Source organism: Bombina bombina, chromosome 4 (genome assembly GCF_027579735.1).
Source record: "Bombina bombina isolate aBomBom1 chromosome 4, aBomBom1.pri, whole genome shotgun sequence".
NCBI lineage: Eukaryota > Metazoa > Chordata > Amphibia > Anura > Bombinatoridae > Bombina > Bombina bombina.
Window position 1 is genome coordinate 898,694,175 of NC_069502.1, and position 72,089 is coordinate 898,766,263.

Consider the following 72,089-nt stretch of genomic DNA (forward strand, 5'->3'; position numbering starts at 1 on the left):
GAATCTGAAGCTCCCTTATCCTAGTCGAAAGTTAGGTCCATTATTCATTGGACCCTACCCTATCCTTCGTTTGGTTAATCCTGTTACTGTTACTCTCGACCTCCCTTCTACCATCCGGATTCACCCTACATTCCATGTCTCCTTGGTCAAGCCTTGCACCTCACCTGCGTCTGGCTCTGCATCTCTTCCTGCTCCTGGTGTTGGTGTTCCTGATGTTGATTATGAAGTTCAGACCATCCTAGATTCCCGTTACCGTCATGGACGGTTGTTTTATTTAATACATTGGAACGGTTACGGACATGACGAGGATTCCTGGGAACAGGCCTCTAATGTGTCTGCACCTCGGCTGGTTTCCATATTCCATAGGAGGTTTCCGGATAGACCACGGCCTTGAACCTCGCTGTGGTTCCTTTTTTGGGGGGCCTATGTCAGGATTGTCCGGGTTGTATGCTATCCCTTTAAGGATTTTACTTCCTTTTACTATTTAAGGACCCACCTCCTATTTTCCTTTGCTGGCGAATTGAGTGTTGTAGCCATTCAGCTACGGAATCCTATCCTTGCTAGCTCTGAGGAATTATTTCCCTACGTTTCCTGTTACCTGTTTCCAGACTTTCTGAAGGAACCAGTTTACAACTCTGAACTTACAGCTGACTCTCTCCTTGCTTCCCGAGAGATCGTGTTCTCTACTCTGACGTCATCAGCTACGGACGTGCAGAGTAACCTGAACAGCCCTTCTCACTCCCGGCATCTCTGGTTGCAGTGAGTGCTGTGTGAGAGACCGACCAGCCTGTCTTGCTCCCGATGTCTCCGGTACCATCCTGAGCACACCCCTCCTGATAACGGTAACACCTTTATTGCCATGTTGATTTTAGTAAAGTTATTTTAAGTTAATCTTACTGCTTCACTTTGGCATAAATTAACTCAATGTGTTAACTGAGGAAATCTCGCTAATTGTTGACACAGTGACACACTTCCACTATTTTGAATATAAGGTGTTCCTGAGTAACTTATACTTAAGTATTAAGATATCAACTAAGATATCTCCTAGTAAATTCTTATACATAAGTAGTACTTTACAGTCCCATGTGCAGCTTTTGTACAGAAGAATGCAAATCAATTTTCACAAGATTCCCCATGCCTTTAGAGCTCACACACACCCATAACATCACTGAGCCACGGCCATGCTTCACAGTGGGGATGGTATTCTTTTCTCTATAGGCCATGTTGACCCCTCTCCAAACATAGCACTTATGGTTGTGACCATAAAACTCTATTTTGGTCTCATCACTACAAATTAGCATGTGTCAGAAGCTGTAAGGCAGGTCAAGGTGTTGTAGGACATTTTGTAACCAGGCTTTTTTTGTGGCATTGGCGCACTAAAGGCTTCTTTCTGGCAACTCGACCATGCAGCTCATTTTTGTACGTCGTATTATGCTCTTTGAAACAACCACACCGTCTTTTTTCCAGTACAGCCTGTATTACTCCTGAGGTTACCTGTTGATATTTCTTTGTACCTCGTACAATTCTTCTGGCAGTTATGGCTGAAATCTTTCTTGGTCTACCTGACCTTGGCTTGGTATCAAGAGATCCCCAAATGTTCCACTTCTTAATAAGTGATTGAACAGTACTGAGTAGCATTTTCAAGGCTTTGGATATCTTTTTATATCCTTTACCATCTTTATAAAGTTCCATTACCTTGTTACACAGGTCTTTTGACAGTTCTTTTCTGCTCCCCTTGGCTCAGTATCTAGCGTTCTCAGTGCATCCACGTGAGAGCTAACAAACTCATTGACTATTTATACAGAGACACTAATTGCAATTCAAAAAGCCATTTGAACCTGTGTGTGTTACCTTGTGTGTCTGTAACAAGGCCAAACATTCAAGGTAAAGTAAACTTTTGATCAGGGCCATTTGGGCGATTTCTGTTATAATTATCATTTAAACAACTATGTGATAATACATGGCTTCATATGATCACTATCCTTAAATAAAAGACAGTTTTTTGGCATGATCAGTCATATTTTCAAAATCAATGCCAAAATGTCACGATTTCTGCCAGGGAATGCAAACTTTCTGTCTGTCTGTCTGTTTGTCGATCTGTCTGTATGTCTGTCTTTCTATCTATCTATCTATCTATCTATCTATCTATCTATCATCTATCATCTATTTCTCTGTTTGTCTGTATGTCTATCTATTTATCTATCAGTGCCGGATTGGACAGCCGAGATACCAGGACTTTTCCTGGTGGGCTGCCTTCGCCATAACTAACTATAGATGTCAAGTCACTGTACACCTCTATACCGCATGTGAAGGGTCTAATGGCCATAGAATTTTTCTTACTAAGGGATGCTGGCTTTTCTGATGAATTAGTGGAGTATGTGTTGAGGATAGTGCAGTATCTATTGACACATAACTATTTCACCTTTGAGGGGGTTTTCTATCTCCAGAGGTGCGGGACAGCAACTGACAATATGCTCCTCCACACCAGGAGCAGTCATCCAAAACAGGTGTTCAGGTCAGTTGCAAAGGGTCAGTTTACTAGACTCAAAAGAAATTGTAGCAATGCTGAACAGTATGAAACTCATGCAGACCAATTGTCTGACCGCCTCAAGATGAGAGGGTATAGGTCACATGATATCATCAAAGCCAGAGAGGAGCTAGTATCTTCTAACAGAGAGAAATTGTAAAACAAAGCAGGATCAAAGACTGATAAGAGGGGAGGAATTTTCTTTGTAATGGATCACAGTGTACAGTACCACAAAATCTTCCAGATAGTAAGGAAACACTTTAAACTATTGGCGGCAGATAATGCTTTGGTAGAAACAGTAGACAAAGGATGTAAATGCTCCTTTAGGAGAGGAGTCTCTATGGGTAACCTTTTGGCCCCAACTCAAGTTAAAAGTATACGGAAGGAGAAGTCTAGCTCCTGGCTTAGATTTAAGAGCATATACAGATGCAGCAACGTGCAAGGCGTGTGAACATCTATTGATGGGTGAAGGGTTCAAATGTAGTGTCACCAACAAGAACTATAGTCACAAAAAGTGCATGAATTGTAGAAACAGATTTACAGTATATTTAGCAGGCTGTACGGCCTGTGACCTACAGTATGTAGGGATGACGACGAGGGAGACAAGAGTACGCATTAGAGAACATCTCTCTGACATTAGGGCAGGTACTCTGACCACCCCACTCGTTCAGCATTTCAAATTGGTCCACAATAAAGAGAGTTCACATTTCAAATGGACTATATTAGAAACTGTGAATGCTGGGTGAAGAGGTGGGGACAGAGAGGCAACACTTGCTAGAAGAGAGGTGTTTTGGATTTTCCAATTGAGGACTAGGTATCCCACCAGATAAGTATTATTGATCATAGTTAGTACATACTTTCACACCATTTTTGAGTCATAGAATGACAAGAGCAACATTAGGAATTTTATTTTCAGTCTAATGTTTATTGTACATTTATAGATCAACATATAAATAAAAAATGAATGTATAATACATAGTTTTAAATCAGAACAAAAGCAAGTTTTCTCTGTGAAAAAAATCACAAAAAGACAAAGGCGCCTCCTAGTGTAATACAGTTGGTGAAAGAGATTTGATAGGTAATCAAAAAGGTACTCACAAGTGGAGCAGCACCCAATTGTGCTAAATCAAACAGACTGGGATCTCACAGTGTCCCAGCTCACTGACACTGCAAGGAAACTGGTTTCTCCAATGTCTTGCCGGACTGACAGAGCTCAGACTCTCACAAAGAGGTTTACATAAAACCAAATTTTATTAATAAAATAAAAATCTCAGTGTCTCATGACACTAGATATTAAAAGAACAAGCAACGCGTTTCTCAGACTGCTGTCTGTTTCATCAGGCTTCTATTGATACAATGAGAGTACTGGCTTAAATAAAAACATATGACCAATCCCAGTTCATTAACACCTGACACACCCAACCAGGTGTACTAAGACCTAATTGGTCTCAATATAACCACTGACATAATAAACAAAATAGAATAACAATCTCTAAACATCTAAAAACATTTTAAAAAATTAATCATGAGAATGAGTATATATACATACACACACATGCACATACATATATACAAACATATATATATACACACATACACATATACACATAAGGGTTAACATAATGAGTCTATCCAATCTTGTGAACAAGGTCTTATCATAGACATGATAATGATTAATTTTTTAAAATGTTTTTAGATGTTTAGAGATTGTTATTCTATTTTGTTTATTATGTCAGTGGTTATATTGAGACCAATTAGGTCTTAGTACACCTGGTTGGGTGTGTCAGGTGTTAATGAACTGGGATTGGTCATATGTTTTTATTTAAGCCAGTACTCTCATTGTATCAATAGAAGCCTGATGAAACAGACAGCAGTCTGAGAAACGCGTTGCTTGTTCTTTTAATATCTAGTGTCATGAGACACTGAGATTTTTATTTTATTAATAAAATTTGGTTTTATGTAAACCTCTTTGTGAGAGTCTGAGCTCTGTCAGTCCGGCAAGACATTGGAGAAACCAGTTTCCTTGCAGTGTCAGTGAGCTGGGACACTGTGAGATCCCAGTCTGTTTGATTTAGCACAATTGGGTGCTGCTCCACTTGTGAGTACCTTTTTGATTACCTATCAAATCTCTTTCACCAACTGTATTACACTAGGAGGCGCCTTTGTCTTTTTGTGATTTTTTTCACAGAGAAAACTTGCTCTTAGATCCTGATTTCCCTGACAAAGCAGCTGACTCCAGTCATCATCTGTGTTCCTGATCATTGATCATCCTGGTATTTGATCACATTCATCATTTGGGACTATACCCACCCCAATTGGGACATTTACCATCTATATAACATTGCAGAAGAAGACAGCATTTCCAGATAAGAACCTTTCAGGAATTTCTTATTACTGTATTTGTTATTATTTGTGTTGTATCCTATGTTTCTCATAGTCCCATATTTATAAGAATTGTTTCACTTTTGTTTACATTATTCTGTATAGTATATTTTATTATAGTTATTATATGTAATATCTTGTTCTCTTCTCTCTTAGCCTATTTACATAATAATCATATAAGGTCCTGTGCGCCCCCTAGTAGTAACACACCCTTAGTGTTACTGATTGTTTCTTTTAAATCAGAACAATTGTATTAGGGAATAGAAAGGAACAGCATCATATTTCTCATATTATAGATGTATAAGTACAGAGATATAGAATGCAAGTTTTGATTTAATATACTTAACATAATGAAAATCTATCCCTTTATTTGAGATTTATTTAGCAATAGTTTCATTCATGTAATATACAGGAGTTGTGTCCTTAAACATAAGTAAGTCTGTGAATTAACAGGTTACCCAAATGACAGTATGCTGAGTATACCATAAGTAAATAACAGGTTAATCAGTGAAGAAAGAGTTAAATTTGTTAATGCCCTTTAGCCAATTAAATGTTTTTACACCCTTTATAAAGCCCATTAGTCACAAGGGATTTGGAGAGCTATGAGTACGGCTAATATGCCGAAACGCGTAAGCTGATCTATTAACTAAAGGGCATGTCTATTGTCATTTTGTAACCCTACTTGTTTTATGGAATAAAGCTAAAATTGATTTTTTACTGTGGCTCCAGAATTTTTTCTTTCTGCCTTCACCATAAGGCCACGTCCTTGGTAAGGGAGGTCATGGAGGGAGCCTTGTTCACATGCATAGGCCATTTCTTCAAGGCTTATCTGCTCCTCACGAGGGTTTTGGGGCCTGTGGTGGCAGAAAAGTGACCCTAGGCAAGGTAGGAAGGGTGAAGATAGGGATGGGGGGAGGGGTTACTGGGGCTGATTTCCCAGTCTGGCCTGCTGTCTATCATCTATCTATCTTTCTATCTCTTTATGTCTGTATGTCTGTCTGTCTATACTTTACACATACACAAGTATTTGTTATATTAATTTGTGCAAATAATTTGATTGTTTAAATGCACATCCCCTTTTTTAACATATCTCAATATATACTAAAACTCTATATTTTATATGGGTTTCTTCTAACTGTTTTAGATGCAGTCATACCAAGACATTTAAGTGTTACTAGTATGGTGTGTGAATGTGGTTTTAAAGCTAATTACCTCCATCCATCTTATTCCTTTCAAACCTCTCTTTGGTTCTTCATGCTTTATGCTTTTAATGCTGTGGAAATTGCAAGCATATCACGAATATACCAATTTATGTAGCAACATTTTCTCATTTTCAATTTGCGTTGCAAAAACATAATTACCTAATCATAGAAAAGCTTACCATGTAAAGGAATTGCTGTAATGTATTTCCCAAATAGAACAATTACAAAAATTTTACTTACTATCTAGGTTTTGAGGGAATAGATGATTATTTAAAAAAAAAAAAAAAAAAAAAACCACAATGATTACCTAGTTGCAAAGAAGGGGGAACTGTGACTATTGTATTAAAAGTGACATAGGGCTAGATGTATCATTAGCTGAAAACCCTGATTGGTTGCCATTTTTTAAAGGGACCATTTTAAACAACTTTCCAATTTACTTTGCTTAGTTCTCTTAGTATCCTTGACTGCAAGGGATACCTAGTTAGGCTCAGAAGCTGGTAGCTAGCAGCTGATTGGTGGCTGTGTATATATGTTTATTGTCATGTGTTCAGCTAGCCCCCTGCATTGCAGATCCTTCAATAAAGGATACCAAGAGAATGAAGCAAAATTGATAATTGAAATACATTTGGAAGTTATTTAAAAATATGTTATATCTGAATCATAAAAGAATAAAACTGGGTTTCATGTCCCTTTAAGTGGACAGTATTACACTATGGGGCCTATCTATCTGGCAAGCCTGCAGGCTTGTCAGAAACACCAGTTATTAAGCAGCGGTCTAAAGACCGCTGCTCCATAACCCTGTCCGCCTGCTCTGATTTGGCGGACAGGAATCGACGGAATTCAACTCAATCAAGTACGATCGGTTTGATTGACACCCCCCTGCTTGCGGCCAAGTCTGCAGGGGGGGCGGCGTTGCACCAGCAGCTCACAAGAGCTGCTGGTGCAATGCTGAATACGGAGAGCGTATTGCTCTCCGCATTCAGCGATGTCTGTCGGACCTGATCCGCACTGTCGGCAGGTCCGACAGACATATGATAAATATGCCCCTATGTATATGCTCTTTTTCTCTTTCGAAGGTATCTGTGTGGAATGAGAAGATAAAGATAGAATGTTTGGAATACATATTTTTGGGACATTTGTGTATTCCCATAAAGGGTGGTGGTTCCCATTTTTTGGTGACTCTATAGGGTAGATCATAAATATTTAGAAAACCTTTTCAGCAGAAGATTGGAATTAAATTTTATAGGGAAGAATAGAATGTCATATCAGCTAGCAGTATTTTATTACAAGATTTATCTTCCCCTACTGTGCACTCTCTAAGTGATTCAGAACGGTGACTATAAAGAACAAATTGAACCAAAGCAACCAGCATTATAAATGCTAATCACAAACATAATAGAAAAACCTATTAGGTATTACTTGGTTTTAGATTTTAGTACTATTCTATACACTATGATACAATCTGTATCGCCAATTAAAATTGACAGTCACAGTCAACAAATCCATTGATATAGTTATATATCATGCTTGGATGGAAATGTGTATCTCAGATAGACAATGTCAGAATGTCCTTAATGCTTTTGTGGTACAAAATGCAGTATGTAATTCAATACCAGCTCTAAATATATATCTGGCTTGTTACCTATCAACTGATGTCTTACATTATAGAATTCTTCTTCAATTTCTTATCAATTCTTAAAGGGCCATAATACCCAAATGTTTAAATACTTGAAAGTGCTGCAGCATAGCTGTAAAAAGCTGACTAGAAAATATCTCCTGAACATCTCTATGTAAAAAAGAAATATATTTTACCTCAAAAGTTTCTCAGTAGCCACATCCCATTGTAAAGGATTTCTAAGCAGCATTTTAGTGTGTCTGTCCTGGGACAGCTGAAAGGATGAGCCTCGTGAACTCTCATATTATTTCACCAATCAGGTAAAGGAAGCTTACTATGAAATCTCATGAGAGTTAAGTCAAATCTCATGAGATAACAGTAAGAGTTCATGACCTCAGCACTGCTGATGCTGATTGGCTGCTGTTCATTTCTTCATTTTTTTTTATTTTTGCCTGCAGCTGGGAGCAGGTGAAGTATAACTTTTTACACAGAACTTACTCTGCTGAGCTAATGAAATTGTGAGGTAAAATATCTTCCTTTTTTACATAGAGATGCTCAGGTGATATTTTCCTGTCAGCTTTTTACAGTTATACTGCATCAGTTTCAAGTGATTTAGCATATGAGTATTATGTCCCTTTAAATATAATGTTGCATGTTCATCTTTAGTCCATATGTTTAAATGTTAAAATTATGGGGTTTATTTATCAATGTGTGAGGACATGATACGAAGTAACGTATCATGTCTGCTGCACATCGATAAATGCCGACAACATACGCTGTCTGCATTTATCATTGCACCAGCAGTTCTTGTGAATCAATCGGCCACTAGCAGGGGGTGTCAATCAACCTGATCGTATTCGACCAGGTTGATTTCTGCTCGCCGCCTCAGAGCAGGCGGACAAGTTATGGAGCAGCGGTCTTTAAACCACTGCTTCATAACTTCTGAAACAAGGGGCCCAAAGCTCCATACTGAGCTTGATAAATATGCCCCTATGAGTTGGTATTGTTTTAAAAAATACAATAATAATCTGGCTCAAAATGTATTTATTCATTTTGGGCCAGATTACACGTGGAATGCTTATTTATTGTACGCCGCAAACAGGTAAATTCGCCCATTTGCGGTCGCGCAATAAATTACCAGCAATTAGCAATCCGAAAAATTATCCAGGGGTCAAACCTCCAGTTAATTTTAAAAAAAAGTGCCCCAATTGGCTCCAAACTTTAGTGCGAGGTTCTGTTTAAATAAAAAAACAAAATTGCATCTTTTTTTTTTTTTTAAAACTGCATTAAAGGGACACTAAACCCACATTTTGTCTTTTGTGATTCAGATAGAGCATGCAATTTTAAGCAACTTTCTAAGTTACCCTTATTATCAATTTTTATTCATTCTCTTGCTATCTTTATTTGAAAAAGAAGGCATCTAAGCTATATGTTTGGTTCAGGACCCTGGAAAGCACTTGTTCATTGGTGGATGAATTTATCCACCAATCAGCAAGAACAACCCAGGTTGTTCACCAAAAATGGGCCGGCATCTAAACTTACATTCTTGCATTTTAAATAAAGATACCAAGAGTATGAAGAAAAATTGATAGTAGGAGTAAATTAGAAAGTTGCTTAAAATTGCATGCTCTATTTAAATCACAAAAGAAAAAAAATGAGGTTCAGTGTCCCTTTAAGGTTAAATGAAAAGTGCCTTTACAATGCGTTTTATGGGACCTGTGTGTAGCGTGTAAATAAATATGTACATGTTTATATAAATATATATTTTTGTGTTAATATGTGTATATACACATATTAGCACAAAAATATAAATCTATATATTCATATACATATATATATTTACATTTGCTGCCCATCGCTGCACTAGTTCTCATAACGTGTCTAACGGCATGAAAACGAGGCTCCCATTGGAGCCTACTGAAGCACGCTTTATTGAGTGCATAGCTTCCTAGTAATGCAAACAGGAGGTCACATTCGAATTGCGGGCTACTTAAAATACCAGCACACAATTGCTTGCGCTGGTATTACGAGTGGAGCGCAAATATCGTGCTTGCGAAAGCGCAATTTTGCGCTCCACTCGTAATCTGGCCTTTTGTTTTTAATATATATTTTACTATACAATCTAGGAACATGTATGTGCGCTGTATTTGATAAATAAAAATGTCTCGTTTCATAAATAAACTTTTTTTTATGTAAGATCATATGGCTTTAGAGTTCTTCTAATTAAAGCCGTAGCTACTGCAAAAAAGAACAAATGAAAAATTACTGTACATTATGTGAAATGAGAGGAGAGGTTAAAGGGGTGTTAAACCAAAAAATATATTGTGCATTTAAAAGAGCATTATTATTATAAACATGCTACAAATATTTGGGATGATAAAAAAAAATAATTTTATGTTTTTTATTTTTGTTCTGTTGATGGACAATGTTACGCCCCACAAACATATAATAAAAGCACCCTTAGGGGCCAATTTTTCAAATGCCGGGCAGACATGATTCGCTGTAGCACCGAGCATCGCAAAATGCCGACAGCATATGCTAAAATGTGGGGGAGAATTTAAGGACCAGCGATCTTACGACGACTTCTTTGCGGCGAGCCAGAAGCTTTGCGCGGATTCAGCAGCATCCACTGCTTGTTAAATCTGGCCCATAGTTTTTTGCGCCTTCATTGCATAAATTGGGTGCTGCAGATGTATTTTTTTAAGCACTATTAAGTTTGCATGGCTGGCCAAACTTTATCTCCTGTGCTGCCATAGGACATTTTCTGTGTAATTCTCAACATAACAAAGTAAACAGGCTGCCACGTAGACCCTAGTTGAACTAACTCTGCATTGTAGCTCTCCTGACAGATACTGTTGATTACAGAAGGGCAGAGGTAAGGTCTTGTCTTCTTCATCTCCCTGCCACGCTCCCATCTCCCCACAAAAACTGCAGGCAGGGGAGGGGGAACTCATGTTTGTTTCCTGCACAACTAAATGGAACAGATGATGCTGCTAGCAGAAGTCCCCCGAAGAGCATAAGCTGTGGACAGTACAAGATGAAGCTCACTGTGTGGCCAGCAGTTTACCCACTTTAATAATCTTCACTTGTCAGGCCTAGCTCTGGAAGGAGCTGTAATAAATGGATAACAAGAGAGTGAGAGTAGGTTAGACACCCACAGTACTTGAATAGCAAAATATCAATACAGCACAGTGTGAGCAGGGAACATGGTTTAGTTTAGGGGTTTCACTGGTCTTTTACAGTCTTGAGTCTGCCAAGTTCCTCCAAACAACTATCACACAGATCCCAGTTGTAAGGTAGTTTCTATTATTGAAGGAATAATGAGTTAAAGTGGTATATCCTGCATTACTGTGTATAAGTTATTTGCATGCCATATTAATAGAGATTCCACTGCCTGCTGCTACAGGTCAACTCACAAATTCAGATGATGCATTTGTAGGGAAAAAAGAGACATGTCAGACTGGCTAGTAGTAGCTCACGAGAGGGGTAGATGTGAAAGGGCAAAAACAACTGAGTACAGGGCATCATGTGGACAGTGAGAACCAGTTTCAGAGTGTCTCCTTTCCCCCTCTAGCAGTCTTTATCAATAGATGTGCAACCAAGATTCCAGGGAATCTGTCCACAAGTGGGCAGTGGATGACCTTCCTCAGTCTGCTCTTATGTCACCTGTCAATCAACCTGGACGAGCAGTTGGCAGGCTGACATGAGCCCCAAGGAGGCCTGTATTGTTTGATAAATGTAATCCTTAGAGTATCTCTGTCAATATTTTGTCAGTATCAGCCAATAGGATTTTTTCCACCTAAGGGACGCCATCTTGGATGACGTGATTTAAAGGAACCTTCATTTGGGAAGTGTCAGGGTTTTTTCCCTGTTGTGTTTGCCATGTGCTGCTGGCAGCCATTTTACTCACCTTTCTTCATGACTATGGTGCATTGTGGGGGATGCTGCTCATTTCCTGCACTTCCTTTTATGGCCAGACTGGTGTGCATCATCCATGTGAAACAGGATGCAGTCTCAGAATTGTGATGTCATATCGTATTATTTAAAGGGCCTCTGTTCAGTATGCTTTGCCTTTGCGTTGCCTCAGACCTGTTTGTGAGAGTTCCTGTGTATTACCTGACTGCCTGATGTCCTTCCTGGTTCCTGATCCCTGGCTTGTTCCTGACTCTGCTGTTTTCCTTGTTCCTGATTCCGGCTCGTCTGACTATTCGCTTTGGATCCTGACTCGGCTCGTCTGACTACCAGCTCTGGTTTTGACTCCTGGCTTGTTATTTGACTTGTGGACTTTTTATTATTTTTTGCTATTAATAATGGTGTGATTATTTTTGCACTTCTCGTCTCAGTCTGATTCCTGGCACCCTGACATTACGCAAAGGCCATGAATCCTGATGGTGCTAATAATTCACCTTTAGCTGCCATCATTTCCAGGATGGATGAACAGGATCACCGCTTGGATCAATTTGCACTAGCCCTGCAAACCCTGCTGACTCGCACTGCACATTTGGACCAAAGTGTCCCGCAAGTTATGGCTGCTCCTGTTTCTGCTGCTGCACCTATGAATACCAGGAGCATGTCCGGTTCTGCACCTCTACCTCAGCGATATGGAGGCTATCCTATTCAGTGCAGAGGGTTTTTGAACCAGGTGGGCATTTACTTTGAGATGTTACCTCAGGCGTTTCCCTCTGACAGAGCTAAGGTGGGATTTCTCATTACTCTATGACACAGCTCTTGCCTGGGCTAATCCCTTGTGGGAGACTAATAAACCTGTGATTTCAAATTACCCTGAATTTCTGGCCTCCTTTCAAAGGGTATTTGATTTTCCGGCTTGCTCCTCCTCTGCTGCTAAACGACTCATGTCCATTCAGAAAGGTACAAGATCTGTTGCTCAGTATGCTATTGAGTTCCGTACGCTTGCAGCAGAGGTAGGTTGGAACAATGAAGCCCTTGTTGCCGCCTTCTTTCATGGGCTCTCTGATGCGATTAAAGACGAAGTTGCTGCCAGAGATTTACCAGAGGATCTCGAGGCATTGGTGTCTTTTTTTATCCTAATTGACATCAGACTCAGAGAAAGGTCCTCTTTCAAGGAGCGCTTGCGGAAGCCCCCTGTTCCATTCCCACCCATGCCTCCCTCTCCTCCCATGTCTCCTGGTCCTGAGTCACCAGGTACTGCTGAGCCAATGCAGCTCTCCACGGCAGAGAGGGCCTTTAGGAGCAGGGAGGGGCTCTGCCTCTATTGTGGGTTACAGGGCCACCTTTTGAAGTCTTGTCCTACATGACTGGGAAACGCTCACACCTAAGGTCCTGTCGGGGGCAGACCTTGGGTGGTTTATCCTCGTCCCCGGAATCGCTTAAGGGGAAAACTTTGGTCACGGTTGTCCTTTTCTGGGTGGACTCCTCCATAGTCACTCAGGCTCTTGTTGACTCCGGTGCTGCGGGCTATTTCATTGACAGTGATTTTGTATCAAAGCACTCCATTCCTGTTTTGTCTTGGTCAGTTTCGCTTGCTATTGAGGTCATTGATGGCAGGCCCCTTCAGCCCATACTCGTTACTCACAAAACTGCTCTGTTGTCCATGGCTGTTGGGGCTCTCCATTTTGAAACCCTCCAGTTCCAGGTAATGAACTCTCTGCATTTCCGGTTGTTCTGGGTTATCCCTGGCTCCAAAAGCAAAATCCCAGTCTCGACTAGCGCAGGTCCGAAATTTTGTTGTGGTCCCCGCAATGTATTTCCACTTGTCTTCGGAAACTAGTTAAAGTCTTGTGCACTTCTTCGGTATCTCAATTGCCAGAGGAGTACGAGAGTTCCTAGATGTGTTTGAGAAGGTGCGGGCCAATACGTTGCCTCCTCACCGGTCTTACGATTGTTCCATAGACCATAGACCTGCAATCCGGAGCCATTCCTCCTCGGGGCCAGGTGTACCCTCTGTCAACAGCATTTAACACCAGGAGCGGGCATTATGAGTATCTTGTAATGCCCTTTGGCCTATGTAAAACTCCTGCTGTTTTTCAGGAATTTATTAATGATGTCCTATGAGATATGTTGCAACAGTGTGTTGTGGTGTACTTAGACGACATCCTCATACACTCACCCACACTTGAGGCTCATTGTTCTGATGTTACAAGGGTTCTTCAGAGACTACGGGAGAACGGCCTGTTTTGTAAACTCGAGTAATGTGAGTTCCATCAGACTCAAGTAACCTTCCTAGGTTATGTTATCTCCATTGCAGGGTTCTCCATGGATCCTGACAAGTTATCTGCAGTTCTGCAGTGGCCTCGCCCAGTTGGTCTTCGGTCTATTCAATGTTTTTTGGGGTTCGCCAATTACTATAGAAAGTTTATTAAAAACTTTTCTTCCTTGGTCAAACCTATCACAGACATGACCCGTAAAGAGAATGATCCACTACATTGGTCACCTACTGCCATTAAGGCCTTTGATAGTCTTAAGACTGCCTTTGCTGCTGCTCCAGTTCTGGCTCATCCTAACCCTGTCCTGCCTTTCGTTCTTGAGGTCGATGCATCTGAGACTGGAGTAGGTGCCCTCTTGTCTCAATGTCCTATGCCTGACAGTTCATTGCATCCGTGTGGTTTCTTCTCTAAGAAATTGTCTCCAGCGGAGTGTAATTATGAAATTGGCGACAGGGAATTACTGGCCATAATTTTGGCACTTAAGGAATGGAGGCATCTTCTCGAGGGTACTAGCGTGCCAGTGCTAATTCTTACTGACCACAAGAATTTAACTTATGTATCTGAAGCAAAACGTTTGTTGCCCCGACAGGCCAGATGGGCGCTATTTTTGTCTCGGTTTAATTATGTGGTCTCCTACCTGCCTGGTAGTAAGAATGTTAGGACTGATGCCACCTCTGTCCAAGGAGGAGTCTGTACCTACTCCTGTTATACCTCCTGACCATATTTTGGCTACCATACGTACTAATTTGACTTCTCCCTTGGAGGAGGAGATACTGGCTGCACAAACCAATGCACCTCCTGAGAAATCTAGTGGTAATTGTTTTGTTCCTGAGAATCTTCAAACTAAACTTTTGCACACTTACCACTATCCTAAAGCCACAGGTCACCCTGGCAAGAACCAAATGATTTGGTCTGTCACTCGACAATTCTGGTGGCCAGGTCTTCGTTCTGATGTTGCTGCGTATGTTGCCTCCTGCTCAGTTTGTGCACAGAATAAGACTCCTCAATGTCTTCCTGTGGGTCTTCTTCAACCTATTGCTAATGGTGAGCATCTTTGGACATATCTTTCCATGGACTTCATTGTCGAGCTCCCTGTTTCCAATGGCAATACTGTTATCCTTATGGTGGTTGACCGTTTTTCTAAAATGTCACATTGCATTCCCTTGATGAAGCTGCCTTCCGCTCAGGAGCTTGCTTCAATTTTTGCCTGGGAGGTCTTCCGTTTACAAGAGTTACCCAAGGAGATAGTGTCGGACCGGTGTAGCCAGTTTGTCTCCAGATTTTGGCGTTCCTTTTGTGCTCAAATGGGGATCCAGCTTTCCTTCTCCTCGGCATATCAACCTCAATCCAATGGGGCTGCAGAACGGTCTAATCAAGCTCTGGAACAGTTCCTCCGTTGCTATGTCTCATATCACCACAATAATTGGTCTGAACTGTTACCTTGGGCAGAGTTTGCTCGTAATAGTGCTCTTAATGCTTCCTCCAAGTTATCCCTGTTCATGGCAAATTATGGGTTTCAAACATCCTTGTTGCCCGATTCATTCATGTCTCAGGGTATTCCGGCTTTGGAGGAGCATCTCCGGCAACTCTGTTCCACGTGGGTGCAGATTCAGGATTGCCTTCATCGTTCTATGCAGCGCCAAAAATTCCAGGCTGATCGTAGGCGTCTGCCCGCACCTTCCTACTAGCACCTTCCTACCAGGTTGTTGAAAGAGTTTGGCTGTCCTCCCGCAACTTGAACCTTTGTGTGCCTTCAAATAAATTGACTCCCCGTTATGTTGGTCCTTTTTGAATACTCCGACGGGTTAATCCTGTGGCCTACGCTCTTGACCTTATTCCTGCTATGCGCTTCTCCAATGTTTTTCATGTCTCCCTCTTGAAACCATTGGTTTGTAATCAGTTTACCACTGTGTTGCCTCGTCCCCATCCTATCTTTGTTGACAACCATGAGGAGTATGAGGTCAGCAGCATTATTGACTCTTGTATGTCCAGGGGCCGTGTACAGTATTTGGTTCACTGGAGAGGCTACGGTCCGGAGAAGCGTTCTTGGGTTCCCTCCTCTGATGTTCATGATCCCGCCCTCCTCCGTGCCTTCCATGCCCGTTTCCCCAATAAATCTTTTGTCCTCCCGTGGGGGAGGGGTAGTTGAGGGGAGGGTACTGTCAGGGTATTTTCCCTGTTGTGTTTGCCATGTGCTCCTGGCAACCATTTTACTCACCTCTCTTCCTGACTATGGTGCATTGTGGGGGATGCTGCTCATTTCCTGCACTTCCTTTTATGGCCAGACTGGTGTGCATCATCCATGTGAGACAGGATGCAGTCTTAGAATTTGTGATGTCATCAGTTATTATTTAAAGGGACTCTGTTCAGTATGCTTTGCCTTTGCATTGTCTCAGACCTGTTTGTGAGAGTTCCTGTGTATTACCTGGCTGCCTGACGTCCTTCCTGGTTCCTGATCCCTGGCTTGTTCCTTGTTTTCCTTGTTCCTTTATTGGGTGTGTTTTATTTGTAGGTTAGGGCTTTGGGCTGCAATAGAGCTAAATGCCCTTTTAAGAGCAATGCCCATCCAAAAGCCCTTTTCAGAGCAATGGGGAGCTTAGTTTTTTTAGTTAGGGTTTTATTTGGGGGGTTGGTTGTGTCGGTGGTGGGTTTTTCTGTTGGGGGGGTTGTTTGTATTTTTTTTTTCAGGTAAAAGAGCTGATTTCTTTGGGGCAATGCCCCGCAAAAGGCCCTATTAAGGGCTATTGGTAGTTAAGTTTAGGCTAGGGTTTTTTTTTTTATTTTGGGGGGGGGGCTTTTTTTAATTTGATAGGGCTATTAGATTAGGTGTAATTAGTTTAAATATCTTGTAATTTGTTTTTTATTTTGTGTAATTTAGTATTTCTTTTTTTGTAATTTAGGTAATTGTATATAATTTATTTAATTGTATTTAATTTAGGTAATTTATTTAATGGTAGTGTAGTGTTAGGTGCTTGTGTAACTTAGGTTAGGTTTTATTTTACAGGTAAATGTGGATTTATTTTAGCTAGGTAGTTATTAAATAGTTAATAACTATTTAGTAACTATTCTACCTAGATAAAATAAATACAAACTTTTCTGTAAAATAAAAATAAAACCTAAGCTAGCTACAATGTAACTATTAGTTATATTGTAGCTAGCTTAGGGTTTATTTTACAGGTAAGTATTTAGTTTTAAATAGGAATTATTTAGTTATTAATTGTAGGTTTTAATTAGATTTATTTTAATTATATTTAAGTTAAGGGGTGTTAGGGTTAGACTTAGGTTTAGGGGTTAATAAATATAATATAGTGGCAGCGACGTTGGGGACGGCAGATTAGGGGTTAATAAATGTAGGTAGGTGGCGGCAAAGTTAGGGACAGCAGATTAGGGGTTAATAATATTTAACTAGTGTTTGCGAGGCGGGAGTGCGGCGGTTTAGGGGTTAATATGTTTATTCTAGTGGTGGCGATGTCGGGAGCAGCAGATTAGGGGTTATTACATTTATTATAGTGTTTGCGATGTGGGAGGGCCTCGGTTTAGGGGTTAATAGGTAGTTTATGGGTGTTAGTGTGCTTTGTAGCACTTTAGTTATGAGTTTTATGCTACTGACTTTAGAATGTGTTACGAATCTTGCAGGATAGGCTGTACTGCTCAATTTTTGGCCTAAAAAAAATGCTTGTAATACCGGCGCAATGGAAGTCCCATTGACTAAAGACTATGCGCAAATTGCGTAAGTTGATTTGCGGTAAGGCAAAAAAAGTGTGCGGGACAGCTGTAACTACAAGACTCGTAATACCAGCGGTAGTAAAAAAGCAGCGTTATGAGGCTTAACGCTGCTTTTTTACTTATACCGCAGAACTCGTAATCTAGCCCTTTGTTTGCTAAAGTTGATTACCTCTTTTTTTTCCCAGCAAAACACTTGAGACATTGAGGGGATATGTGCTGCACTGTAGGGTTCATAGGAATGAGCCCCATTGCTTTTTCAAAAGTGTTAGCGCTGGTTGCAAGCAGACATTTTGTACGTATTCAGCTTTTAAAGCTCATTTCTATTGTGTTCACAATGTGCATGAACCCTCTGTTACTGCTAGAGACTTTGTTACAGATTTTAAATGTGTCATTTCGCTGAGTCAGAGGCAATTTCATACATTTCCTACATTGATCTTTTTTAATTTTCTCTTGTATTTTTCTTCCTTTCTCTATTTTCTGTCCATTTGGACACAGATTCATGTTGCACAATGTTGTTGTTTTTATTTTTTCCCATCAACCCAGAGAACGGCACAAAAGTAGAGAAAACAAACAAATCCTGTCATCTTGTGAACCCTAGAGTTCTTACCTTGATTCAGTAACTTTCAGATCATGTGTGGCGTGATGTCTGACTATGAACTTAATAGCAAAATAGAATGATCCAGGTACTCTATGTAGGTAAGATAGGCAGATTTATTTTGACAAACACGCAGCAATGTTTTGACTCTCAATGGAGTCTTTTTCCATTTGCAGTTGAAACGTTGCTTCGTGTTTGTCCAAATAAATCTGCCTATCTTACCTACACCTTTCTATTTTGCTATTGATATTTGGGGACCCTGCCTGCCTGGACTTGGATGCACCTTGGAGGGTAGTGGAAGAGTGCGGCTTTACTGTGAATATGGACTTAAGTCAGTAAGATTTGACATGTGCCAGACTCATAGCTTGAAGATTTGTTTCAGCTCATTAGCTGCCTACTTCTTCAAGCTAAAGAACCAATACAAGTTTTAGACAAAATCGTCAGTGTTTTATTGCTCTTATATTTCATGGTATTTTCCTCTTTCTTGCCCTTTCTTTCTCTATTTTTCTTTAAAGAGACATGCATCACTTTAAAACACCTATTGAGACAACTGTATCATTCATTATTTTAATAACTGAAGGTGACATCTGATTATTAAAATGAAAAAATGTAGAGAGAGAGAGAGAGAGAGAGAGAGAGAGAGAGAGAGAGAGAGAGAGAGAGAGAGAGAGAGAGAGAGAGAGAGAGAGAGAGAGAGAGAGAGAGAGAGAGAGAGAGAGATTGCGTTAGCATGTAAAAAGACTTACTATGTTTGTTTCTGTTGTTCAAAAATGTCCGCCTGCCCCCTCCCCTATTTCGTCACAAGTGTGTTCTCGCATTCACTTTTCTATTCTACATGCTTTCGGCGTTTGCGCAGGCATATCTCACATATGAAACCGCTGTGTACTGAGCGGTTACTTTCTGTTCCGGTTTCAAAAGTACCCCCTTCGATGAAAATTGGCGCATTGCGCATGCGCAAATGCCGGGAGCGTGTAGAATAGAAAAGTGAATTCTAGAACACACTTGTGATGAAATAGGGGAGGGGGGCAGGCGGACATTTTTGAACAACAGAAACAAACATAGTAAGTCTTTTTACATGCTAACGCAATTATGTTGAAAATTGTGCTACATTTAAAAATAATAATCGTTTTAAACTCTTTATGTATGATTTAAAAGCCATTTTGGGTTGACTGTCCCTTTAAGGCCCAACTATACATAGACATGTACTTCCTGTTAGTTTCAAAATAAAAAAAATGACCTTTAACTTAAAGGGACAGTCTAGTCAATATTAAAGGGACACTGTAAGCAAAAACAAAAGTTAGCAAAAATCGTTTAAACGCTTAGAAACATTTTTTTTCTGATGCACTTCTATTTTTAAATATCTACCTTTTAACCGCAAATAAAATTTTATTTTTCAATGGTTTCCAAACCCACTCCACGGGTACCGTTGCAGGTTGTCCATTCCAGGCTGACAACCCCAGTTGGAATATGGTGGCAATTAGCCGCAATGCTCATGCGCAAGCTCTATCCCCGTCCTTTAAGACATCACTCATTGGATGTCTCTCCCAAGAGTAGGAGAGCCGCTCAAATGCGCATGCGTTTTTTATTACTTTGTGGGTAATTTCGGCACCAGGGAGAGCAATTGCACATGTTCAAATTAATCTAACTAAATGCGCTTGCGCAGGGTGATAAAATCTTCACATAATGTATTAATTAAATCTAGATACGATTGGACATTTATTTAGAGCATGTATGGCCCATATTTGGGGGTTAGATGTTGTGACATCATCGCCAAAAATTAAAACTATATTTTATAATGATATGCTACATTGTTTTATTCAAAAAGTAGGTACATTATGTTATATTTAGGTATGGTATAAGATATATGTAGTCAGTTTGGGGGGGGTGAGTAATCCTTTAAACTTGCATGACTCAGATAGGGCATGCAATTTACTTTTATCATCAAATTAGCTTTGTTCTCTTGGTATTCTTTGTTGAAAGCTAAACTTAGGTAGGCTCATATGCTAATTTCTAAGCATTTGAAGGCCACCTCTTATTTCAGTGCTTGTGTGCCATAAATATAACATTGTGCTCACTCCATGGAGTTACATAGGAGCTGTCAAAAGAAATTAAATAAGGGGGCAGTCTGCAGAAGCTTATAAACAGGGTAATCACAGAGGTATTAATATAACTGTGTTGATTGGTCAAAACTGGGGAATGGGTAATAAAGGTATTAGCTATCTTCTTAAACAATAAAATATCTGAACATATGTGCAAAAAGATAATCCTCTAAAATTTTACATAATTTTATTATTGCACTGTTGCTTGCATACATCTGTATGTTTAGTCCCTGCTAAATCAGCTACAGAGTAACAATACACTACTAGGACCTAGCTGAATACATCAGGTGAGCCAATGACAAGAGGCATATGTATGTAACCACCAACCATCAGCTAAGTTCCTTAGCTTATTTCGGTATGTTGCTTTAACAAAGGATACCAATGAACAAAGCCATGTTGATAATGAAAGTTAACTACAAATCTCTTAAAAATTGCATGCTCTATCTGAACTATTGAAGTTTAATTTCTGTCACAAAGGTGATGAGAGTCCACAAGCCATAGCTCATGGGGAATTCCACTCCTGACCACTAAGAGGAAGCAAAGATCTCCAAATCTCCAAGAATGCTTAATCCCTCCTACCTCTCTGGTATGTTAGTCTTATCTTTGCCTGCATGGAGGAAGATGAAGAATTGAGATTCTCCATATTCTTCATTGAGAGGGGTCCTCAGATTGATTTGAGGCTAATTTTTCCCTTCAGAGTGCTTCTACTTCAGACAGAGGGGAGATTGGAGTACGGGGCAGTAACACAATTACACCCACTGAAGATTTAGCCACAAGCCTGCCACAGGAAATATGGAACTAAGAACTATGGAAGGTTAATTTTTACTGTTATTTCCCTTAAACCTTTGTTGATATGTTTAAATAGTGCCCTTTGGGTAGGCTGACCATATTGCCGCTTTAAGATGGAACACATATGAAAAATACATATGTGAGGGTTCTTATACAAAACCATTTCTTTAAACAGTCCTGAAAACAGCCCTGACATATGTATTTTTCATATGTGTCCCTTTTTAACCTCTTAAGGACATATGACGGAATTTTTCCATCATAAAACAATTGAGCAAACAGAAAGCTGTGTCCTTAAAGGGTTAAAGCGGCAATATGGTCAGCCTACCTTTGGGTGCATGGTATAAATATTTAAAGTCTACTTTCTCTTTAATGTGAATAAAAACCAATATTCATTCACATCACCCTACTTTGTACTTTCTGACATAATATTAATTTCAATATATTAAAAAGACCAACAATGTTATTTCAACAACACTTATTAGCCCTTTCATTTGCATTTTCTCTCATATATTTATCTCACAGTTCTATGTCTTCTATCTGCCAATTAAAGGGACACTGTACCCAAAAAATTTATTTCGTGATTCAGATTGAGCATGAAATTTTAAGCAACTTTTTAATTTACTCCTATTATCAAATTTTCTTCATTCTCTTGGTATCTTTATTTGAAATGCAAGAATGTAAGTTTAGATGCCGGCCCATTTTTGGTGAACAACCTGGGTTGTCCTTGCTGATTGGTGGATAAATTCATCCACCAATAAAAAAGTGCTCTCCAGAGTACTGAAAGCTTAGATGCCTTCTTTTTTAAATAATGATAGCAAGAGAACAAAGAAAAATTGATAATAGGAGTAAATTAGAAAGTTGCTTAAAATTGCATGCTCTTTCTGAATTACAAAAGAAAACATTTGGGTACAGTGTCCCTTTAAGTTCTATTCTCATTTATGCATTTATAAAGCTACATTGACTGCTAGGTACCTCTGTAGAATAAAACTAATAATAATTTTGTTATGATGATTGATGAAGTCTAATTTTTGCAAACTTCCAATGTGCTGAATAAATGAAATCCCTCTTCACAGTTCATTGTACTTGAGGGAGAGTTACTTGTATTTTAGTAAATGTATTATCTAAAATGCTTTTCTTGGAAATAATTAAGGATAGCAATGTATATGCAAAAGAAATCCAATGTTCAAAGCTTTCTTGCATTGAAAAAATACAAATGATTGCAATTATTTTAGCTAGAAATACTCCTAATTTAAATTAAAAAAAAGAACTTCATTGTCATTCAACAATAATGCAAGTGAATTGAATATGTAAATGAAATAATTTACCAATGCATTTATGAAAGTATATTTTTGTCTGCATCTATACAACAATGTTTAATATACCGTATTTAACACAGACTTGTAATACATTGTTCATGTGCTAATAAACTAAAATAATTTGCATGGTATTACTATGTGTCCCTGTATCAATCATCTGACAAGGGTGCAGCAGACCATCTTCTATTACGCCCGTGTTCCACTTCACTATGATCTTGATTGAAGCGATCATTGGCAGCTTCAATCCAGCAAGAAAACTATTTAAAAAAACAACAACAATTCTTAGTAAATAAACAACCTGCAACATCTCCTATCAAAGGCATTATTTTATCATATCATATTATCATATAGAAATGGCCCTGAATGCCCCTGTTTCCTCGCGAGCCTTCAGGCTCGCCGGAAACAGGAGTTAAGAAGCAGCGGTCTTAAGACTTCTCCTTAACTCGCATGCACCCTCTGAGGCTGCGAACATCTATCAGCCCAATCTCATATGATCGGGTTGATTGACAGCCGATTGGTCGCAAATGTGCAGGGGGCGGCATTGCACAAGCAGTTCACCAGAACTGCTTGTGCAGTGTTAAATGCTGACAGCGTCTGTCCGACTGTTAATGAATCGGCCCCCAAACATTGTATTGTATTTTAATGCATTGTAATTTATACTGCACACATACATGAGTTTACACATACTCACACACAAGTAGATGCACACTCTCAAGAACAGAAGGAGACAATGTACGCGGGTGCTTAGGAGAGCAATCTACACAACGAATAAAAGCTGTCACTTTATGGATTTAATACAAAAAAACATACATTTGTGTGACATTTAAGGGTTTATACCCCTTTCTCAGACAAACAAATCCAAAAACAACTGTATGGCTTTTGGTAAATCCAGAGAGTGTTGTTGTTTTTTTTATGTGTGTTTGTGTATATAGGGTGAGCATCCCAATTAAGGGTAGTGGGCAGGGCTGCCCCCCCCCCCCCCACATATGCTATGAGTGGCTCTGACTCAGTAAATTTACCTTTTAATAAGGGGAGACCTAAGTTTCAATCCTAAAATAAACTTTTACTCTCTATCAATAAATTCTCTTATGGACTGTCTTCTAATTTAAAAGATCAGAACTAGATTGGTTTAAGGCAAATAAAGTCAAAGGGCTATTAAAATTAATTATTTAACATTTAGATAATAAGGGCTAGATTATTAGTGGAGCGCTAATTATCACTCATGCTCACACGTTAACTGTGCTCAACTTCATCTTTTTGTGCTCGTCCAATACCGCACGTATTACAACAAGTTTTCTCTTACCCGACATGCGCAAAAAGCCAAACTTGCATTGCGTTAACTTTTTCTGCCATATAGGCCGAATTATCAAGCCTTAAACTATGCTACATTCATCAGGACCAATATGCTTGCCTAACATCGACTAACATTGCGGCTGCAAATATTTATAAGAAAAGCCGATCAGCCAATAAGATTGAGCTTGCATTCTATTGGCTGATTGGAATAGCCAATAGAATGCAAGCTCAATCCTATTGGCTGATTGGATCAGCCAATAGGATGAAAGCTCAATCCTATTGGCTGATTGCAACAGCCAATAGGATTTATTACCCTTTAATTCTGTCAGGACGCCAGGAATCAGACTGAGGCGAGAAGTGCAAAAATAACCACGCCTTTATTAATAGCAAAAAATAATAAAAAGTCCAGAAGTCAAATAACTAGCCAGGAATCAAAACCAGAGGTGGTAGTCAGATGAGTCGAGTCAGGAGCCAAAGCGAATAGTCAGACAAGCCGGAATCAGGAACAAGGAGAACAGCAGAGTCAGGAACAAGCCAGGGATCAGGAACCAGGAGGGACATCAGACAGCCAGGTAATACACAGGAGCTCTCACAAACAGGTCTGAGACAACGCAAGGGCAAAGCATACTGAACAGAGGCCCTTTAAATAATAAGTGATGACATCACAATTCTGAGACTGCATCCTGTCTCACACGGATGATGTACACCAGTCTGGCCATAAAAGGAAGTGTAGGAAATGAGCAGCATCACACAGTATGCACCAGAGTTAGCAAGAGAGGTGAGTAAAATAGCTGCCAGCAGCACATGGCAAACAGAGCAGGGAAAAAACCCTGATAGTACCCTTCGCTCAATGACCACTCCCCCACGGGAGGACAAAAGGCTTATTGGGGAAACAGGCATGGAAGGCATGGAGGAGGGCGGGAGCATGAACATCAGAGGAGGGAACCCATGAACGCTCCTCCGGACCGTAGCCCCTCCAGTGAACCAAAATACTGTACGCGGCCCCATGGTTGTCAACAATGATAGGACGGGGGCAAGGCAACACAGTGGTAAACCGATTACAAACCAATGGTTTCAAGAGGGAGACATGAAAAACATTCCTGAATCTGCACCCACGTGGAACAGAGTTGCCGGAGATGCTCCTCCAAAGCCGGAATACCCTGAGACATGAATCTGGCAACAAGGATGGTTGAAACCCATAATTCGCCATGAACGGGGATAACTTGGAGGAAGCATTAATAGCACTATTATGAGCAAACTCTGCCCAAGGTAACAGTTCACACCAATTATTGTGGTGATCTGAGACATAGCAACAGAGGAACTGTTCCAGAGCTGGATCCCCATTTGAGCACTAAAGGAATGCCAAAATCTGGAGACAAACTGACTACCCCGGTCCGAAACTATCTCCTTGGGTAACCCATGTAAACGGAAGACCTCCCGGGCAAATATTGAAGCAAGCTCCTGAGCGGTAGGCAACCTCTTCAAGGGAATGCAATGTGACATTTTAGAAAAACGGTCAACTCCCATAAGGATAACAGTATTGCCATCGGAAACAGGGAGCTCGACAATGAAGTCCATGGAAAGATGTGTCCAAGGATGCTCACCATTAGCAATGAATTGAAGAAGATCCACAGGAAGACGTCGAGGAGTCTTATTCTGTGCACAAACTGAGCAGGAGGCAACATACGCAGCAACATCAGAACGAAGACCTGGCCACCAGAATTGTCGAGTGACAGACCAAATCATTTGGTTCTTGCCTGGGTGACCTGCGGCTTTTGAATAGTGGTAAGTGTGCAAAAGTTTAGTTTGAGGATTCTCAGGAACAAAACACTGACCACTAGGTTTCTTAGGAGTAGCATTGGTTTGTGCAGCCAGGATCTCCTCCCCCAAGGGAGAAGTCAGATTAGTATGTATGGTAGCAAAAATATGGTCAGGAGGTATAACTGGAGTGGGTACAGACTCCTCCTTGGACAGAGGCGAAAATTGTCGAGAGAGGGCATCAGCCCAAACATTCTTACTACCAGGCAGGTAGGACACCACATAAATAAACCGAGACAAAAATAGCGCCCATCTGGCCTGTTGGGGCGACAAATGTTTTGCTTCAGATAGATAGGCTAAATTCTTGTGGTCAGTAAGAATGAGCACTGGCCCGCTAGTACCCTCGAGAAGATGTCTCCATTCCTTGAGTGCCAAAATTATGGCCAGTAATTCCCTGTCGCCAAATTTCATAATTGCACTCCGCTGGAGACAATTTCTTAGAGAAGAAACCACACAGATGCAAGGAACCGTCAGGCGTAGGACGTTGAGACTCCAGTCTCAGAATTGTCGACCTCAAGAACAAAAGGCAGGACAGGGTTAGGATGAGCCAGAACTGGAGCGGCAGCAAAGGCAGTCTTAAGACTATCAACGGCCTTAATGGCAGTAGGTGACCAATGGAGTGGAGCATTCTCTTTACGGGTCATGTCTGTGATAGGTTTGACAAGGAAGAAAAGTTTTTAATAAACTTTCTATAGTAATTTGTGAACCCCAAAAAACATTGAATAGACCGAAGACCAACTGGGCGAGGCCACTGCAGAACTGCAGATATCAGGATCCATGGAGAACCCTGCAATGGAGATAACATAACCTAGGAAGGTTACTTGAGTCTGATGGAACTCACATTTCTCAAAACAGGCCATTCTCACGTAGTCTCTGAAGAACCCATGTAACATCAGAACGATGAGCCTCAAGTGTGGGTGAGTGTATGAGGATGTCGTCTAAGTACATCACAACACACTGTTGCAACATTTGTCGTAAGACATCATTAATAAATTCCAGGAAAACAGCAGGAGCATTACATAGGCCAAAGGGCATTACAAGATACTCATAATGCCCGCTCCTGGTGTTAAATGCTGTTTTCCATTCGTGGCCCTCCTTGATCCTAACCAGATTGTATGCTCCTCTCAAATCAAGTTTAGTAAAGACCATAGCTCCCTTGAGGTGGTCAAAGAGTTCCATAATGAGCAGAATAGGGTAAGCATTCTTAATTTTAAGACAATTAAGACCCCTTTAATCGATGCATGGTCTTACTCGCCACCCTTTTTCTTCACAAAGAAGAAGCCAGCCCCTGCAGGAGAGCAGGATTTGCGGATGATCCCCCGTGACAGAGCATCAGCAACATACTCCTCCAGAGGGCAATTCTCTGCAACATACAGAGGATAAACCCGGCCCGAGGAGGAATGGCTCCGGGTTGCAGGTCTATGGCACAATCATAAGACCGGTGAGGAGGCAACGTACTGGCATGCACCTTGTCAAAAACTTCTAGGAACTCTCGATACTCCTCTGGCAATTGAGATACCGAAGAAGTGCACAAGACTTTAACTGGTTTCCGAAAACAAGTGGAAATAAATTGTGGCGACCACGACAAAATTTCAGACCTGCGCCAGTCGAGACTGAGATTGTGCTTTTGGAGACAGGGATAAACCAGAGCAAACGGAAAATGCGGAGAGTTTATCACCTGGAACTGGAGGGTTTCAAAATGGAGGGCCCCAACAGCCATGGATAACGGAGCAGTTTTGTGAGTAATGAGTGCAGGCTGAAGGGGCCTGCCATCAATGGCCTCAATAGCAAGCGGAACGGACCGAGGCAAAACAGGAATGGAGTGCTTTGATACAGAAGCACTCTCAATTAAATAGCCTGCATCACCGGAGTCAACAAGAGCCTGGGTGACTATGGAGGAGTCCACCCAGGAAAGGACAATTGTGACCAAAGGTTTCTCCTTTAGCGGTTCCGGGGACGAGGATAAAATACCCAAGGTCTTCCCCCAATGGGACCTTAGGTGTGAGCATTTCACGGCCGTGTAGGACAAGACTTCAAAAGGTGGTGCTGTAACCTACAATAGAGGCAGAGCCCCTCCCTCCTCCTAAAGGCCCTCTCCACCACGGAGAGACATGTGTATCCCAACTGCATCGGCTTAGCAGTACCTGGTGACTCGGGACCAGGAGGCATGGGAGGAGAGGGAGGCATGGGTGGGAACGAACACATGGGAGACAATGGGAAAGGAGGCTACCGCAAGCGCTCCTTGAAAGAGGGCCTCTCTCTGATTTTGATGTCAATTAGGATAAAAAAGACACCAATGCCTCGAGATCCTGTGGTAAATCTCTGGCAGCAACTTCACTTTAATCGCATCAGAGATCCCATGAAAGAAGGCGGCAACAAGGGCTTCATTGTTCCAACCTACCTCTGCGGCAAGCGTACGGAACTCAATGGCATACTGAGCAACAGATCTTGTACCTTGCTGAATGGACATGAGTCGTTTAGCAGCAGAGGAGGAGCGAGCCGGAACATCAAATACCCTTCGAAAGGAGGCCACAAATTCAGGGTAATTTGAAATCACAGGTTTATTAGTCTCCCACAAGGGATTAGCCCAGGCAAGAGCTGTGTCAGAGAGTAACGAGATGAGAAATCCCACCTTAGCTCTGTCAGAGTAAAAAGCCTGAGGTAACATCTCAAAGTAAATGCCCTCCTGGTTCAAAAACCCTCTGCACTAATTAGGATCGCGGTAGAGGTGCAGAACCGGACTTGATCCTGGTAGGACTAGGTGCAGCAGCGGAAACAGGAGCAGCCTTAACTTGCGGGACACTTTGGTCCAAATGTGCAGTGCGAGTCAGCAGGGTTTGCAGGGCTAGTGCAAATTGATCCAAGCAGTGATCCTGTTCCTCCATCCTGGAAATTATGGCAGGTAAAGGTGGATTATTAGCACCATAAGGATTCATGGCCCTTGCGTAATGTCTGGATGCCAAGAATCAGACTGAGACGAGAAGTGCAAAAATAATCACACCTTTATTAATAGCAACAAATAATGAAAAGTCCACAAGTCAAATAACCAGCCAGGAATCAAAACCAGAGCTGGTAGTCAGATGAGCCGAGTCAGGAGCCAAAGCGAATAGTCAGGCGAGCCAAGTCAGAAGCCAAAGCGAATAGTCAGACAAGTCGGAATCAGGAACAAGGAGAACAGCAGAGTCAGGAACAAGCCAGGGATCAGGAACCAGGAGGGACGTCAGACAGCCAGGTAATACAAAAGAGCTCTCACAAACAGGTCTGAGACAACACAAGGGCAAAGCATACTGAACAGAGGCCCTTTAAATAATAAGTGATGACATCACAATTCTGAGATTGCATCCTGTCTCACACGGATGATGTACACCAGTCTGGCCATAAAAGGAATTGCAGGAAATGAGCAGCATCACACAGTATGCACCAGAGTCAGCAAGGGAGGTGAGTAAAATGGCTGCAGCAGCACATGGCAAACAAAGCAGGGAAAAAACCCTGACAAATTCCTATTGGCTGATAGAATTCTATCAGCCAATCAGAATGTAAGAGATGCCATCTTGGATGACCTACCTTAAAAGGAAACTTAATTCTTAGTTGAACATCGTAAGAGGAGGATGCTCCGCGCCGGATGTCTTGAAGGTGGACCCGCTCTGCTCCGGATGGATGAAGATACAAGATGCTGTCAGGATGAAGACTTCTGCCCGCTTGGATGAAGACTTCGGCTCGATTGGATGAAGACTTCTGCCGGCTTCGTTGAGGACTTCTGCCACTTGGATGAGGATGGATGTTCGGTCTTTGAGAACTGTAAGTGGATCGCCGGTGGTTAGTGTTAGGTTTTTTTAAGGGTTTATTGGGTGGGTTTTAATTTTAGGTTAGGGACTTTGGGCAGTAAAAGAGCTAAATGCCCTTTTAAGGGCAATGCCCATACAAATGCCCTTTTCAGGGCAATGGGGAGCTTAGGTTTTTTAGATAGGGTTTTATTTGAGGGTGTTGGTTGTGTGGGTGGTGGGTTTTACTTTTGGGGGGTGTTTGTATTTTATTTTACAGGTAAAAGAGAGGATTTTTGGGGGGTAATGCCCCTTTTAAAGGGCCATTGGTAGTTTATTGTAGGTTAGGCTTTTTTTATTTTATTTTGGGGTGTCTTTTATTTTGATAGAGCTCTTAGATTAGGTATAATTGTTTTTTATTTTTGATACTGTGTTTTTTTAGTAACTTAGTATTTTTTATTTTTTGTAACAGTTTTTTTGTAACTTAGTTGTTACTTTTTTGTAATTTAGTCATTTTTAATTGTAGATTTAAATAACTTGAGTAGGGTTAGGTTTTTAAATATGTAATATAGTTAATTTAATTGTTAGTTTAATGTAATTTAATATAATAGTAGGGTAAGTTAATTAATAGTTTAATATAGTGTAATGTAATTTTAGTATAATAGTTAGGGTACGTTAATTAATAGTTTAATATAGTTTATTTTAATTCTAAAGGTAAGTTTTAATTTATTATAACATAGGGATGAGTTAATATTTAATGTAAAGTTAACGGGTTGTTAGGTTTAGGGGTTAATAGCTTTATTTAGTTTATGGCGATGTGGGGGGCTGGCAGTTTAGGGGTTAATAATTTTATTACAGTTGTGGCGGGATAGGGGTTAATACATTTATTTAGTTGCTGTGGGGTCCGGGAGCGGCGGGATAGGGGTTAATACATTTATTTAGTTGCGTTGGGGTCCGGGGGCGGCGGAATAGGGGTAAATAACTTTATTTAGTGGCGGCGGTGACGGGGCGTCAGATTAGGGGTGTTTAGACTTGGGGCTTATGTTAGGGTGTTAGGTGTAAACTTTACTGGTTTTCTACCATAGAAATCAATGGGATATCTGGTAGAATTGAACATGAGCTTTCGCTGCTTTTAGACTCCCATTGATTCCTATGGCATCCGCGGCTTCCAGGGTGGCGGAAATTTGATAGCTTCCAAAAGTTGTCAGATAATGCAGAATTTATATTCGGAACATCAGTAATAACGTAAGCATCGATCTGTGTCGGATTGAGACCGGCGGATCGAATGTTACGTCACAATTTTCAACTTTTGCCGGTCTGTAGGGTTTGATAACTAGGTCAAATCAGACTCGCCACAATTATGCTGTGGAATTCAAGCGTGTTTGCGGTTGACGGCTTGATAAATATCCCTCATATACTTCAATGGAGTAACCCGACATGAAATATTAATATTTCACATTACAATGTTCTTCACATAGCAGAATATGTTTTATTTATTCATAACTACATATTTCTACATATATCTGATGGTATTTTGGTACAATATATAAATCTATACCTATATACGTATATATAGATGATTATATATAGTTATAGATATATACAGATATATATATATATAGGAATATCTATTTAAAAATACTTAGAACACATTCCGCTTTGGGCAGAATATTGGAGTGCGAAATATTTCCAGTAAATGCACAATACTGTATAACACTTAAAATGTTTTTATCTACTTGACTGCAAAGGGCTCCAATTCACTTCTATATATTTCAATATATGTATACATATGGTTTAAATGTGTATATGTGTCTGTAAATACATATAGACACATATAAATACATATGTACACACATATATACATACATATACATCATTAGACATGTATATGTATGTATTTTTGCGTTAAAGCCCTTTGCAGTGCTTTTTTTCTAACACCTGCTACCTCATATATTTGAGCCCTTATAACATTTTTGTGCGATATTTGTTTTTATAATTTTTATTAGTGTTATTATTGGTGTAACTGTACTTTGTAATGTATTTTTTATGTGTTTTGTGACCCTTTTTTGTTTTGCGAAAGAGTTAACCACAGCTCTGAAGTTGCGCTATTCTGATGTGCGTTAAATTTAATTGTGCTCAATCGATTCCGATTACTTTCAGCTTGTAATACAAGTGTTACATCCGATGTGTGCAAACAGCCGTGATAAAACCGATTTCACTTGTGCATAACTGTAACGCGCCACTCGTAATCTGGTCCAGAGTTAACTTTTATTGACTGATTCAATATTCGAAAATCAACCAATAGGATCGTTTATCATTCACATTGGCTGATTTTTAAAAATCACGAAATAGGAAGAAAATAACAGCTGGATAAAGTATATTAAAGCAGGTGAATTGCAGAGAAGAACCAGACCGCAACAAGAGAACCCAGGAAGAAGACACAGAGCAGAGACAGATTGTTGACTACGTCAGACCAAGATGGTTGAAAATTGCCCCTGGACAGAAGACGACTTATGAGAATTGTGATTTTTTTTTAAGCTAAGATAATTTTAGGGGGTGATATTGTTTTTATGGAGTGCTTTTGAGCTTAGGTTAGGACTAAGCAAAAAGTAATGGATTTTAGTTGCAGTAGGGTCCAGCAGTAAAGGGATTAGTTGTGATAGGGTGTCAGGTGGTTAGGAGGATATCTGCAGTGGGGGTCTTTATTAGTAGGGGGTTAGTTGCAGTCGAAGGTCTGGCAGTTAAAAAGGTTTAAAAAAAGTGAGAGGTCATGGTTAGGAAGTTAGTTAGTTGAGGGATTAATTGCAGTGGTAGGTCCGATTGTTAGGGAATAAGGTATGGTGAGGAGTCCAGCAGTAAGGGGGGGTGGTGGTAGTTGTTATGGGGGATTTAGTGGTTGGAATGGTTAGTTGATGGATTAGTTGCATTGGGGGGTCCTGTAGTTAGGGGATAAGTTATGGTGAAGACTTCACAGATAAGGGGTTTAGTTGTGATGGGGTCCAGAAGTTAAGGGGTTAGTTGTAGTAGGTGAGATAACTAGTAGAGGGATTAGTTGCAGTGGGGACAATCAGTAAGGGGGTAGTTGTGTTAGGGTTCCAGCTGTTAAGGGAATTTATTAAAGTTAGTGGTATGGCGGTTAGGGGATTTGTTGTGGTATGGGTTCTGGTGTTTAGAAATGAAGTTAAGTGGGGGGGAGTCATGGTTAGGGGAGTTTTCTACAGTGGAAGGCCTGGAGTTAGGGAGTTTTGGTTTCAATAATGGATCCAGTGGTTAGGGGTTAAGTGTAATAGGAAGGTCACAGGGGGGTTTGGTGCATTGTGGTTTAGTGCACTTTGCATGGATTTTGGGTGGTGGTGTAAAGTTTAGGTACAGTGCTATTTAGGAGGCTAATGCAGTGTTTTCTTTACATAGTATTTTTAATTGAAAGAATAGTAAATAAATGAATGTATTAAAGAATAGTTTTGATGCATAGATAGATTAGATAGATGATAGATAGATAGATAGATAGATAGATAGATAAATAGATGATAGATAGATAAATAGATAGATAGATAGATAGATAGATAGATAGATAGATAGAGATAATTTTAAACATAATGTAGACATAAAGCACACTAAAATAAATAAAGCACACCCACAGCATATTTTCTATGTGAACTGTATATAAAAAACAGAATCCAGTCAGTACCATAATTTTAGTTAACTGGATATAAGCCTGAGGCACAACACTGTATCAAACTAACTTTAATGCTACTGTGAGCAACAAACAGGCTTTATATTTGATTTGCTCTTGTGAACTTTATTTGTAAGCAATAAAAAAAATTGAAATTATATTTTCTTCAGCAACAATATATAATTAAAGTATTTCCTTGCTGCAAGTAAAGTTAAATCTAACACATTTTGAAATGTCAAGATAACCGATTTGATATGAGGAACACATATATAATGAATTCAGTTTCAACATCTTTGATTCAATAATTCAGGAACATGCTAAAAAAAAAAACACAGTCGAAGAGCTCCCTATTAAAAAATACTTTCAGCAGAATCATGATGGCAATACATTTATTAAATTAATAAACAGTAACATGTTCTTAAGTATATAGATAGGCTGCAGCATTCACCATCCCACGCTGGCCTACCTTGCAATCCGTTAGACTGTGGGATGAGAAAAAAAAAAATTTCTGTGGCATCTGCATATTTTGACATATGTGTGTGTGAATTTACTTTCATGGACTTAAAATTCACCTTCACAGCTTTTTAAAAGCCATTCAGAGATCTTTACTTAAAAGCATTATTCAGATAGAGCATGCCAATGTAAACAACTTTCAAATGTTCTTCAATTAACAAAATGTGCACAGTCTTGACCCTCATATGTATTATTATGCAAGAATAATAAATAAACACAGACACAGAGAATGGGTTGTAAAGGCCGTAGCTCCACATTTATTAGAGAAACATATATACATAACCATAGATATTTAAACCAATATTAACCAATTAAACTAAACCCCAGGAACCTCAGGAGGTACTTGCCTCAACTAAGCCATGAGGCTTTGTCCACATTCTAATCAGTTAGCCTCCCAGGGGGTACACCTATTTAAACCAACCACTTAATCCACCCAGCAAGCACCCCCACCACAAGCAAGGCACTCAATGCCTCCCTTAAGAACGCCCTTGCGTAAATTAAAGTTGAAAAGATGTACATCCACCTCATTCAAGTGCACCAAGTCCTTCGAGAAAAAGCATCTTCCTGAATCCCCCTCGAACTCTACATGTCTGATTGATGTCCCCCCCAGCCTTAGCCACAAAGCCACTTATTGTCCTATTAATTTTTCTTCTAGAAGCGTCTAGCTTTGCCTCTTACCATGCCACTCTCCACAAGCACCAAGGTTCTATGTCTGACCATATCAATAATAACCCCGGAAACAATTCCAACAGTCTCTCCATCTCCTTCCGAATCATCTCAAGTAAGGTCTTTTGAGGAAGATAGCCTAGATCATTACCCCCTGCATGTATAAGCAACATACCTGGCGGGTGAAAAAGCCAAGCATATTCCACCACCTTTATCAGAACCTGATCCCATTTCATGCCTCCAAAACCAAACCACCTTAAACCAGCTGTATTCATAGCAGCCATCCTGGCCCTCGCTATATAAGAGTGCATGATTATCCAACTTGAAATAGGACCTGCAACATAAACAAAACACTACATTAATCATCATAGCACCAAAGCTGGGCGAACATATGATTTAAATCTACTAGATTCCTACCTCCCAATCTTCCTTATCATGTGGTCCCCCAAACCCAACAAACTTGCTTCAGTAGCGGCCCTATCCTAAACGAATGGGACCCAAATTCAGATGCCCACCCCACCAAATGCCTTTCTGAAGACTGCCACTAATTGATAACAGGATAAGAATGACCCATCCGCATGCACTAATAGGGGCCCGCTCACCGTACCTCTCGTAACCAAGAACCCTACTATGGATGAAACAGGGCAACATTTCCCCCAAACTACACCTAACCTAACCAGCTTCCCCTTTCCCTGCTGATCCATCTTATATCTATGCAACCATATATGAACTTTTCCGCCCTCTAACCAAATATCATCAACTTGGATCCCCCCAGCCTCCCTCTTATTAACACTCACCAACTCTGATAGCCTGAAAGCTCTGGAAAAAGCCAACACAAACGCTGTCTTGAAGAGTAAAATCTGGTAATAAGACTCGCATGTGCCCTGTAACACTCTTATAACTGCTTGTAAAGCCGAAAAAACAACCGGCCTTCTAGCATCCGCCACCACTTTGTCTCTTGCCCAACCCCTGGCTGCTAGCCGAACAACAAACGCTTTTATTATGTCCTCCCAACCTAGCAGCTGAAATAGGAAAGCCAATGTGGACACCCTCCGCTGAGCCATAGCCTTTGAGGCTCCCTTCCTTTTCCATACCTTCCTCCACCTGAGCAAGAGATCCAGTCTGTTCAGCACCCTCCCTTTTCATCATTCTCACTCATAAAGACCCACCACTGTTTCCATACCTGCCAGTAGGTCTTCCGAGTGTTCCGAGCTAATGCTCCCCTCACCAAACCTGCTAGGTTGGAAATGCCATGGACCACAGACTCCTCTGACATGGGTCTCCCACCTCCTCCATGGCTGGGGCCAAGGTTCGGAAACGGTCCCACTGCAAATGGGAAAGAGCATTAGCTATCCCATTGTTTACCCCATTCACATGAATAGTTCTAAAGCACACATTGTTCCTCAAATATTCCAGCACAAACATCCACAACAGATGGATAACTGGTGGGCAACTAGCTGTCAGTCTGTTAATAGCCAAGATTACCCCCATATTATCGGATCTGAAAGTAACTCTCTTGTCTGCTAGCTCAAGAGTCCATACTCTCAATGCTGCCCATAATGGGACTAACTCCAAAAAAGTTATATTCTTTGAAAGACCTAGCGTCCACCCAGGTAGGCCCCGAAACCAATTCCCCCCACCGCATCAGTGAACAGTTCTAAATCAGACGCCAGCACCCTAGGTTGTGGTATCAAGGCTCTCCCGTTGAAACTTTCACCTTAAAGTCTTCATTATGATGTCTAGAAAGGCGCACATGATGATGCGGCTCTTTCACCCCCGCCAAAGCCAGGGATAGCCCCCTGGAAAACACACTACCTACTGGGATGATACAGCAAGCAAAATTTAGTTTTCCCAGAAGCATTGCAATTCCCTCAACATAGCCGTCTGCTTACCCATCAATGCCGCCAAGGTTGCCTTCAGATTGTCTAACTTGTTCTGCGGCAGGCTGCATTCCTTCCTGACCGAGTCAATGGATATTCCGTCTTCTCCCCCGCCACAGGAATTCCAAATTCCGCTGCTACTTGCCCAAACACCTCCAGCAATTTTTTACACTCCTCACCACCCGGTCAACCCACAAACAAAAAATCATCTAGATAGTGAACTAACGACCGGCATTGCCCCTGCCAGGCCACCACCCACTCAATGAACAAACTAAACTTTTCGAAATAGGAACAGAAAATAGAACAGGCCATTGGCAACGTTAAATCTACAAAATAAGAACCGTCGAAAAAACAACCTAACAAGTGATGACAACTTGGGAGCAGCCGAAAGGCAGCCTCCACATCCACTTTTGCCAACAGTGCCCCCCTACCCACCTTGTAAACCAATTTCGCCGCTTTATCTAAGGACGCAAACCTGACCGCCGTTAATTCCGGGTCAATCCAGTAATTAACCGATTCCCCTTTCGGGTAAGAAAGGTGATGTATCATCCGGAATTGACCCGGTAACTTCTTATTTACCACCCCCAATGGGGACACCCTTAAATTTGCCAAAGGCCGATCATTAAACGGACTGGCCATTCGACCCAGCTGAACTTCTTTTAGCAGTTAACTCTGCACTATAAGCGGAAAATCTCTGTCCGACTTCAAGTTTCTAGCTACTTGCATTTCCGACCTGTGAACAAATGAAATATCAAACAGAGAACCAAAACCCGCAAACAGTAATTCCACCTCTGCCTTTCTGCCACTTTCACCGTACTGTTTTAGCCACAGGACCATCTTTTCTACACTCACCGGCCTTCGCGCCCAGAATGGCCACCTCGCTGGACTGTTCCCCAACTTTTCCCTTATGGAAGCACCAACTTTTGGAATGCTGGCCCCTGCAATTGGAGCATTCATGCTTGTACTTACAGGTATTTCTGAATCTGCAAACCCCTTAGTTAAATTGGAAACATAACCCTTTTCTGATTGCCACTGCTCTCCCGCTGGCCTGGCTTTTCCCATATCCTCTACTCGCTCCTCGAAAGGACTGGCTTCCTCGTAGCAGTGTCATGATCTCCAGCCAGATCCCCATGTCACGATCGTCACACCGCATATCTGGATAAACTGCAATACGCTGAAAAAATTGTTCGTCATAACGCCACCACGCCGTCCCTCCATAGGTTCTGTGTGCCGAAGCAGTCTCATTAAAGTAGCAAAACAGGGCTGCTCCTTGCTCAGGAAACTTCTATGCCATGACGCTGGCTATGATGCAAAAAGCCCTGGACCAATTTGCAAATGTTTTAGATAATTTCATATACCTCTTCCTCTCCTCCTCTTCCTTCTTGCCCGGTTCAGCTTTGGAATCCTCTTTAATCTCCACGAACTGATCCAGTGGTAATAGGGAGAAAATTTCCAAAATCTCCCTCTTCCAAATCTTCTCCTTAGTCTCTGCCGCCAGGTGCTGGCCCAGCGGCCCTATGGAGGAAAGGCATGACTGCCTAATCAAACTCCCATGACCTGGTCCTCCTGCTGGGGTGGCACCTGGCGCTCACATTCCACTTGTCTCCCCCGACCAAACCCTTGCCGCCGATCCTCCCCCAGTTCCTAGTGTTGTCCCTTGCTTCTCCACTTGAGCTATCAGTGCCCTGAGACCCTCCAAAATTCACATCTGACCCACATCCATCATTCTACTCACTCCAGAAATATTAACATTTTTAGGCACCTCACCCGGGTGTCATTGAAGGTACAGGTCCTGCTGCTGCCAGCCCTATTGCTGCAGCCATAGGCGCCAACTCCTGTCAATGACCTGTCCTTTGCCCTGCAGACTTCTTGGACACCGACCTCCTCCGTGATCCGGAGAGGGTGCATTGTGCCGTGTTATTGCCCCTTTCTTGATGTTCTAGCCTCGGTCCTGGTCTCTGCCTCTTCGAGGTAGCAGGGAACATGAACACCCCCTCCTGTGATCTGCTCCTGCCTGTTCTTCCCTTCTGCTGCTCCGTGCCCGGTTTGGTACAGGAGAGAAACCTGGCAGTACTTTCAAGCCCTTCCTTCTCCCCATACACCTCCCTGCCTCTTCTGCCTGTATACCCTTCCTTAGATCTCTTCCTCCCCAGGCTAGAGCTCCCTGCTGTGCCATCTGCATCCCCTGATAAAACCTGTAAAAGCTGGGCCAAGGCAGCAGTATTACTCACCCTGTCCGTGTCCACCGCTCTGGCTGCTGACCCACTTTTCCCTCTTCCTCCTCAAAGTCACTGTAATGTTCCAGAATGTGCAAGGAGTCACCCTCCACTTCAAATAGCTCCATGTTCAGGTCCTGAATGGCTGCTGGCTCAATAAATCCCACTGAAACATAAAAAGACACCGTGAAATTATTTGAACCCCCCCCCCCCTTACCCACTTGACCCCCCCCCTCACCCACGTGAGACAGTCAGCAAACCTGCTTGTGTGAAACCCGCTGCCTGGCCAGAAAAGCTCCAAAACTAAATTTCTCCCCCCTGTGGAAGCCCACCACGGCCATAGTGCTTTTACCTCCTGATGACCGACAGACGTGGCCAAGCAATGAACTACCCTTATACTGTTATTAATAAAATTTGCTTCTTTTTAATTATTCCATTTTTTTTGGGGGGGGGGGGGGGCTGGATAATGCCCATATATGTTGACCAGGCATTATACCGCTGGTATTACGAGTTTTGCAGGTTAAGCTGTACTGCACACTTTTTTGGCCGTAATGCATGTAACTACTGTAGCTTTCAAAAGGTCCTTTTTCAATGGGACTTCCTTTGCGCCGGTATTACGAGTTTGTCTTGGAGGTCAAAAAGTGAGTGGTACAGCCAATACCGTCAAGATCCATACCGTAAACTGAAAGTCAGTAGTTATGGGTTTTACACTACAAAGCTGTAACATAAAACTCATAACTAAAGTGCTAAAAAGTACACTAACACACATAAACTACCTATTAACCCCTAAACCGAGGCCCCCCCGCATCGCAAACACTAAAATAAAATTATTAACCCCTAATCTGCTGCTCCCGACATCGCCGCCCCTATAATAAACATAATAACTCCTAAACCACCATACTCCTGCATCGCAAACACTAGTTAAAGGGCCATAATACCCAAATGTTTAAACACTTGAAAGTGATGCAGCATAGCTGTAAAAAGCTAACTAGAAAATATCACCTGAACCTCTCTATGTAAAAAAGGAATATATTTTACCTCAAAAGTTTCTCAGTAGCCACATCCCATTGTAAAGGACTTCTAAGCAGCATAATAGTATGTCTGTCCCGGGACAGCGGAAGGGGCGAGCTTACGTGCACTCTCATCTTATTTCCCTATTCAGTTTAAAGGAAGTTTGCTATGAAATCTCATGAGAGTTAAGTGAAATCTCATGAGATCACAGTAAAAGAGTACATGACCTCAGCACTGCTGATGCTGATTGGCTGCTGTTCATTTCTTCATTTTTTTTTTTTTTTTTTACCTGCAGCTGGGAGCAGCTGAGTATAACTTTTTACACAGAACTTACTCTGCTGAGCTGAGGAAATTGTGAGGTAAAATATCTTCCTTTTTTACATAGAGATGCTCAGGTGATATTTTCCTGTCAGCTTTTTACAGTTATACTGCATCAGTTTCAAGTGATTTAGCTTATGAGTATTATGTCCCTTTAAATATTATTAACCCCTAATCTGCTGCCCCAATGTCACCGCCACCTACCTACATTTATTAACCCTTAATCATCCGACCCCAACGTCGCCGCCACTATACCTAAGTTATTAACCCCTAAGTCTAACCCTAACACCCACTAACTTTAATGTAATTTAAAAAAATCTAAATAAAACCTACTATGAATAACTAAATAATTCCTATTTAAAACTAAATATTTACCTGTAAAATAAACCCTAAGCTAGCTACAATATAACTAATAGTTACATTGTATCTAGCTTTGGTTTTATTTTTATTTTTTTATTTCACAGTTAAGTTTGTATTTATTTTAGCTAGGTAGACTAGTTAGTAAATAGTTATTAACTATTTACTAGCTACCTAGCTAAAATAAACACAAATTTACCTGTAAAATAAAACCTTTCCTGAGTTACACTAAAACCTAACCTTAGACTACAATTAAATAAATTACATTTATTAAACGCAATTTATTAAATTACAAAAAAAACAAACACTAAATTACTCAAAATAAAAAATAAATTATCAAATAGTTAAACTAATTACACCTAATCTAATAGCCCTATCAAAATAAAAAAGCCCCCCCAAAATAAAAAACCCTAGCCTAAACTAAACTGCCAATAGCCTTTTGGGCCTTTTGTTGGGCATTGCCCCAAATTAATCAGCTCTTTTACCTGTAAAAAAAAATATACAAACAACCCCCCAACAGTAAAACCCACCACCCACACAACCAAACCCCCCAAATAAATCCTAACTAAAGAAACCTAAGTTCACCATTGCCCTGAGAAGGGCATTTGTATGGGCATTGCCCTTAAAAGGGCATTTAGCTCTTTTTCCGCCCAAACCATAAGCTAAAAATAAAACCCACCCAATAAACCCTTAAAAAAACACTAACCCCCGAAGGTCCTCTTACAGTTTTTGAAGACCCGACATCCATCCTCAACGAAGTCGGGAGATGTCTTCATTCAAGCGGCAAGAAATGGTCCTCCAGATGGGCAGAAGTCTTCATCCAGACGGCATCTTCTATCTTCATCCATCCGGTGCGGAGCGGCTCCATCTTCAAGACATCCGGCGCGGAGAAGATGGCGTCCCTTGAATTCCGATTGGCTGATAGAATTCTATCAGCCAATCGGAATTAATGGTGAAAAAATCCTATTGGCTGATGCAATCAGTCAATAGGATTGAGCTTCAATCCTATTGGCTGATCTCATCTGTTCCAATCAGCCAATAGAATGCGAGCTCAATCCTATTGGCTGATTGGAATCTTGGATGACGGCACTTAAAGGAACCTTCATTCGAGAAGAGCCGTGGAAAGAAAAGATGCTCTGCGCCAGATGTCTTGAAGATGGAGCTTCTCCGCGGCGGATGGATGAAGATAGAATATGCCATCTGGAGGACCATTTCTTGCCGCTTGGATGAAGACTTCTTCTGGCTTCATTGAGGATGGATGTCGGGTCTTCAAAAACTGTAAGTGGATCTTCGTTGTTTTTTTTAAGGGTTTATTGGGTGGGTTTTATTTTTAGCTTAGGGTTTGGGCGGAAAAAGTACTAGATACAAATGCCCTTTTCAGGGCAATGGGGAGCTTAGGTTTTTTTAGTTAGGATTTTATTTGTGGGTGGTAGGTTTTACTGTTGGGGGGTTGTTTGTAATTTTTTTTACAGGTAAAAGAGCTGATTTCTTTGGGGCAATGCCCCGCAAAAGTCCCTTTTAAGGGCTATTGGCAGTTTAGTTTAGGCTAGGGTTTTTTTTTATTTCGGGGGTGCTTTTTTATTTTTATAGGGCTATAAGATTAGGTGTAATTAGTTTAAATATTTGATAATTTTGTTTTGTTTTTTTGTAATTTAGTTAATTGTATTTAATAAATGTAATTTATTTAATTGTAGTCTAAGGTAAGTATTTAGTTTTAAATATGAATTATTTAGTTATTCATAGTAGGTTTTATTTAGATTTATTTTAATTATATTAAAGTTAGTGGGTGTTAGGGTTAAGGTTAGGGTTAGATTTAGGGTTAGGGGTTAATAACTTTAGTATAGTGGCGGCGACGTTGGGGGCGGCGGATTAGGGGTTAATAAGTGTAATGTAGGTGTCGGCAGTGTTGGGGGCGGCAGATTAGGGGTTAATAAGTGTAAGTAGGTGGCAGCGACATTGGGGCGGCAGATTAGGGGTTAATAAGTGTAATGTAGGTGTCGGCGATGTCAGGGGCAGCAGATTAGGGGTGTTTAGACTCGGGGTTCATGTTAGGGTGTTAGGTTTAAACATAAATTTAGTTTCCCCATAGGAATCAATGGGGCTGCGTTACGAAGCTTTACGCTCCTTTATTACAGTTGTTAGGCTTTTTTTCAGCCGGCTCTCCCCATTGATGTCTATGGGGAAATCGTGCACGAGCACATAAAACCAGCTCACCGCAGCGCTGGTATTGGAGTGCGGTATGGAGCTCAATTTTGCTTTATGCTGCAATATTGCCTGCTAATGCCGGGTTTTTGCAAACCTGTAATACCAGCACTGTAGGGAGGTGAGCGGTGACAATAACTTGCAAGTTAGTACCGAGCAGCTCTTACCGCAAAACTCGTAATCTAGCCGTTATTTATTTATTTTTATTTATTTTTTTATTTACCCCTACTGTTATATGTTTTTTAAGGGCTCCACCCCTAGTCACACCCCACTTTTTGCTTCCTGTCTCTCTGAGGGTCAAATGCCCACCCCTTCTATTCCTCTCACTCCGGGCTTCCTTCATTTGCATCAATTCATAATTAAACTGAAATGTTTTCACTACAATTTAACTTGTTTTTGTCTATATTTTAGTATATATTACTTTTTTGTTAGTTAACCCCTTTACTACCGTTATTTTCAGACACAAACTTGCCAAAAATACTAGAATTTTATTAGAATTTTTGTTATCACTCCATTTAACCCCTTAACGACCGAGGACGTGCAGGGTACGTCCTCAAAAAAAAGGCAGTTAACGCCTGAGGACGTACCCTGCACGTCCTCGGTGTGGAAAGCAGCTGGAAGCGATCCTGCTCGCTTCCAGCTGCTTTCCGGTTATTGCAGTGATGCCTCGATATGGAGGTATCCTGCAATAACCTTAAATGGCCATCCGGTGCAGAGAGAGCCACTCTGTGGCCCTCTCTACACCGGACATCGATGGCCGGTATCGTTGGTGGGTGGGAGCTGACTTGGGAGGCGGGTGGGCGGCCATCGATGGGCCGGGTAATGTAGAGGGGGGCGGGATCGGGGGTGGGGGCGATGGGGGCGCGCACGGGCGCCGGGCGGCGGCGGGCGCGTGCACGGGGCGGGAGCGGGTGGGAACCGCTACACTACAGAAAAGACTGTGCTAAAAGTTTCAGTAAAAAGCTTTTATTTAAAAAAACAAAACAATCAAAGGTATCTAGGAGGGGGTGGGGGTTTGTTCTTTGGTGGGTAGAGGAGCTACACTACAGAAAATGGGGAAAAAATAAAAAAGCAACTGTTTTTATATAAACTGGGTACTGGCAGACAGCTGCCAGTACCCAAGATGGCGGCCATTAAGGCAGAGGGGGAGGGTTAGACAGCTGTTTGGTGGGGGATCAGCCAGGTTGGGGGCTAAGGGGGGCTCCTACACAGCAGCATATGTAAATATGCTTAAACCCCCCCCCCCCAAAAAGCCTAAATATATATTTTATTTTAGTACTGGCAGAGTTGCTGCCAGTACTTAAGATGGCGGGGACAATTGTGGGGTGGGGGAGGGAAGAGAGCTGTTTGGGAGGGATCAGGGGGTCTGATATTTCAGGTGGGAGGCTGAGCTCTACACTAAATGTGATATTAACCCTGCAAGCTCCCTACAAGCTACCTAATTAACCCCTTCACTGCTAGCTATAATACACGTGTGATGCGCAGCGGCATTTAGCGGCCTTCTAAGTACCAAAAAGCAACGCCAAAGCCATATATGTCTGCTATTTCTGAACAAAGGGGATCCCAGAGAAGCATTTACAACAATTTGTGCCATAATTGCACAAGCTGTTTGTAAATGATTTCAGTGAGAAACCTAAAATTGTGAAAAATTTAACTTTTTTTTTAATTTGATCGCAATTGGCGGTGAAATGGTGGCATGAAATATATTAAAATGGGCCTAGATCATTACTTGGGGTTGTCTACTACACTACACTAAAGCTAAAATTACCCCAAAAAGCTCCCTACATGCTCCCTAATTAACCCCTTTACTGCTGGGCATAATACACGTGTGGTGCACAGTGGCATTTAGCATCCTTCTAATTACCAAAAAGCAACACCAAAGCCATATATGTCTGCTATTTCTGAACAAAGGGGATCCCAAAGAAAAATTTACAATCATTTATGCCATAATTGCACAAGCTGTTTGTAAATAATTTCAGTGAGAAACCAAAAGTTTGTGAAAAAATTTGTGAAAAAGTGAACGATTTTTTGTATTTGATCGCATTTGGCGGTGAAATGGTGGCATGAAATATACCAAAATTGGCCTAGATCAATACTTTGGGATGTTTACTAAAAAAAAATATATACATGTCAATAGATATTCAGGGATTCCTGAAAGATATTAGTGTTCTAATGTAACTAGCGCTAATCTTGAAAAAAAAATGGTTTGGAAATAGCAAAGTGCTACTTGTATTTATGGCCCTATAACTTACAAAAAAAGCAAAGAACATGTAAACATTGGGTATTTCTAAACTCAGGACAAAATTTAGAAACTATTTAGCATGGGTGTTTTTTGGTGGTTGCAGATGTATAACAGATTTTGGGGGTCAAAGTTAGAAAAAGTGTGTTTTTTTCAATTTTTTTCTCATATTTTATAAAAATTTTTAAAGTAAATTATAAGATATGATTAAAATAATGGTATCTTTGGAAAGTCCTTTTAATGGCGAGAAAAACGGTATATAATATATGTGGGTACAGTAAATGAGTAAGAGGAAAATTACAGCTAAACACAAACACCGCAAAAATGTAAAAATAGCCTTGGTCCCAAATGGACAGAAAATGGAAAAGTGCTGTGGTCATTAAAGGTTTAAACAGAAATAGAGCCTTGTGTTTTTTTATTTACCTGACAAAATTATATATTTCACCATTTCATCGACAAATGCAATCAAGTAACAAGATTTTACTTTTTCACAAACTTTGGGTTTCTCACAGAAATTATTTACATACTGCTTGTGCAATCATGGCGCAAATTTTTGTAAAAGTTTCTCTGGGATCCCCTTTGTTCAGAAATAGCAGACATATATTCTATTCTATCCTATTCTATTCTTTTTTTTTAAATTTTATTTATAATCCAAAAAATATAAATACAATGCCACTCAATCGGGCTTACCTTTCATCTTGCAGGATGTTTTACCTTTTATATACCAGAAAAAAAGAAAAATAAGCGGTTACTGGCATATCATTTGGGCCAGCATTCCACCTTGCAGGGTGTTTTGCACATTCCAATCATAAATAACATAAAGCCCTTCGTAAACTAAGCATATTTCATTAGATACTTTTTATCAACCATCACTCAATACAGTAAAAATTGTCCTGTATTCTAATCTTATATCTTTGGAATTTCAATTCCACCTAACCCCATACCGCTAACAAGCCATGTCAACGGCTAAACCTATAAAAGACCAAAACAAAACAAAATAAAACAAAACAAAACAAGACAAAATAAAATAAAACAAAACAAAACAAGACAAAAAAAAAAAAAAGGAGAAATGCAATATTTGTTTGCCATTCCCACCCGCCCTCTATCTAAACTTCAAATTTCAGCTAAATTCCTATAGGGATACAAGAACTGTTTCTGAAGAGTATCTGACAATGAATGTATCAATTTCCCCCATTTATTCATGTATTCTATACTTGCATTCTCATTGGTATCCTGTACATCATATTGTTCAATAACTGCCTGTTTTATCAGGAAATTCTTCCATTCTGCAAAGCTAGGTTTTTTACTATCCTTCCAGTTTTTAAAAATTATACTTCTCGCCGCTAATACCGAGATATATATTAATTTCCAGTCACTCCCTATTTCTTTAGATCTTGAAAGAAACAGCACTTGTTCTAACTCAATATTACTAGATCTCTTTAAAATCTTATCTAACCAATATTTGATTTTAAGCCAAAATTGTCTTATTAATGGACATTCCCAAATCATATGTATCAGATCAGCTGCGTATTTACTACATTTTGGACATTTATTAAACTGTGTATTGCCCCAATCTGCTCCTTTCTTAGGGGTGTAATAAGTTCTGTATAATAGTTTCAAGTGTGCCTCTCTCCATGTTTCTGATATCATTATTTTTGCTACTTGAGAGATTGAATCGCTTATCCTTTCAGTGGGCTCATTAATTTCTATAATATAGGGTCTCCATTTAGCAGTTAAATTATCTAGATTATTTTGGCCTTCCTGGACAAAGATAATTTTGTACCATATGAGATTGAGTAGAATCCCTGTTTGACCATTTTTAACCAAGGTTCACAGAAAAAAGGAGTATAGGCAGCTGCTCAAAAGAGTGAACAAATGTGAGGGCTGGCAAAACAAGGTAAAAACAAATAACCTTTATTGAACCATTAAAAATGCTTAGGCAGTACAGGGCACACAAACTCCCTCTAGTTTCGTGCTCCATTGAGCACTTAATCATAGGGTGAGTTTGCATTAGTGTTCATAGCCTATTTAAAGGCACAGAACACCTGAAAGAAATTGTGCATTAAAAACAAAAACAATAATAAAACAATGACAACATACCTAATTGCAAACACTATGGGTGTGGAAATGAAAAAAAGTAAAGTACTTCATCTATATTTACTTAAACTGAATTAAAGATATGCTTCATATTGAAGCTATTTATAATACCTATATTGGGACAAAAGGCTGAATAGCAAAAATTGAATAACATTGTCAATATGAATACCACTTAAAGGACAAAAAATTCCAATAAGAGGTACCCATACTAACCAACCAAGACAGAGACAAAGTTTAAAGCTAAAACCAAAAAACTAGAAAATGCCCATAAAGGGGATAAATACAAGAAAACCCCTTCTAGGGGATAAATGAAATAACATGTCAAATAGATAAACCTAAATGCCCATATAGGGGATAGACAATTATAATAACCCATAAAGGGGATAGACATTGTGTTTGGCATCATAATGTGGGAATAAAGAAATAAATTCAACTAACCAAATTCACATTTCATTTCTCAACAAAATAACTCATGTCCCATTCTCTGTTTAGACCCAGGGGGGTTATAGTTTTTAATTTGTATATCCAATACAATTCTTGCTTAAGCAACAAACTACCCCTATCACCCCCTCTGGGTGGAAACATAACACGGTCTATAACCTGAACCTTCATATCAAAAATGTTAGTCATATGTACCAAATTAAAATGTCTGGCTATCGCTGATTCTTTAACATATTCTTTAGTGTCCCTAACATGTTCTCTAATTCTTGACCTAAGTTCCCTACTTGTTTGACCTGTGTATTGCAGGTTGCAAAGTTTGCACTCTAGGAGATAGACCACAAAAGTTGTTCTACAGTTAGCGTAGAATTTGTGTTTGAATTCCTCTCCTGTCTTGTTGCTCCTGAAACCATCACCCACATGTACAAAACCACAAGTTATGCATGAACCATGGCCACATTTATAAGTTCCTCTTCTCCTGATCCAATTGCTCCTATCTGGGTTATTGGAACGGATTAAACTTGGGGACAATTTAGATGCTAATGTAGGCGCTCTTCTCGGTACAAATTTTAATGAACCAATTATAGGTCTTAAAACATCATCATTTTCTAACAAATGAAGATTTCTCTTTAGTATGGAACAAACCTGATAGTATTCTTTAGAGTACTCGGTTGAGAATACTACAGTATCAGGTTTTATGATGTTATGTTTCCTCGTCCCTCTCATTAGTTCTTGCTGTGATTTTTGTCTCACCTCATTGAGAACCTCATTCAAGAGGTTATCAGCATAACCCCTTGCTTTAAGGCGCTCAATGAGGGTTTTAGCTTGTGCATCAAAATGACCATCTGAGTTTGTGTTTCTTCGAAGTCTCATAAGTTGACCCCTGGGAATTGACCGTACCAAGTGTGGTGGATGACATGATTCAGCATGTAGAATGGTATTCCCAGCTGTTAACTTACGATAAGTATCACTGATCACTAAACCTGTTTCAAAGTCACCATATAGAGTAAGATCCAAAAAATTCACCACATTCTCGTACAAATCTCCCACAAATTTTAAGTTAAACTCATTTAAACACAGGTAACCTAGGAAATCCTCATACACAAAAGGTTCCTTGACTATGAAAATCAAATCGTCAATGAAACGCATGTAGAAAACTATGTTTTCTTTAAATGGATTACTCTCAGTGTATAAGTAAAGATCCTCCCATAATCCCACATACAGATTCGCGAATGAGGGGGCAAATTTAGCCCCCATGGCAGTTCCGCAAACCTGTATGTGGAATTCTCCATTGAACATAAAAAAATTATGTTTCAATAGAAACTCTATTACTTCACATAGTATAAGTCTTACATCCTCCGTAAATCTGGTGTGCTTGTCAAAAAAGTACCTGATTGCTCGTATCCCTGTATGGTGGGGTATGCTTGAGTAAAGTGCAGTGGCGTCCACCACTACCCACTTATACTCCTTTTCCCACTTAAGATTCTTAAGCATCTGTAAAAGATGTGTCGAATCTCTCAAGTAACTCTTGAGACCCCTCACCAGGGGCTGCAAAATAGAATCAATCCACTCTGAGGTGGGTTCAAGCAATGACCCAATCCCCGAGACAATAGGTCGCCCCGGGGGTTGGGTCAGGCTTTTGTGCGTTTTGGGTAAGTAATGGAAAATCGGAATCCGTGGATTCTCAGGGATCAAAGCCTCCAGCTGTTCCCTGGTGAGGAGTCCAACAGAAACAATCTGTTCCAACAATCTAACCAACTTGGTTTTAAATACAAATGTAGGATTAGAATCCAATTTTCTATAGGTGGAGTGGTCATTCAATTGTCTGCTACTTTCTTGCAAATAGTCACTCTTGTTAAGAATGACTACATTGCCACCTTTATCCGAATTCCGGATAACCAAATTTGTATTATTCTCCAATAAGGCCAAGGCAGCTTTTTCTTTCCTAGTTAAATTGGTTCTAACCATCTTCTTTTGTTGTTTCATAGTGTCCTCTAAGGCCAAAATTTCCCTCTCTACCCTCTTCTGATAAAGATTCAACGCTGGACCCCTAAACTGGACTGGATACAATTTTGAAGATTGTTTTACAGGAACAGGAATATCACAATTTTCAGGGCCATATTCACCTTCCATGTCCCTAAGTCCCTCTAACATGATATTATCTACAAAACTCAATGTCTGATCTACCTCTGTGTACAAACAGTGTGCATTGTCACTAGGGTTGCCACCTGCCCCTTAAAATACAGAACACTTATAAGTTACACATGCTGTAGGGTGTGCAGGGAGGAATATAAATAGTGCTGTCCAGAAACACAATAGATGCTCCTCCCTGCACACCCTGCAGCATGTGTAACTCATAAGTATCCAAGAAAACATGGCTGAGGTGGCAACCCTAATTGTCACTCAACTCAACATGTGAGGTAACCTCACTGGACTCTGAACTAAAACCTTGAACATCAATAGATTGGGAATTGGTATCTCTCACCGAAAAGAACCTTTTCAGAGTCAACTTCCTTACGAATTTGTTGACGTCCAACAATGTTTTAAATGCTGAAAATGTGTTAGTCGGTGCGAAACCCAATCCCCTAGACAACACAGAAATTTGTTCAGTTGTTAATTCAATGTCCGAAAGATTAAGAACAGTTAGTCCTTCTTGTTCTGTTTGGGTTTCCTTCCTGGTTTTCTTTTCTCTCTTCCCTGCTCTCCTTGTTTTTTTCCACCTAAAGGGATATCCCTGCTGTCGCTTTCTTTTGGATGTATTTCCATTTCTTCATCTTCAGAACTCCCAACAGCACCACTACCCGGTACCTGCAATGACAAAGATGAACCAGAAGAGACAGAAGAGGAAGAGAGCAAAGAAGAGGAAGAAGAGGAAGAAGAAAGAGAAACAGAGATAGGTGCTGATGCTCCACTGTCATCGGACATGTTGGACTCCATTTCTGAGTTTTCTGTAGAAGAAAACACCACATGGCGCTTGTTATCTTTTTTCTTTTTCAATATGGACTTTGGCACCCAATCGGTCTTCTCATCTGTTTCAGTCTCTTGTCTGGTCTTACTTTGGTTATTGCCTGCTTGATTTTTCGGGCCTTTGCCCCTCTTGAAATGTTTGCCTTTATGCCTTCGCTGGAACTGAGACCAGTTATATACCCTATTGTTGGTATAATCTTCCAAGTCCCGACTGAACTTGGTGCCTTTCCTCTCAGCTAGCTCCTCGTCCGATTTTTTTATTTTGGATTTCAACACTGATTTAAATTCTTTATACTTTTCATCAGACTTCAGAGCCTTTAGATCTTTTTTGACTGTTATAATCTGCTCATTGAGTTTAGTCCTTTTATGGTTCTTGCTCCTGTTAGCAATGTCCATTAACTTTAGGGAACATGTGGTGAGAGCTTCATTCCATTCCTCTAACAGTTCTGGGACCTCCAAATCAAATGAGGGATATTTCTTAATACGTAATCCACGAGGGATTCGTTTAGCCTCAATATAATGCTCAAAAGATACCACATCCCACATAAGCCTTAGGTCATTCAATAACAATTTCTCCAGCTTGAAAAATAGGCCCTTGAGAGAACTGACAGTCCCCCCTGCAGTCTCATTTTTCATAAATATTCTTTCAAAGAAGCTTCTTCTGTGTTCCATATTGAAGATGGATTTGTTAAAACTTGTTCCTTCCTCCTCCATAGTGTTAGCAAAAAAGTAAAACTGAGCCCAAAATGTACTGCCAAAAAAAGAAATACTCTCACAGCCCTTTTAAAGAAAACTATGACCTCACTTTATAATGGTATAGTATGCAATTTGCTGATCATGCAAACAATTATTCATTTATCACTCTTAAACCCTGAAAAGCCTTTACAAAAAATAGTTCAAGCTCTGTGTAAATAGTTGGATTTGTATAAACTTGTCTCATACCACAGCGATGTTTTGTCAAATGTATGTTTCCTGATCCTCTCAAGATAACAGTAAGAACAATGCTTGAATCACACGTTTGCTCTTGGGTAACATGAATGCTTAATACCCCATACTGCAACAGCATAACAGGAATGTATCATGTCCCCATATACAAACAGCAGCAAAATACTGGCGTGTCAAACGGACTTAATCCACTTCAATTCCTCTTACTGCCGGTGTTACCGCAATGTCATATGGTAAAACAATAATTAGGTAAATCCAAAAGTTTAAAGTCTCACCCTTTCGAAGGCCTCCTGTATCCACCTCGAGCAGGCAAGCAGCACCGCAAACACAGACTTCCAAAATCCCAAGCCGCTACAGATGCGGAAGTGGCTGCCGAGTCCGGGGGAGAACAGAGCATACCAAATGCTTAGGCTGCAGGGGTGCAAGCTGCCAGTTAAGCGGCCGGTGTGACCGCAAATGCCAACAGAAAAAAGGAGTATAGGCAGCTGCTCAAAAGAGTGAACAAATGTGAGGGCTGGCAAAACAAGGTAAAAACAAATAACCTTTATTGAACCATTAAAAATGCTTAGGCAGTACAGGGCACACAAACTCCCTGCTCCTTTCTTAGGGGTGTAATAAGTTCTGTATAATAGTTTCAAGTGTGCCTCTCTCCATGTTTCTGATATCATTATTTTTGCTACTTGAGAGATTGAATCGCTTATCCTTTCAGTGGGCTCATTAATTTCTATAATATAGGGTCTCCATTTAGCAGTTAAATTATCTAGATTATTTTGGCCTTCCTGGACAAAGATAATTTTGTACCATATGAGATTGAGTAGAATCCCTGTTTGACCATTTTTAACCAAGGTTCACCCTTATCCCACCCCCAGTCCCATCCATTTTCCTTAATGAGTTGGTTCGCATTAATTCCTAACCTGTAGATAAGCATAAAAATCTTTATTATCTATTAGGAAGTCCCTTTTTAATACATTGAATGTTTTAACGGCCTTTCTTTCTGTATCTAGTATTTGATGAATAAATTTCAACCTCTTTCCATCCCAGTTTTGAAATAGGGACGAATTAATGCCTGCTGGAAATACCAAGTTGTTCTGTATTGACAAATATTTAGACATACCAAATTCAACTCCCATTTTCTTGCAAAGTTTTTGCCAGGCTATTATCGGGTTAGCTATGGTTTTTGTATTCTTAATATTAACCGGAGGTTTCTGCCACTGATTATGTATAATATTCAATAAATTATATGGTTTAAAGAAGTTTCTCTCAGCCTCTGGTATCGTATAGTACGTAGCCCCTGTTATCCACTCCACTACTATTCTGCTTAACATTACCCAGTTATAATATTCCAAATTTGGTAGAGCTAATCCACCCATATCTCTTTGCAGGTATAGTTTATTTAGTGAGATTCTAGGTCTCTTATTATTCCAAATAAATTGCCTGATGGCTGACGACACTCCTCTTATGTCTTTCTTCAACATAAAAACCGGAATATTTTGAATTAAATATAAAATTTTCAGAAAGATAATCATTTTAAAAAGATTAACTCTACCAGTAATTGAAATAGGTAACTTGGTCCAAGCTTTTAAGTCTTCTATTATTTTCTTAAGTAATGGTGTGTAATTCATACTGTACCATGTGTCCTCTCTAGTTGAGATCAAGATTCCTAAATATCTTATACCCTCTTGGGCAATTTTGAAATAATTTTCCAACCTTAGATCTTCATCTCCCTTAATTATCATCACTTCAGATTTACACAGATTGATATTGTAGCCTGAGAAAGAACTAAAATCTTTAATTATTTTAAGTATTAATGGGGTGTTTTCCTTAAGATTAAGTACATATAATAGCAAGTCATCTGCATACAGGGATACTTTACATTCATAGTTGCCCACCATAATCCCCTGTATATTCTCCCTTAAAATGATAGCTAATGATTCTATTACAATGTTAAATAGTAGGGGTGAAAGGGGACATCCCTGACAAGTGCCTCTACCTAGAGTTAAGCCTTCTGATATCTGACCATTTATTAAAATTGCAGTACAAAGGTTTTTTGTAAATATTTTTAACTAAATTAATTATTATCTCAGGGAAGCCAAATTCTAACAGTGAAGTAAATAAATGATCCCATTCCACCGAATCGAATGCTTTCTGTGCGTCTAGAGAAATTATAGCTAGACTAGGTAGTTTTCCACCCCTTCACCTTTTTTTTCCTTTTCTGTTCTTGTTTTTCATTTTTCAGATAATCTAACACTAAAAATACCTTTTGCAGATTAGAAGAGGAGTTCCTTTCAGAAAACCTGTCTGATCACTATGGATTATAGATTTCAGAACTACCTGAAGTCTGTTTGCGATAATACTTGTCAAAATTTTATAGTCTGAGTTTAACAGAGATATGGGTCTATATGATTCCATTGTTGTTGGATTTTTATTTGGTTTTAATATTAGAGTGGTCCAAGATGCCGTGAAATGGGATGACATTTCCTCCCCCTCAATAAAGTATGAGTTAAACAAGGAAGTTAAACTAGGAGTTATATGATCTGATAGTATTTTATAATATTCATTTGGTAATAAATCTGGTCCAGATGCTTTACTATTCTTTAAGTTCTTAATAGCATTGCTAATCTCTTCATCTGAGATCAGTCTGATAATTCTTTTACTCTCTGATTCCTTAAGATTTACGTTTTTAAGCTTTGCCCAAAAATCGACTTTTTTTTCAAAGTTTAATTCCCCCGGGCTATATATCTTCTGGTAATATTCCGTAAAAAGCTTTAAGATATCTTCCGTCTTATTGACCGTCTTACCATTCATAGATATAGAGCTAATATAATTATTTCCTTTCAATCTCTTGACTAAATTTGCTAATAGCTTCCCTGCTTTATTTCCATGTCTAAAAACTTTTGCACTCATTCTGAGTTCTTGCTGTGTATTTTTATCAAGTAGCCATATGTCTCTAACCTCCTTAGCCTCTTCATACTGTTGCCAATTTTTCCTATTTGTCTCATCAAGATATCTGTTATATGCAGAGCTTAGCCTCTTAACCATTTCTTTTTCTCTGTTTTTTTGTGTAATCTTTTTTTTACACATATAAGCAATAACTTCACCTCTAATTACTGCTTTTGACGCTTCCCAAAATATCTCCGGTTCACCCAAGTATTCTGAGTTATTTATACGAAAGTCCTGCCACCTTGTTACCAACATATTTTTAAATTCTATATTATTAATCAGATAATTCGGAAACCGAAATCTTTTTAAGGGAGAGTTACCACTATTTATATTAATTTTAAGGATTAGTGAAGCATGATCTCATATTGTTATTTCTTTTATCTCTGCTTCTACATCCAAACCTGATAGTTTCTCTGAAATTAAAAACATGTCAATCCTTGAGAGCGTCCTATGGGCCTTAGCGGCACATGTATATTCCTTATCTGTCGGGTTCATCTCTCTCCAAATATCCTTTATGTTAAGATTTACAGAAAATCTCCTAAGTAATTTAGCCTCTAATTTATCTCTTCTAGTTTTCTTTCTGGCTGCTCCCTCTCTCATTCTATCTAAAGGAATTTGAGAAACCATATTAAAATCCCCCCCTATTATAAGAATCCCTTCTGTTTTTTCCAATAACTGAGATTGGAGGTTTAACCAAAATGTTGGGGTATAATCATTGGGGCCATATACATTGCAAATGGTGAATCTTCTCTTCTCAACCTAATTTTTTACTATCATATATCTTGCTTCTATATCTAGCTCAGAGGATATAACTGTGTATTGTATTTTTTTATTCAGTAAAATCGCTACCCCTTTCTTTCTTTTATTACATGGGGTGCCTATTACATCTCCCACCCAACTAGTTTTCAATTTGGCTAGTTCCTTTTCTTTTAGATGTGTCTCCTGAATAAGGGCTATATCGGTCTTCAAGCCCTTGAGTTGTCTCAGAATAGCTTTCCTTTTTATCGGAGAGGTAACGCCTCCTACATTCCAGGAGGTACTAATCTAATCTGACTAGTCATTTTTATTCAAGCCGCCTGGCCAGGTGGGAACGGCAAAACATAAACAAACCAAAACAACACAGACCAAACCAAACCAAAAAAAAAAAAGGGGGGGAAATCCCCCTCCCCCACGGCCCACCCTTTGAACTCTACCTTTTCTATACATCTTGCCATACAGGTTCAAAAATCAATTTCTCATTATATACTCCTCTTTTTATATCACCTCCTCTCTCATGAAAACTTCAGCCTCTTTGGAATTTTCTAAAAATGTTATCCCCTCGGTGCCCTGAATACATATTCTAGCTGGGTATATTAATGTAGCATTGTAACCCTTATTTATCAATTGCGTACACAGAGATGACATTAATCTCCTTTTATTGGATACTTCTGCCGAAAAATCTTGGAAGATAAGGATCCTTTTCCCTTCTATGGTTAAGTCCCTCTTTTTCCTATAATAGTGTAACAACTTCACCTTATCTTGAAAATTAAGATATCTAGTAATTACCGGTCTGGGTCTGTCAATGTTGCTATCTTCCCTTCTATTTCCTATTCTATGTGCTCTTTCCACTATGAGGGGTATATCTACGGGGGGCATATCCAATAATTTGGGCAAAATTTCAGCCATAAATATGTTCAGATCCTTATATTGTGTGCCTTCTGGTAGTCCTATTATTTTGATATTATTTCTGCGTGCTCGATTTTCTAGATCATGACCTACTTCTCTGGGCTAACATAAAAAATAGGATATGGAGGAGTAAGAGTGGGGAAAATTCCCTGGAAAATATTATCGTAGGAAAAGAAGAGAATTCCTAATTTTAGCTCATTTATTGTCTGCATGGCTGTAATAAGAGGCCTTGTGAATGGCTAATTCTATATGCTAATATATTTGCTGTACCTTTTTCCCTATATAAAGGCAAATAAATAATATTTGATGTTAAGGAGTACGTATCCCTAAGTAGAAGAGAATAGGATAAGAAATCTAGCCCAATATATTTCCTTTATTGAAACTGACAGAGTGGATGGTTATTCCTAAAAAAAAAAAAAAAATAACTTCAGTTAGTCATCTGCACATGCTTGACAGAGAATTAGCTAAACTGAAAATGTAACCATTCTGGAGATATATTATCCTGGGAAAAAAGGCTTTAATCTAATCCCCATATTGTGTGCATGGTGTAATAATAGGTTTTTGGTATGTTTAACCGTACATGATAATATAGGGGGCACATCTTGTTCTTTATTTTGAATGTAAAAAGAATGTCATGACACTAAATAATTTGTCCTTATAAGTAAAATTAAATAAGGTTAATACTCTAGCTCAATATAAAGAGTTTGGCGGAGTAGAAGGAAACATATACATTGCTCCTAAAAGGGATTCTATATAAAACAGAAAGTATCTGCTCCACACAATTTTACACTAAATTGTTTTTTTGTTGTTTTTTTTTTTTACACAAGGGTTTTGAGAATAGTATAACAGGCATATTGCCTGCTTAATTTAATTTCAATATATATAGATTGAGAGTCACTGAACACAGAGTTTTAGAGAAGGAAGCTAGAAGAATTTTTATTTTTGAGTTAAGAGAACACATGGATAAATATATATCACACAACAAGAATAAATCTCCAGCTATGGCTGCTAGAAGTAGGGAAAAAATAAATAAAGGAAGCAGTGAAACTGTGTCAGAATCCATTAATGAGAGTATTAATCAGTTCGACATGCAGGCTTTAATTAAGATGATGTCAGATATTTTTTTGCCTCAGTTTGATTTAATTAAGTCTGAGATATCAGGCTTGACAAATGAGGTGAGACAGTTCTCAAAAAGATTAACAGAGTTTTACCTGGAGGATAGGGTTGAAGGGCAAGAGGTAAATATTGTTGATATAAGAAAGAATTATGATATCCTATTCTATTCAGTTCTTGTAAAGCGCGGCTATTCACCCGTAAGGGTCTCAAGGCGCTGAGGGTTGCCGCTCAGTCGAGGAGCCAGGTCTTGAGGTCCTTTCTAAACTTAGTTAGGGTGGTAGCTTGTCTGAGGTGCAGCGGGAGGGTGTTCCAAGTCTTGGCTGCCAGATGAGAGAAGGATCTGCCTCCTGCTGTGGTTTTCCTGATGCGGGGGATAACAGTGAGGGCTTGGTCAGCCGATCAAAGTTGTCTGGTAGGGGTGTAGAAGGTAATGCGGTGGTTCAAGTATTTGGGACCAATGTTGTGGAGGGCTTTGAATGCATGGGTGAGAAGCTTGAAGGTTATTCTTTTGTTGATGGGGAGCCAGTGCAGGTCCCACAGGTGTTTGGTGATGTGGCATTGACGAGGGATGTCAAGAATTAGTCTGGCCGAGGAGTTCTGGATGCGCTGTAGTCTCTTTTGGAACTTGATGGTGGTGCCGGCGTAGAGTGCGTTACCATAGTCCAGTTGGCAGCTGACGAGGATGTGAATGACAGTCTTCCTGGTCTCGGTTGGGATCCATTTGAAGAACTTTCGCAGCAGGTGAAGTGTGTGGAAGCATGCAGAAGAGATGGCGTTGATTTGCCGGTCCATGGAGAGCGATGAGTCCAGGATGACGCCTAGATTTCATGCATGGTCGGTGGGGGTTGGAGGGTGTCCGAGGGCTGTGGACCACCATGAGTTATTCCAAGCGGATGTGGTGGGACTGAGGAGGAGGACTTCAGGTCTTGTCTGCATTCAGCTTTAGGCAGTTGTAGTTCATCCAGGTGGCGATTGCTGTCAGTGTTTCTCTTGGCGGTGGTAGGGTCACTGGTGAGTGAGATGATTAGCTGGGTGTTGTCGGCATAGGAGACGATGTTGAGGTCATGTCGTCGGGCTATGGCAGAGAGAGGGGCCATGTAGATGTTGAATAGGGTGGGGCTCAGCGAAGAGCCTTTGGGAACACCGCGGCTGATTTCTGTGGGCTTGGAGGTGAAGGTGGGAGTCTAACTTTCTGGGTTCTGCCAGTGAAGAAGGAGGTGATCCATTCCAGGGCTTTGTCGCGTATGCCGGCATCGTGAAGTTGGTTGTGGAGGGTGAGGTTGGAGACAGTGTCGAATGCTGCTGAGAGGTCTAGGAGAATGAGGGTGGCGGTCTCTCCTCGGTCGAGTAGGGCGAGGATGTCATCTGTGGCGGTGAGGAGGGCGGTCTCTGTGCTGTGGTTGCTCCTGAAACCAGATTGGGAGGGGTCCAGGGTGTGGTTGGCTTTGATGTAGTCAACGAGTTGCGCGTTAATGGACTTCTCGATGACTTTGGCAGCAAAGGGGAGCAAAGAGATTGGGCGGTAGTTCTTCGGATCATTGGGGTCAGCCGTGGGTTTTTTCAGTAGGGGTTTTAATTCTGCGTGCTTCCAGTCATCCGGGAAGGTGCCAGTTTCAATGGAGCAGTTGATGGTGCTGCAGAGCTCGGGGCGATGGTGTCACCCGCTTTGTTGAAAATGTGATGCAGGCATGGGTCTGAGGGTGCTCCGGAGTGGATCGATCTCATGATTCTGATAGTGTCCTCTGTGGTGAGGGAGCTCCAGATGGTCAGTGGGGGGTAGGCGGTGGTGTATTTGGGTGAGGTATCGGTGGGAGTTGGGGGGTAGGCGGTGGTTGGTGAGTTCTGGGGCGCGAAGCTGTCATAGATGTCAACGATCTTGCGGTGGAAGTACATTGTGATGTTATCGCAGAGGTCCTGGGAGGGCGGGATGTTGTTGGTGTCGCTGTTAGGATTGGAGAGTTTCTTGATAACTGTGAATAGCTCCTTGCTGTTGTGGACGTTGGCATTGATTCTATCTTGGATGGCTGTCTTCTTGGTGGTTTTGATGAGGTGGTGGTGGGTAGTGATGGCTTCTTTGTAGGCTGTTTTATTTGAGGGGGTCTTGCTGGATCTCCAGGTCCTTTCCAATCGCCTGCAGAGGCATTTGGAGTCCTGGAGGGCAGGGGTGAACCAACTAGCCTTGTTGGTGGGTTGGCGGTTGGACAGTTTCTTGAGAGAGGCGAGGGTGTTGGCGCAGTCTGTGAGCCAGTGGTGGAGGTTGCGGGCGGATGAGTGTGATTGCTTTTTGGTAATTAGAAGGCCGCTAATTGTAGCTGCGCACCACACTTATATTATTCCCGGCAGTAAAGGGGTTAATTATGTAGTTTAAATGGTTAATTTTAGCTTTAGTGTAGGGATTAGCCTCCCACCTGACACTTCCCAATCCCCTGATTCCTACCTGATCCCTCTCAAATAGCTCTCTTCCCTCCCCCACCCCCAGTGGTCACCCCCATCTTAGGTACTGGCAGACAGTCTGTCAGTATTAAAAAATGAGGCTTTTTTAAAATAAAATATATATTTTTTATTTTTATATTTTCTGCAGTTTAGGATCCTCCCTTGCTCCCCAACCTCCATGACCCCCCCAAACAGCTCTCTAATCCTCCCCCCTCTACCTATTAGCAACCATCTTAGGTACTGGCAGCTGTCTGCCAGTACCTATAAAGTGCTTTTTAAAAAAAAAAAAATATATATATATATATATATATATATATATACACACTGTGTCCCCCCTTCCCCCGCATCATAACTGAAAAAAGGTGACAAATATATCACATGAACATCTCTATGCAAAAAAAAATGATATTTTACCTCAACATTTCTTAAGATCACCAGAGTAAGGGCTTTATAATCCAGAACAACTATTTTTACTGTCATTTGCATGGCTGACAATAAACAGCTAAGCAGCTTCAGCAGTGCTAACTTCCCACTTTGCTTTACTGTGATCTCAATTCATACTAAACTTCATTAAATTGAGGAGTGAAATATGACTGTGCTGCAGATGCTAGATGCACTCTCCTTTGCAAGTCCCCGGACAAGCATCCTGATTGAATGCTTAAAGTTCCTTTACAGTGAGAGGTGGCTACTTATGAAATTTTGAGGCTAAATACTTTTCTCTTTTACATAAAGATCTTCAGGTGAAATTTTGTAGTTAGCATTTTATAGATTTTCTGCATCACCTTCATGTGATTAAACATTTAGCTATTTATCCCTTTAAGGAGATTTGAAGCAGCCAATGAGACATGACTGCATCAGCAAACAAATGATACACTATTGTACCATTTAAAGCTCATGTTAATGAGATGGATGTTAACTGAGAGGGAAATGCATATAAAATATGACAGAGGGAAAAAAGTCAATTTTTTAAAATATATATTATTTTTATAATCATACACAGGCACAAGCTCACGTTTTTGTTTTCAACGCATACATTATTTATATTGAAATTTTCCGTAACATGAGTAGTTTGGTACGAATGATGAGATAGAAGGTAAGAGTGAGAAAAAATTAGAGGCTCATTTAGAAATAGAGGGACGGAAAGAGGAAAAGAGAGTTAGAATGATATAGAACAGGGGTCATCAATTGTGGCCCTCCAGAGGTTTTGGAATTACATTTCCCATGATGATCAGCCAGCTGTAATGCTGTATCTTATAAGAGGCATTGTACCCAGGGGTATATTTGGTCTTGAGAACATTGTTTGGGACACTTTCCAATCTCGCTCGCAGAGATGATAAGGCACTTTATTTTTAGTTGTTTTTTTTTTCTTCTGTACTTTTTTCTTTTCACTCGTTACCTATTAGCTTCAACATATAATGAAAATGTACCTATTGTAAATCAGCAAACTTCTCATACCCTGTTACCACTTACCATATTATCTTGTTGTTTCCAGCTGTAATGCTGGCTGAGCATCATGGGAAATGTATTTCCAAAACTCGGCATTATGGGAAATGTGTTTCCAAAACCTCTGGAGGTCCATAATTGATGACCCCTGAGATAGAAGAATTGCAATCTGATAGAAAAGAGTCAGTGCTATTAAGGCAGCAGGACAACAATAAAAATATATGCATCTTAGGGCCAAATTACGAGTGGCGCAAACAGTTACGTGCAACCAAAAAGGGGTTTATCGTGGGTGTTTGCTCTCATCAGGTTTAGCACTCATATTAAAAGTTGAAAGTAAATGCAAACACATGAAGGGCTTTATCATAGAGATACCTACATATACATGTCTAAATATATACTATACTATTGCTATAAACATTGTTCCAAACACTACTTCCAGATGACTTACAACACATGCACGCTCCTACACTCATCTATGATTATTCTTTAACTAAGGATACCAAGAGAACTAGAAGTCAATTTAAATATTGTTAAAAATGTTATGCTCTATTATTATTATTATTCTTTATTTATAAAGCGCCAACAGATTCCGCAGCGCTGCCCATGGGTACAAGGAAGTACAATGGAGAAACAATACAATAAAAGACAAAATTTTACAGACAGATACAGGGGGAATTGAGGGTCCTATTCCTGTGGGGACTTACAATCTAGATGGGTAAGAGGATGGGAAACAGGAGATGGGGACTGCAAAAGGTGGGAATGATATTAGTGGGGAGATGAGGGTAACTGTTGGGTTAACTGTCGAAGTTCATTTGTTAATGAGTCAGGTGATAGGCTTCCCTGAACACAAAGGTCTTTAGGGAACGTTTAAAGGAGGAGAGGTTAGGGGAGAGTCTGATGGCTTGAGGAAGTGCGTTCCAGCGGGTTGGAGCTGCACGAGAGAAGTCCTGTAATCTAGCATGAGAGGAGGCAGGGCCGGATTTACATCTCAGGTGCCTGTAGGCACAAAAACCTGAAGCGCCCCCCCTACCCCCCCCCCCCCCCCCCCAAAAAAAAAAAGTGGAAAAAAATGAGGACTTTTTTTATTATTATTTAGGACAACTAAAAATAAATATTAGATGTTAAATTACATTTTCCCTTTTATGGAGATACCCAAATACACACACCAATTGCAATATTTGTAATGGAAGCTACACCAAAAATCAATATTCACTTAACTCAAATGGCCATACAATTTCTCTTATGTATAACATAAACAAATCATGTTAAACTTTTAATGCAAAATATTCTAAAGAAAACCCTATTTAAAGGGACATAAAATGTGACAGTTTGCTTGGGCATTTTATTATTGCACTAGTGCTTGCACAGAAGTGTGTTAGTCTCTTGCAAAAGAGTTAAACACATAGTCAATGCCAGTTCTGAGACAGCAATACACATCTGTGCAGACCCAGATGGGCTCAGAGGACATGTTTACTTACAAGCCATTAGTGTATTGCTTTTCTGGAGATGACTTTGACTATGTGCTTAACATTTTGTTGGAGTTAAACACAGTTTTGTGTAAACAATAGCAATATTAAAACTAGCAGCATGCAAGCTCATCAACAACCTGTGCAGCCAGTGGAAGAAAATATAAAATGTAGGTCTTTTTTCCACTACATGAAAAAAATATTGTGAACTCTGATATTTTTGGTACAAATACACACAGATCTTACATTTATTTAGTTCTGAAATATAAATATAATATGATGTTGCTCTCAAAGGAAAAAATGGAATGTTGTAGATTATATGTAATCCAGGGGTCAACAAATGTGTTTAAAATTAGAAATTAGAAATTCAATTTACCACAAAACACAAACATACCACACTTACTTGATAAAAGAACAGATTAACAATTTTTAATGTGATGTGTGTGTGTGTGTATGTATGTATGTATGTATATATATATATATATATATATATATATATATATATATATATATATATATATATATATATACATACATATACATATATACAAACAAATATGCCATGTGAGTGGTTTACACACATACATATACATACATACAAACAAATATGCCATGTGAGTGGTTTACACACATACACATTTTACAGCCTTACAGTCTACAAACTTTGTTGTCAAAGTGCCCTAAAGGCTGTAAATCACTATTGGCAGCTTGTAATAAAGAGCAGAGCAGCTAGTCCCACATAACCTCCTCACCTCCAAGGCCTTTATAGAACAAAAACATTCATCCTGAAGCAGAATTTAACCCCCTGGCTATCAAAATGCACTACAGCACATAACAAGTGAATACACTGCAACCCTCTCTGGTAGCCAAGGGGTTAAAGTGCTCTGCTTGTTATGTTGTCATTCTAGGCAGCATTAGAAGCCTTGTACAGTCCTAACCTGTTGTTCTGAAGCTTTCATTCCTTCAACAAAAATTGTCTGCTACACATCAGCATGGAGCTTGGCTGTGTGAGGCAACAGAAGTACATAAAATAACTAAAATATAGTTTTAGTCTTTGCCCCTCTCTCCTTCATGGCTCCCTCAACTGCTGTAACATATTCCCAATGAAACACTCGACTCTGTAAGAACCTGGCAGCACAATTCTTACTAAAATAAATGCCCTCACAAAAAAAAAATTACTGACAGGCAGGCGCCCCTCACTGCAAGGCGCCTGTAGGCACATGCCTACTGTGCCTAATGGGAAATCCGGCCCTGAGAGGAGGTGATGGTAGAGGACGCAAGTAGCAGGTCATTGTTGGATCTTAGGGGCGGGCTGGAGTATATTTGCTGATGAGTGAGGACAGGTAGGGTGGGGCAGCATTGGTGAGGGCTTTGTAGGTCAGGGTAAGAATTTTGAATTTAATTCTGCTGTGATTGGGGAGCCAGTGATGGGTGCAGCAGAAACAGAGCATCGAGTGAGGTGGATTAGCCTGGCAGATGCATTTAGGATGGATTGAAGGGGAGAGAGGCAGGAGAGAGGGAGGCCAGTTAGCAAGTTATTGCAGTAGTCAAGTCGGGAAATTACCAGGGAGTGGATAAGCAGTTTAGTAGATTCGTCACTCAGAAATAGACACATTTTGGAGATATTGCGTAGGTGGTAGCAGCAGGATGAAGAGAGCAGTTGGATGTAGGGAATGAAGGACAGATTTGAGTCAAGTGTGACTCAGAGGCAGCAGACTTGGGGTGATGGGGAGATAGTGGTGCCGCCAACAGTGATGGAAAAATTAGAAACTGTAGTAGAGTTAGGGGGGATTAGAAGTAGTTCAGTCTTGGCCATGTTTATTTTTAGGTGGTGAGAGGCCATCCAGGAGGAAATGCCAGATAAGCAGTCACTGATGTGAGAATTGACAGAAGGAGAGAGTGAAGGGGTGAAAATGTAGATCTGGGTGTCATCAGCATAGAGGTGGTAGTTGAAGCCATAGCTGTTGATAAGTTTACCCAGTGAAGAAGTGTTAATAGAGAAGAGTAGAGGACCCAGGACAGAGCCTTGAGGTACTCCAACAGACAGAGGCAATGTAGAGGAGGAGCCACCAGCAAAAGAGACAGAGAAGTGTCTGTTAGAGAGATAAGAGTGAATCCAGGAGAGGGCAGTGTCACAGAGCCCAAGAGAGCTGAAAGTTCATAAAAGAAGGGGATGGACAACAGTGTCAAAATGCTCTATCCAAACCATTTAAATTTAAAGGGACAGTCAATACAAAAAATGTTCTTGTTTAAAAAGATAGCTAATCCCTTTATTACCCTATCCCCAGTTTTGCATATCCAACATGGTTATATTAATATACATTTTACCTCTATGATTACCTTGCAGTCAAGCCTCTACAGGCGGTTTCCTTTTCTCAGATCTTTTGACAGACTTGCATTTCAGGCAATTAGTGCCGACTCTTAAATAACTCCACAAGAGTGAGCACAATGTTATATATATGGCACGCATTACCAAACAGTACATGTTATCAGGACCGCCACTAGAAATTTTGGGGCCCCTTACTTAACCATTGATCAGGGGCTCCACCTTTGACATGTGCAATTTTTGACCAAGTGACGAAAACGTAAATGCACTTTATTCTTAAGTGTAGTCAAACTTGGAAATGTTGTAAAGGTAGTAACACACAAACACAGAAACACACAGACACACTCATACACTGAAACACACACTCACACATAAGGATTCACATTTAGACACTCTAGCAGACGCGCAAAGAAACACACAATACAAACACACTCAGACACAGACATTCACACAGACACTCAGCACTTGTTTACATTGACCTGACAAGTAATGAGGTAGACTATAGTTTTGTCAAAAAAGGAGATTTACAAGACGAAGTATGGAGTTTTGATGATCTTTTTGCCAAGGAAAATGCCAGCTATATGATGCAACAGCATGCAGTGTCTGAAAGGAAGGGCCCTGAACTGCCTAAACAATAATTTAAAGGTTAAGTGGTTGATTAGTGACTTCAGGAAAGGTCTCATTAGTCTCATAGTCTATAGAAAGATGTGAATAATCAGTAGTAAGGTCAAAATGACCTAAAAAGAAACAGACAATGGACAAACACACAAACTTGCACATACACCCAAGGAAACACCCACAGAGACAGCCTCAGAAAACACACGAAAACATACACAAACAGAGAGACATCCACAAAAACACACACAAAGACATGCACACACAGAGAGACACCCACAGAAAACACAAATACATACACACACACACACACACCTCACTGAGACATCCACAGTAATCACAGAAAGACATACACCCACACACCCTCACAGAGACACCCACAGAAAATGCACAAAGACATATGTACATACCCTCCCAGAGACATCCACAGAAAACCCACAAAGACATACACACCCACCCTCACAGAGGCATACACAGAAAATACACAAAGGCATACACACACACACACATACACACCTCACTGAGACATCCAAAGTAAACACACAAAGACATACACACACACAACACAGAGACACCCACAGAAAATGCACAAATACAAACACACACACACCCTCACAGAGACACCCACAGAAAACACACAGACCTATACACACACCCTCACAGAGACACCCATACATACATACACACACAAACACCCTCACAGAGACACACACATAAAATGCGCAATGACATATGTACATACCCTCACAGATATATCCATAGAAAACACAAAGACATACACACACACACACACCCTCACAGAGACACCCACAGAAAATAAATATGCACACATCCACAGAAAAAGACATATGAACACACCCTCACAGAGACATTCACAGAAAACACAGACATACATACACACACACAACCTCACAGAGACATCCACAGAAAAAACACAAAGACATACACACCCACACTCACAGAGGCATCTACATAAAATACACAGACATACATACACACACACAATCTCACAGATACACCCTCAGAAAATGCACAAAGACATATGCACATACCCTCACAGAGACATCCACAGAAAATGCACAAGGACATATGTACACACTATGCACATATGTCTCACACAGTGCATAGTGGTTTAGTACACACTCAGAAATCCTCTCAAATGCTAATGCTTTACTCCTTGTAATTACATTTCCCGTGCTCAATAGCACTCTGCTGTAGTGCCCTCTGGGACTACACACCCTCACAGAGACACCCACGGAAAATAGACAGACATATGCACACACCATCACAGAGACATACACAGAAAACACACAGACATACATACACACACAAACACCCTCACAGAGACACCCACAGAAAATGCCCAAATACATATGTACATACCATCACAGAGACATCCACAGAAAACACACAAATACATACACACCCACCCTCACAGTGGCATACACAGAAAATACACAAAGACATACATACACCCACACACACCTCACTGAGACATCCACAGTAAACACACAAAGACATACACACACACACCCTCACAGAGACACCCACAGAAAATGCACAAATACATACACACACACACCCTCACAGACACCCACAGAAAACACACAGACATATGCACACACCATCACAGTGACACCCACAGAAAATACACACACATATGCACACACCATGACAGAGACATCCACAGAAAACACACAGACATACATACACACACAAACACCCTCACAGAGACACCCACATAAAATGCAAAAAGACATATGTAAATACCCTCACAGATATATCCACAGAAAAAAACACAAAGACATACACACACACACCCTCACAGAGACACCCACAGAAAATGCATATGCACACATCCACAGAAAAAGACATATGCACACACCCTCACAGAGACATCCACAGAAAACACAGACATACATACACCACACACCCTCACAGAGACATTCACAGAAAACACACAAAGACATACACACCCACCCTCACAGAGGCATCTACAGAAAATACACAAACATACATACACACACACACACACAATCTCACAGAGACACCCTCAGAAAATGCACAAAGACATACAGTATGCACACACCCTCACAGAGACATCAACAGAAAATGCACAAAGACATACACACACAACCTCACAGAGAGACACACAGAAAAAAAATACATACACGCTCATAGAGACACCAAGAAAAGCACAAAGACATAAACGCAGACACCCACATAAACACTCACAGGAGGTACAATTTCTGCACATTGCATCCCCTAAATCAACAGAGTGTGACATGCATGATTAAAAAAATAGCAGAAATTAAGAGATCAGTTTTTAAAGAATCATATTTGTAAATGTGCAAAAAAAATTTTTTATGTGAATTCAAAACTGTACATTAATGATCTGTCAGAATGGGTTGATGAAGAAAAGCACTTTTGAAAGGTTGACATATATTTTTGGTTTGTTTCTATATATATATATATATATATATATATATATATATATATATATATATATATATATACAAATCATGTCTGCCAAAAGGGCACCTACCTTTTGTGTATTGAGGAGGAAACATTTCTGCATGGTTTTAAATATAGAATTTCTATAGCATTGTCAAATGATCATAAATATACTGCTGCATATTGCTAAAAAAAAATTTTTATGGACCCCTGGCCCCACCATACAACTACTACCACACTGAAGTTACAATCCAAAATTGCACAAAGAAATAAGAAACATTTACTAAATAAGTCCTACCTCCTCTGCAAATAAAAGTGATCTGCCGTCTGACTCAGGCACACACTGTACAGGGAGTGCAGAATTATTAGGCAAATGAGTATTTTGACCACATCATCCTCTTTATGCATGTTGTCTTACTCCAAGCTGTATAGGCTCGAAAGCCTACTACCAATTAAGCATATTAGGTGATATGCATCTCTGTAATGAGAAGGGTGTGGTCTAATGATATCAACACCCTATATCAGGTGTGCATAATTATTAGGCAACTTCCTTTCCTTTGGCAAAATGGGTCAAAAGAAGGACTTGACAGGCTCAGAAAAGTCAAAAATAGTAAGATATCTTGCAGAGGGATGCAGCACTCTTAAAATTGCAAAGCTTCTGATGCGTGATCATCGAACAATCAAGCGTTTCATTCAAAATAGTCAACAGGGTCGCAAGAATCGTGTGGAAAAACCAAGGCGCAAAATAACTGCCCATGAACTGAGAAAAGTCAAGCGTGCAGCTGCCAAGATGCCACTTGCCACCTGTTTGGCCATATTTCAGAGCTGCAACATCACTGGAGTGCCCAAAAGCACAAGGTGTGCAATACTCAGAGACATGGCCAAGGTCAGAAAGGCTGAAAGACGACCACCACTGAACAAGACACACAAGCTGAAACGTCAAGACTGGGCCAAGAAATATCTCAAGACTGATTTTTCTAAGGTTTTATGGACTGATGAAATGAGAGTGAGTCTTGATGGGCCAGATGGATGGGCCCGTGGCTGGATTGGTAAAGGGCAGAGAGCTCCAGTCCGACTCAGACGCCAGCAAGGTGGAGGTGGAGTACTGGTTTGGGCTGGTATCATCAAAGATGAGCTTGTGGGGCCTTTTCGGGTTGAGGATGGAGTCAACCTCAACTCCCAGTCCTACTGCCAGTTTCTGGAAGACACCTTCTTCAAGCAGTGGTACAGGAAGAAGTCTGCATCCTTCAAGAAAAACATGATTTTCATGCAGGACAATGCTCCATCACACGCGTCCAAGTACTCCACAGCGTGGCTGGCAAGAAAGGGTATAAAAGAAGAAAATCTAATGACATGGCCTCCTTGTTCACCTGAAACACACACTCACACATAAGGATTCACATTTAGACACTCTAGCAGACGCGCAAAGAAACACACAATACAAACACACTCAGACACAGACATTCACACAGACACTCAGCACTTGTTTACATTGACCTGACAAGTAATGAGGTAGACTACAGTTTTGTCAAAAAAGGAGATTTACAAGACAAAGTATGGAGTTTTGATGATCTTTTTGCCAAGGAAAATGCCAGCTATATGATGCAACAGCATGCAGTGTCTGAAAGGAAGGGCCCTGAACTGCCTAAACAATAATTTAAAGGTTAAGTGGTTGATTAGTGACTTCAGGAAAGGTCTCATTAGTCTCATAGTCTATAGAAAGATGTGAATAATCAGTAGTAAGGTCAAAATGACCTAAAAAGAAACAGACAATGGACAAACACACAAACTTGCACATACACCCAAGGAAACACCCACAGAGACAGCCTCAGAAAACACACGAAAACATACACAAACAGAGAGACATCCACAAAAACACACACAAAGACATGCACACACAGAGAGACACCCACAGAAAACACAAATACATACACACACACACACACCTCACTGAGACATCCACAGTAATCACAGAAAGACATACACCCACACACCCTCACAGAGACACCCACAGAAAATGCACAAAGACATATGTACATACCCTCCCAGAGACATCCACAGAAAACCCACAAAGACATACACACCCACCCTCACAGAGGCATACACAGAAAATACACAAAGGCATACACACACACACACATACACACCTCACTGAGACATCCAAAGTAAACACACAAAGACATACACACACACAACACAGAGACACCCACAGAAAATGCACAAATACAAACACACACACACCCTCACAGAGACACCCACAGAAAACACACAGACCTATACACACACCCTCACAGAGACACCCATACATACATACACACACAAACACCCTCACAGAGACACACACATAAAATGCGCAATGACATATGTACATACCCTCACAGATATATCCATAGAAAACACAAAGACATACACACACACACACACCCTCACAGAGACACCCACAGAAAATAAATATGCACACATCCACAGAAAAAGACATATGAACACACCCTCACAGAGACATTCACAGAAAACACAGACATACATACACACACACAACCTCACAGAGACATCCACAGAAAAAACACAAAGACATACACACCCACACTCACAGAGGCATCTACATAAAATACACAGACATACATACACACACACAATCTCACAGATACACCCTCAGAAAATGCACAAAGACATATGCACATACCCTCACAGAGACATCCACAGAAAATGCACAAGGACATATGTACACACTATGCACATATGTCTCACACAGTGCATAGTGGTTTAGTACACACTCAGAAATCCTCTCAAATGCTAATGCTTTACTCCTTGTAATTACATTTCCCGTGCTCAATAGCACTCTGCTGTAGTGCCCTCTGGGACTACACACCCTCACAGAGACACCCACGGAAAATAGACAGACATATGCACACACCATCACAGAGACATACACAGAAAACACACAGACATACATACACACACAAACACCCTCACAGAGACACCCACAGAAAATGCCCAAATACATATGTACATACCATCACAGAGACATCCACAGAAAACACACAAATACATACACACCCACCCTCACAGTGGCATACACAGAAAATACACAAAGACATACATACACCCACACACACCTCACTGAGACATCCACAGTAAACACACAAAGACATACACACACACACCCTCACAGAGACACCCACAGAAAATGCACAAATACATACACACACACACCCTCACAGACACCCACAGAAAACACACAGACATATGCACACACCATCACAGTGACACCCACAGAAAATACACACACATATGCACACACCATGACAGAGACATCCACAGAAAACACACAGACATACATACACACACAAACACCCTCACAGAGACACCCACATAAAATGCAAAAAGACATATGTAAATACCCTCACAGATATATCCACAGAAAAAAACACAAAGACATACACACACACACCCTCACAGAGACACCCACAGAAAATGCATATGCACACATCCACAGAAAAAGACATATGCACACACCCTCACAGAGACATCCACAGAAAACACAGACATACATACACCACACACCCTCACAGAGACATTCACAGAAAACACACAAAGACATACACACCCACCCTCACAGAGGCATCTACAGAAAATACACAAACATACATACACACACACACACACAATCTCACAGAGACACCCTCAGAAAATGCACAAAGACATACAGTATGCACACACCCTCACAGAGACATCAACAGAAAATGCACAAAGACATACACACACAACCTCACAGAGAGACACACAGAAAAAAAATACATACACGCTCATAGAGACACCAAGAAAAGCACAAAGACATAAACGCAGACACCCACATAAACACTCACAGGAGGTACAATTTCTGCACATTGCATCCCCTAAATCAACAGAGTGTGACATGCATGATTAAAAAAATAGCAGAAATTAAGAGATCAGTTTTTAAAGAATCATATTTGTAAATGTGCAAAAAAAATTTTTTTATGTGAATTCAAAACTGTACATTAATGATCTGTCAGAATGGGTAGATGAAGAAAAGCACTTTTGAAAGGTTGACATATATTTTTGGTTTGTTTCTATATATATATATATATATATATATATATATATATATATATATATATATATATACAAATCATGTCTGCCAAAAGGGCACCTACCATTTGTGTATTGAGGAGGAAACATTTCTGCATGGTTTTAAATATAGAATTTCTATAGCATTGTCAAATAATCATAAATATACTGCTGCATATTGCTAAAAAAATGTTTTTATGGACCCCTGGCCCCACCATACAACTACTACCACACTGAAGTTACAATCCAAAATTGCACAAAGAAATAAGAAACATTTACTAAATAAGTCCTACCTCCTCTGCAAATAAAAGTGATCTGCCGTCTGACTCAGGCACACACTGTACAGGGAGTGCAGAATTATTAGGCAAATGAGTATTTTGACCACATCATCCTCTTTATGCATGTTGTCTTACTCCAAGCTGTATAGGCTCGAAAGCCTACTACCAATTAAGCATATTAGGTGATATGCATCTCTGTAATGAGAAGGGGTGTGGTCTAATGATATCAACACCCTATATCAGGTGTGCATAATTATTAGGCAACTTCCTTTCCTTTGGCAAAATTGGTCAAAAGAAGGACTTGACAGGCTCAGAAAAGTCAAAAATAGTAAGATATCTTGCAGAGGGATGCAGCACTCTTAAAATTGCAAAGCTTCTGATGCGTGATCATCGAACAATCAAGCGTTTCATTCAAAATAGTCAACAGGGTCGCA